At 40.4% G+C, this 72,089-nt stretch overlaps 1 protein-coding gene across 4 annotated transcripts; it reads right to left on the bottom strand.

Annotated features, from left to right (window-relative positions):
* Positions 1-16,323: 16,323 nt before the first annotated feature.
* LOC135468182 (dopamine receptor 1-like) lies at positions 16,324-49,298 on the bottom strand. Of its 4 annotated transcripts, none has more exons than XM_064746274.1 (2): positions 49,271-49,298; positions 16,324-18,435 (listed from the first exon to the last, which is right to left on the bottom strand). In XM_064746274.1, exon 2 carries the CDS (start codon positions 17,582-17,584, stop codon positions 16,424-16,426), a length of 1,161 nt encoding a protein of 386 aa, XP_064602344.1. In that variant the 5' UTR covers positions 17,585-18,435; positions 49,271-49,298; the 3' UTR covers positions 16,324-16,423. The 4 variants fall into 4 exon arrangements, with proteins under 4 accessions (XP_064602344.1, XP_064602342.1, XP_064602346.1 ...); XM_064746272.1 differs by lacking the exon at positions 49,271-49,298 and adding an exon at positions 22,031-22,232; XM_064746276.1 differs by lacking the exon at positions 49,271-49,298 and adding an exon at positions 21,148-21,256.
* Between the last annotated feature and the right edge of the window lie 22,791 nt (positions 49,299-72,089).

Raw genomic sequence — 72,089 nt, 5'->3', positions numbered from 1 at the left:
CCATTAGCCTGTGGCTCCAGTGCGCCATGCTTCCAGGTTCGATGTCAGATAGAATCGGCTATTCTAGAGTACCTGGTAAACGCCTGAGTTTAGGCCAGCATGGCACTCAGAGTTATGAACCCTCTCTGCTGATGCTTTAGACATGCCATGGGTTTATACCAGTATGCATGATGGACGATGTAGCCTTGTCTGCTTCAATATACAGAATGGGAATTCCGAGTCTTGTTATTCTTATCACACAAACAATCTGAGATAAAATGCAGTTTATCAAACGTTTACGGCATTGTTGTCAGACCAAGATTTTAAGCTAATGAAGACGTCGGATATCTGCAAAAATATCTGCAAAGTCTTATTAAAACCAACCAAGCATCGTTTGGTTTCTCAAAACATTTTGCAGAAAGTCACTGCCTAGTAAAGTCACACTGGTCTTATATTCTTGTCATGGAGCAGCATCCACGAATCCCTCGTGGATTTACGTGCAGGTAATTACCATAGCGACCAATGGGAGACACATTGGCGTTACGAGGCCTTCGTGCTAGTTGGCCATGATCTCCCTTACTCAGGGGACACAGACAAAAAAAAGTAGAAATTCAAAGGAAAACCAGAGAAGCGACGACTGTGTGATAGCTGGCAAATGTCACACGTGACCGGTGAAATCCGACTCTTTGTCAATTTACCTCAGTTAGGGTTTTATTCTAACTGATCATTTAAATGCTTAAATAATAGAAACCTGAACTTTCCCCGCCACCATGGTTTAACTGGATCTGTGTAAACACGCAGTACTGTGTTGGAGAATTATTAGACACAGAACTACAAAAAAATTTCAACCTCAAGTGAAGAGGAATTTGAAATTCTAGGTACATTAAATCCTGGCGACTAACGATGCACGTTAGTATTTCCAGCTGATCTAGATGGGAATGCCTGCAATCACGACAATACACTTGTTACATGTATGTAGGTCTTGTCGGCAGAGTCCAGTACCCAGCTCCTTCGCAATTGCTTTAAATGTGAAAATATTTTTAAAGATTTGAGTACAGAGGGTGGGGACGAAGAGGTTGTAGGTGACAACCCCTGCAATGCCTCTTCATTGTTCACACAAAGAGAACGCTCCTAGACAAACGTGATAAAGCTAGTATCACGGACTTTCGGCAGAGGAGCTCAGTATTATGCTACGATAGGTGATGTGTGAGCCGAAGCACGACTCTGACTGCCTTTCAAACGTATTGCTCAATTACGGACTAATTTCGATGATGGGTCCTCGAACTACTGTGAATAAAAAAAAATGACGAGAACCTGCTAAAAATGTTGCTAGTGCTTTTTTGAGGATGTAGATGAAACGGGAAGTTGGCTGCTATTAGCTGTTCCAAGCTCACGAACACAAACACAGAATGGTCGTGAACGTGCAAGACTCTGTCGACTTAATCAGATTTACTAGAACAGTTAATAGCCAGTCCCTGGCAATGATTTTAACGTTTGAAAAGAAATCCATGATCTAATAACTCCATGTGTGTTAGACAGTTTTTGTTTCCCAGTGACTACAAATTAGACCGCTGACTGACTGTGGAAAGGTGCGTGATATGAACAGTGCAGAATGAGTGGAGTACAGCCTGGGGAATGAACTCTCACAATGAACTCAAAATAACTAAGTGCCGCGCTCGTTTACACGCGCATATTAACTGCTTTACATTCTGTGAACAGAAAAGATTTTTGGTTTTCATAGAGGGTTTTGCGGCCTACAGATAGCGTAGGTGGAGTTTGGTTGGCTTTATGAAATATAAACTATAACTGTAAGGCACCTACATGTTTACAGAGCCATACGTGCAGCTGTGCTGCCAGCTCAACAGATTTGTACCTAGCCTGCCTAGATATCTAGGTGTATCAGATTTCTGCAATCTATATTCAAAAGCCCGTTAGGCGTTGCATAAGTGAGATATTGTTAAGTATTGTGGAAACACATAGCATTCAATCAGTCAAACAATCATTTGTGCTCAGGAATCGCACCAATGTGATCTCTAAGATCAGGCTTAATATTTCTTCACTTAATCTTCATCATCGTTTTTATCTTTCCTTGATATATTAATATAGAAACATTTAACTAACATCAGTGCGTTTCAAACACACATTACAAAAGCAACGAACGCATAAGATAAATAACTACACTGTTAGAATTTCTGATAAACCTTCAGCTATATAACTTTTACAGGTATTGTGAAAGTGTTTACTTTTGGCAGGAAAGATTTAACATCTATAGGACAAACTAAGATATTTTTACTTGAAATAGTAATCCGTTACATTGCGTATTAAAGTAACACTCAGTAAACATGTCCTTGTTTAAAGCTCAGGTATAATCCCATTCTTCGCCTAAACAGCTGAACTTCTACCTTTTGTCCATGTAAAACGCTTGTGGTTTTTAAATTGTCTGTGTTAAATCACTACTTTCCTGAAGCCGATAGGCCAATAGGTCTACTGCAACATGTATGAATGTGGACTACAAATTTAGGCCGCAAATTTTTCAGTAAATGTTTCAGTATAGGTTTACTCATGACCGGTAAAAGTTTACCAAGATAAATGTTAACTTTCACGTGACTTACAAAAGTAAACGTATGCTGTTGTGTGAAGTAAAACTTATTGAATCTGATGCAGCCCACCTTTTTTAAGAAATGTTTGCGGGAAAATTTGAACAATGTATACCGGGGTTTTACCGGGGAAAATAATACCTGTAACTCTAATGTCTTGATGAATAGAATAGGCTCTCGGGATAAAATTACATTTAGTTGTTTATTTTAGGAAGCATAGGGCTTAGAAATATGACTGCTTCCGTTGACATCCGTCATGCGTCACTTCCGGAAATTGCATGTGTTATTTATTTTCTTCTTTTTGCGAATAGAATACCAGGTCAAAAAGAAAACAACTTTCATGTCGCACATATCAAACTACAGGCTTATGCCGCGAGATACATGTACCACGTACATAAACCGGACACAAACTCCGCTGCTCCCAAAGCAACTATATCGTTGATGTTGCTGTAACTTTGGTTAGAGCCAGGTAATGTTTTTTTCAGAGTAAACTGAAAAATGTAGGGGTAAACTTATCTACTCTAATAAAATGTGCCTGCGCCGAGTTTCTGTATACTAGCCACGGTTGGCCCGCACGTACTGAAATTACTACTAGTGCATCTTCACCTTTTTCATCAATACGAGTAGGTGGTCCGACTAAATCCCCGCTTCAGACGCTAACTGTTTGTTTTCAACCCTTCAAATCGTATAACGCCCCATCCTTAACCGGTATCACTGGTTGGTCAGTAACGCAGTGCGCATGTGCCCAGAAATAGGAGTACGTGTATTGTTACAAGGTGTAAAACTTGTACATTTTTGTTTCAAATCGTAATCATACCAGTAAGTATAGAAAGCCAACGATGGTGGGAGTTGCATTAGTGATCAACAATCAAAATTTAGGTTTAAAGCAACATAAAGCTTAAGGTTTGTTTCTCAACGCGCACGTTACATGGAAGTAATTACTATGACATCGCCATTATTGTCCTAGGTAGATAAACGATTTGTGAAAATGCACCAAACTTCATGAAGTTAACTGTTCGCTCGCAAAATCTATTCATATCTCCGAGTGACGAAAGAAGAAAATAGTGTTGCCATTTCTATTAATACAAAGGCAGAGAGATACACACAAACATCTTAGAAAATGGAATTAGAGTTTGAAAGCAATAGTTATCAGATCAAAATTTACACACATTTCAATAAGAGCAGTACTGTCAGTGTTAAGACCTTCATACGTCATAGTATGAATGAGGAATAGTGTGGGGGGGGGGGGGGTTAGTTATAGTGCGTAGAGACCTAAAAACAGTCTCTAAAGAACGCCTAGTTACTCCAGCTTTGATTACATTTGTGCAAAAGAGTACCTTTTGCATTTCTCTAGATTTTGCATTGGAATGACAGATGTCTGATGGCATTATCCACTTTCTGCTTGCAATGCGGTGTAAGTGGTATGCGTCCAATGACATGTTCTTCGCCTCGTGTATGCTTATACAGGTAATATGGTAATATCACAGCAAGCCAAAATGTATGCAAGTGTAGGCGCAGTCGCTTTGACAATTGACCTTAAGATATAATGATTTCGGGTATCAGTTTGATAGTGCAGAAGAACTCCATATGAGGAGAAAGGTGGACTAGTTTGGCGAGTTTGGCGGGGGTAATCTGTGAAGGCTATGTTGAGTGGACTAGGTCAACAATATTGAGGATATCTGGCCCATTTACCTAATTGGTTTCTCTGTGCGTTGACCGTTTGAAATATTCCTCACTCTGTATCAGTTATTGATAGACACAGCCACATAAGCTGGCAATCACAAGAAAACATGAATCCGTCAAACCCCTGAACCAGTTAATACCGCTTTAGCGAGAACATTGCCCAAGGACATAAACGTTTGCTGGAGTTAGTACTGGTCTGTTGGATATCCGAGACATTTCTACCATGACTACGTTTTTCTGTTTTTGCGATCGATTGTGGTGGGATTAGCGAAAGCGCTTCCGGATTAGAATGACTGCCAACACCTCGAGGCTTCTCAAAACAACCACAGCCCACTTCACACAGAGAGAGGGAACAGCGGAAGACAGGCGTTACGACCTATGATCATTATCAATAGTAATCCTAGCCCATCTAGTCCAGAACTACAGCAATTAGGTAACTCGGCAATTTATGGGCAACAGCGAGTAACAACTACAGGGGTGTCAACAACATGACAAATCACGCCAATTGTGTTAAGCTTCTTTTATGTAATTGCCTAAGCAATGTTGGCTTCCCTTCGTCGCGGCAAAACTTGCCTGAGCGATGCTGGCTTCACCTTGTCACAACTTGCCTGGGCAATGCTAGCTTCATGGTTTTATAGAGCAAAAAATTCTGGACTCGTGGTGCAATGACACACGAGTCTCTCACTAGGGCGGTTGCTGTGAGTTCAAGTCTATCTCTAGCTGGCTTCCTCCGCGGCTGCACGTCAGCAATCTGTGGATGGTCGTGGGTTTTCCAAGGGTTCTGCACGTTTTCTCCCGCCATAATACTGGCCACCGTCGTATAAATGAAATATTCTTGAGTACGGTGCAAAACAGCTATCAAATAAATAAATAATAAATATCTTTGGATAAGTTATCTCGAATAATATCAATGTCAAATAATAGCCTAAAATCTTAAGACAGTCACGAACTTATAGCAGTTTCATTGTTCTGTCATCGTCAAGTCTATGATGAAGATGTAACGTGCTACAATCATCACTAAATGCACGAACACAACACAGACATTGATATAAATCTGTCATCAAAACCTCACTCATTGGCAGGTAGTGTAACTTCAAAACACTTTTAAGACGGTAATGGTAGTGCTTTGATGAAGGCATACGTATGGAAGAATGGTAAAACTTTTCCGGAGTTAATTGCACCTTGTGCCGGTCAGTCAATGCTATGCTGTAAGCTCAGAACTCCATTTTAATCAATTCATATTTGCCCCGATGATGTCCTTGTTATCAGCTACCTTTTAAATCATGAGGAAATCACCATGAACTCAACTAACTAGATCAATCTGCAATTTTTAACAAAGTCTTAACAATGCTTACTAATATAGGTCACAGAGTGACCTTGAGTGGGCTGGAATAAGACGCTTCCACCCTTCGCAGGCCATATTTTCCGGCTAAATCCCGTTATTTAATTACCCGGCAGAAATAAATTAATAATCTGGGAAGTGAATTAATATGCGACAACCTTAATTGCGAGTCACTTATTTCACCAGTAAATTACAGGTTCTTATGCGGCACTTCACTGTCTGCGCCTCCGCTGTATAGCATAAGGATCAAGTCTGATGGAGTCTTTTTATCGTCATACAGTTTGTGCATGGTGTGTATTCCGCCACAGCCCACCCTGTGCGATGAGGATATATAATGCTAAGTTATAGTTTCACATACATAGAACCTTGAGAAAGCACTCGATGGTGTCACCAAAAAGAAAAGCTGTGTAATTGATAAATACACACAAGGCACATACAATCGTTAAAGTATGGGAAACGTGTTTCTTTGCGACTAAAATTACACTTTCTTGTTGTATCGATTGTTGGCCATAACCAGACGAAGTCTCAATTAGCCTTAATGAAATTATATGTATTGGGTATATAGCACATGACCCGCCCGAATGAAAAGACCCCAAAGTGTACAATTGGGAAAGTATTCGCCTGGCTAAACGACAGACGCCAGGCGACCACTGGCCTCTCCGACATGGAAAACAACTAAGGAATTATTCATCAAGAAAGAGGCACAAGTGAGTCGTATCCTCTACAGTTTGCTGGGCATCACGTATAGCTGGTAAGGTGACCTGGTGCTGGAATCACGGACTGGCCTCCTCCACGCTACGGCAAACGTTTTAGAGTAGATTAGGCTGTCGAAGAAATGACTTACATCGTAAGTCGCTCCCGCTTCTAAAGACCCAGAATCGATTGGCCCCAATGAAAAGGGCTCCTAAGCTAGCTGTTCGGAGATGGGCCAACTAATTTGAGGGTGGTCTAGTTATCAGCTTTTTCCACACGCTCAGAATTACAAAACCTTCTCGCAAAGTTTTGCATCTATATGTAAACCTTTCTTGGGCGACAAGAAATGCTATAAATGTTTTTATGAGGACTGATATCTGACGTCTAGACCAAATCAACTCTCAGAAACATTTCATTTTTTATAGAATAATAAATCGGCCAAAAGTTGCCAATGATCGAGAAATAGGGGCGATTGCAGAAGTGTGACGTGTGGAAAGTCAGGCATCAAACAAGTATCCTGATTTTCAATAGAATGGAAAACCCTTACCACGTGCAGAGAAGAGCGGTGAATGTACATGTGTGAAGCGTGCTACCGACCTATTGGCATTACTCTAGGTTTCATGTTGCGTACAGTTTGGTTGAGAACAATTCATTCTTGTCGCGCATGATCACTGAAGCAGGATGTCTAGCCGGGTCTAATATACAATGTTAAGCCGCATTGGTTAGGTTCATGCGATTTGGACAGCAAAGTATCGTGGCTTGCCACGAATATGGAATGGACATATGGAAAATGCCGTGTGTTCTAGTTGCAGAAGTTTTGAGCTGTCCATACATTCACGCAATAAAATCGAATTAGGTTGGTAGACAATTATACTACAAAAAGCACCATGTAACCATAGTTTTATGGTCAGTTGCAGAAAATGTCGTTGTATTTATTTGTTGGACATATGGCGTATGTAAAACAACCACATAGGAAGATTTTGATGATGCGCCCATAAACCTATCTGCCTGATCAGTTGCGTGCCAGCGAGGAACAATGACCCAGGAGTCTCTCATCGATGCGGTGAGTTCGAGTCCAGCTCATATTGGCTTTCCTCGCACCATAACGGACAAAAAAGGCTCATTTGAAACTTAGAAGAATTTATGTATGCTCCATTCACGATTGATATGATAGGGACCACTCAACCATCTGTCTGTTACCATGGCTACAGGATATTGTGAGTTTATCATATTTGCATAGACACATGATGAGTATAAATATAAATGTGCGTTGGTCTTTGGATTTAGCGCGGCCATATCATACATGTCATGGTTCGAATTTCAACGGACGGATTAGTGTTCATCTGCCGCCATGTGGAAATTAAACATATTGCATTCTTGGCTAGTGAGACATTCCATGGGCAATCAAATAAGTAAACAATTATTTAACTGGCAGACAATCTTCAGCGGAAATGAATGCCCTTAATTTACCGAAAAGCTTATCAGATTTGAATGGGTGTGCCGGGAAGCTTATCAGCGTCAATTTCACGGTCGTTTCTTATCTTTACGTCTTTCCCCAATCATATCAGACCACAATTTATTTTGACGGTTTCTGTCAGTGCGCTTAGCCGCGTATTTGACAACTCACTACTACTTCAGCAGATACAAGTTAACGATATCACGTGACGAGTTTGTGCAGGAGAGAAAAAAATAATGACAGCCTTCAAGTGTTTGGAGACAAGGGAAATAATCCCGTTTTACGCCTGATCGCCTCTAAAGTGTTTGTTATCTACTGCGAGTGTGATCGCCCCCAGCGCTTCCCTATATTTTCATTAATCAAAGCAGTGAGCAATGGTCTAATGAGCTTGGAGATTATACCTGCTCTGAGGCCGGGACCGGATAGTCCTGATCAGGAGGGTACCTTACAGACGTGCCTCTCTCTCACATGGTCTTGATAAATCACCAAAAACCAAAAGAAAAAAAAGATCAGATATGATAGACGTCAATCAATTATTAAACAGGATATAATGGGGAGTAGTATGAAAAAAGGTGCTATTTAATTAGTAAACGCGACACCAATCCTATGGATATGCATTAAGTGCCATCGACTGGCGGAAGATTACAAACGGTTTTTTTGGCAAAATAACATCGTGTCATGCGTTCTTGAACTCCTCTGATACAGTATCTAAAAATATCCACCCAAACCAAACAAGTTTGCTCGCTGACTTTTTGATGAGTTCTCTTACTTATGAATATGACAGTAGAACATTAGAAGAAAAACAAAGCAACGGAATGATATAGGTATGCTAACTTGGCCGCCGTGGACATCTAACAACTTGGTCCACCTGTGAACTAAGACATGCGCTCCAGGATTTACATACGCACTTAAAAAGGTATACTGTCCATTACTGCAGTATACATTAAACCATGAGATTCACTCATATGATTCACATGTGCCCTTACCTGAGTATATGTATATACTGTGTCCACGATTGCAGTACACATTAAACCCTTATTGCCATATATATATATATATATATATATATATATATATATATATATATATATATATATACACACACAAGGACTTTGGCAGAGTATATTTATGGTTTATATATATATATATATATATATATATATATATATATATATATATATATATATATATATATATATATATATATATATATATTCACTTGTGCACTTACTGAGGGTATGCTCTTCAGGATTGGAGAACACATCAAACACAGGTTATTCATATTACGTGTCCTCATTACTGACAGAAAAGAAAATCGAACCCGGTTACGCATTTAATAAGATTCACTTAACAGAGGTGTAGTCCGTTGTAATTGATTTGTTTACGCTGTTCACAGTAACAGGACCAGAGGAAACGAGCATTCCGTGGGTGGTCACAGGTGTCCTTGTAAGACAAACATCACCGCGGGTCACCGCGGGTCACCTGGGAATCAGAAAGAGAGCCCGTTGGGCCCTACGATCTGCTCTGTGACATGTATGCGTTGGGATGTAAGTATTACGGGTGCATGGGACGGAAAGGGATGTTGTGTTTACCTACTGCTGTGAAAGGAAAAACAAAGAAGAACTTTAGTATACAGTACTGTGGCAAGTGTATATATCAACATAATTGAGAGAATCAGCACCTACCCTACATAGTCAAGTAGACCCCACGAAGCAAATTGTATATATCATTACACTGATGTGACATATGTATCTAAAAATCAGATGTTAACCAAATCTGAAGCAGCCCTGATTCCCTAAATATTAAATATGCAGACATAAACATGCCTATTATCTTAAAAACATGCTTTATAATTAGCATTCAAAGTTGTCATTCAGTGAAGGAGAGGAAAGAAAACTGAAAGAAAATAAATGTTCTCAAGGAGATACTGCAAGCTCCACAACCTTATGTTCTCAACCAAATTTAGATGTCAGTACCAGTAGATTTGAAGATGTATCGCCTAGCTACATGTATTTTAGTTACCTGGAAACCTCTACTTCATTATACTGATACAAATATGCAAACTTGACAGGATGTAGTTTCTTAAAAACATGGCAAGATTCAAACTCATGATGATTTCTCAATTTTTTTAAATGCCCTCAAATGGTTTAATATGACTTAAGAGTAAAAAAAGTAATTAATTGATTTTCATTCAGATATGAGGAAAATAGTTTCTGTTAACCACTATATTAACCTGTCAATTCCAACTTCCGACTGCTTGAATACCCCAGCAAGCCTAGAAAAATGTCATTATGACTTGTAATTTGTGCACAGTGGTATGTGTTCAAGGTTACTAACGTCAATGTTCTGTCCTTGTAAATTTAATATCTATTTCAATGTATTTTTTTCTTATCCACATCAGAGAACACCCACAACCATCCGCAGGTTGCTGATAGACCTTCCTAGGTACGGACCGAGAGGAAGGCAGCATGAACTGGACTTGAACTCACAGCGAACTCATTGGTGAGAGGCTCCTGGGTCATTACGCTGCGCCAGCGGGCTAACCAGCTGAGCCATTGCATGTATCTAGGAGAAGAAAATAGCTGCTAACTCGTTAGTAGCTCTTGGTCCTTCCACAGTATATCCCAAGGGAAACAATAAGCTCTTTATACACTGTCTTTCTTATAATGCCATTCTCGACATACACAGAAACCAGCAGCTAAATTGTGAGATGCTGGTTTCTAAAATGACAGCACACTCAGGAGTGGAGATAATGAGGTTGCCCAGTTCATCTTCCTGTTCAGTCCCTTAGCAAATATGAAACTGGCACCTCCGTTAAAGAAAACGGAAGTCAACTACATCAACATAGCCGTCTTTATCGTACAATGTCTCAAAGTGATGAATAATTAATGTGCACTTAGTCAAAATAAAATACCATGGAATAAGCCAACCTTGCCTCACCAAGATTTATAAATTATAAACATATTTCACTCTTGGCTGATCGCCCTACGTCTTTGAAAACAAGCGTCAGACCTCTGGTAACTCTCCAGGTGGTTTGAGTGAAAAAAAGTGAACTGGACTGGACCAAAAGCTATATTCACATTATATATTGGTAAATTTTTATGTTCAAAATTTATTTATTTAGCATAAATTTCCCAAGCCGGTAACAGAGTTAAAGTTCTGTTCTGATTATGTTAAATGATACTGTTGTTTCTTGACCTTCCAACTAAAATCGTGTGTAAATTCAATCTCAGCATAAAGCATTAAACGGATTACAGCGAGAATGTTCGGTTCTGTCATCGACTCTGTGGCTTCCTTGGGAAGTAAGAAGTACGTACGGCACACAGTCCATCACGATACGTGTCACAGACAGGCTCTCGCAATACGTACCGCAGACAATCTCTCAAAGTATGTACCGCAGATAGTCCCTCCCAGTACATCCCGCATTCTCTCACAGTACGTACCACAAAGAGTCTTTCATCGTACGTACCACGTCCAGTTTATCACTATTGTTACCGGAGACAGTCCCTCACAGTACATGCTGCAGACATTCCCTCACAGTGCGTACCGCACACAGGCAATCACAACACATGCCTAACACGTTCTGTCACATTACGTACCACAAAAATGGCCTCACAATACGTACTACGCAGAGCCTCTCACAGTACGTACTACGGACAGTCCTTTGCAGTACGTACCACACATTCCCTCACAATCAGTACCACAGGCATTTCCTCACAGTAAGTTCCGTAGACTGCCTATCTCAGTACGTGCTGAGAACAGTATTACCACATCTGAAGTTGATTCTACACACGAATTTCAGACTTATGTCAAAGTTTTAATAAATACTTCTGAAGTAAAAGACCTCTAATTCGATCACCTTTTATGTGGTTTGTATATTGACAGGGTATCGTACAATCCAATGCAGCACTGCTTTATATTCTATAGATGGATACCGTGTTCTGTCTATGCTACACCGATTGCGTGACTGCACTGTACCCATAAAGAGAATATCTCATTCTATCATCAAATGACCAACCGAAGTTAGCTGGGTCTGACTATTTTTGCAGCATGTCCGCATTCTTTAGGGTCTTATTGGGAATCGGCGATGAAGCGTAAAGTACGTCTGCTTAAAAAAACCCACTTAATTTTGAAGCGATAAAATGTCGAAACGTATCCAACACTGCGTGAATGTATTCGCGTACATCCAACAAAGCGAAATGAATCCAACACTGTCTTGATGCATACACTATGGTGAGAAGAAACCGGGCAGACCCTGGGCGAAACCCACGACCACCTGCCATTTTGCAGCCAAACCTTCCCATGTACGGCCGGAGAGAAATGGATTATCACAAAATTGTTGTCGTCATGCATTATGCAACAGATTAATGGGACAGTATCTACGTGTAGTTATTTCTCAAACGTCTTATCAATACTCTATATTCTATAAAATATCTGTAAGATGTATGAAGGACACTATTATCAACACTCGTACATTTCCCGCTTTAAACGTCAGTTATGTGGCTGCTGCCTCTGTTTGTGCTTTGACTCAACGCCTGGGTCGTCAAAGCAATTGATGCGGAAATTCGGCGCATGGCATTCCGCAGCAAAAACTGATTTTTTGTTCCGCTATCGCCACATACTTGATAAAATCAAGTGACCGGACGAGCTATATCTGACATTTCATAAATAATTAAGTACAGCGAGTATCCCAACTAGCGCCTTTAGCGAAATTATATATGGCAATTATGATATACAACTAAATACAGCGCGAACCAGAATACATTGTCAACCTGCTAACATGTCACTATAATCAACATGCTGCATAATGTATAGTATACGCTCACCTATATGTGTTGGCTTGTACACTGTCCTGTCTCCGGACATCCCTTTCCCTCTACTCTCATTCTCTAAACTTAAGCAGAAGAACCAGACTCAGAATGATTACATGTTCCCGAGTCTGACGGTGACAATAAATCACGTGGTGTATAAAAGCCGAGATGGGAAGAAAATGGATTAGATAGCTGAAGAAAGCTGCAAAGTAAGAATGCTGTATAAGTATCAAGTAGCAGTTAGCGCGTAACAGCAGCCAAGAGATTTGAATTTAGAATTAAACACCTATCAAGTGGATATTTTATACAAATGTTGCTGCTAGATTTTGTAAAGAGAAATCACATTATTAAGCGTTTAACCACCGGTTTCATGCAAAAATAACGTAGTTTGATGACCCGATGCCAAGACCTCTGGAGAGCTATTTGCATCTCTTTCTACAAAATACAGAATAATTTGGCCTAATGTCTTAAAAATATCCAGAGAGTTAACGTGATTAGCAATAAAACTACACTAAACTTCTGTAATTAAGGACGAATTAGATTTAAATTTTTTGCTGGACGGCATTTTATGTGGTGAAACAGAGTACTTATGGTAATCTTAAACCCTTTTAACTTATATAAGATCAAATTTTACCTTTAACTGACCAATAACCATGAAAAAATGAACTACTTTGTTCTTTAATTTTATAATTTCAGAGCAATGTGAAGAAGGGATTGTGCAGTGTAATTGACTGTGCGCTCCATGCAAATAACTTTGACTTGAAAATAATTTAAAAATTAGGGTATACCTTCTTGTGACTTAACATTTCATAGGAGTTTAAAAAACCTGGAGACCGTCGATTAATATATTGTAAGGGAACTGTGTTAAAAATATCTAAATTCAGAGAGAAAAGCTGTTATAGTACATTTGATTGCACTTTTCCAAATGCAACAGTAGCCATATCTTGAATGACGTGAACCATGGCGCTTTAATGTATCAAATAAATATCTGAACCATGACTAAAGCAAAAATTACAGACTAATTTTGTGTCAGCATTTAAAACGGTTTGGTACAGTATCTCTTTGTGAAGCAGTGAGAGGTTTGTGCAAGAATTTGCAAAGCAGTGGACGCAATTACATGTACCCAGTAAACTCCGGAACAAGCCATGTTCTTCAATTAATGGACCAGCACCCATAACCATGACATCCAGTATTGTGCTCATTTGTTACATCACTAGTTCACTACACGTACAACCACGGCAGTAAATATGATATAACCTTGTTACCGTGTGTGGCCACAGAAGTCGGCGTGATATAACATAGTACACGTACAGCCTGTATGCAATAACTTACTACACATATACATCCGGTGTATACCAGCATGACATATCCTAGCACGCTTACGACCACAGCTGCCTGTATGAAACAAACCATACCACACGTATAGTCGCTGCAGCCCGCATGATGGATCCTAATACACGTACACTTAAAGCCACTGTTGCCTGTATGCAATAAACCGTTAGACGTACAACCACAGGACACGTATGATATAGCACACTACATACACAGAGGCAGCAACCCGTATGATAGATCCTCGTACACGTATACTTACAGCCACAGTTACCGTTAGGCGTACAATCATAGGGCCCGTATTATATTGCACACTACACGTACAGCCGGAGCAACCCGTATGATAGATCATAGTACACGTACATGTACAGCCACAGGAGCCCGTTTGATGTAATCTACCAGACATACTGTCACAATAGGCCATATAACTCTACTGTTTATAAAAATAGTACATTTACAGGAATGACTACACAGTGGACGATTCTACTCAACACGGAGAAAACACATACACCTAAAGTCATAGTAAAGCAAATCATTTGCCACGTACGATGAATACTTGCAGTCGCAGCGAGGGAGCAAGTATCGTTTTCTCCAGGCAGGATGAACGTACACGTAAAGCCACAATGATGAACGTACAAAGTCACTCGATGCAACTGCAACATACAAGTATATGGGTATAATTATAGAGCGATCACTGGAATATTGACGAAGCTACTATTTCTTTCCCTGTGGTGAACGTGCAACGCCTAAAGCTACAATATCCACTTTTCCCATGCACATACTCACAGTAACTAAGTTATATTTTATCTTCCCCCCCAGCGAACGTAAGAAGGACTGCAGCAGCCTGCGAATGAGCCTGGGTTTCCCGCCTTCGTATAAGTGGGATAATCTTGAGTACTGCGTAAAACATCCATCAAATAAATAAATCTTTTGCTGCACGCGTGCAACACGTACCTTGTATTGTGCCGCTTTTTAACCCCATTAGTATACATTCGACACGTAGATGGTGAAGGAAGTTGGCGTCTCATTCTCCATATATGTGCAAAATGTAGACAAAGTAACGGAGCTATCGTCTTTTTCGCTATATATATGCAACGCTTGTACAAAGAGTAATGGAGCAACCGTCTCTTTTCTTGTATATGTTCAACATGTATAAACTCAGAAACGAAGCCGTCGACTCTTTGGATATGTATGCACGGATTATAAAAAGAGTAACTCAACTACCGTCCTACGGAGCAACCATCTCTTTTCCCCATACATAATGACGGTCTTTTCTCTACTGCACGTACAGATTCCATAGGGTTTGCATCTCTTATCTGATACCTGCACTTAAAGTACAGTAGCTGTAAGACACAAGACAAAGTCTCTTAATGTGAGTGAATCCGCAGTGCGTCTGCGGTCATAAATGCCTTGTGTCTTAACAAATAATTGGGCAATACATAGAGCAATAATAACGGTCTTATATAGCGTCTCTTTTCTATATACTGGTTTACATGTTACACAACCACACTAATTAGCATGCAGGACGTTCTCGAGTCTACCGGTATGAAAGGGAGACTTAAATGGAGTTACCCATATAAGGAAATAACGTGACTTCTGTTGCGGTTGTAAAGCAGATAAATTTTTAACGACGCGAAATGTTATACATAACTTCGTGAAATCGTTTACTTCCTCTGTTTAGACTCCAACCTGGCCCATGTCAAAGATGGCGTGTTTAGAGGAATTTCTCTTGTATAATCAGAATGAAGGGCCCTAGATAAATTCTCGGCCCAATCTGGTGAATACTGTCCCTCCCCCGATGGCCGGACGGCTTCCGTCGGAGGGGCGATTGAAAGCGGCCTTGATTTATCCTAATTACTCTCAAAGGAATTAAATTCCGAGGATAAGAGCGGGTCCAAAGCCTCAACAAATGAGATAGATTCAACGACTTAGAGATCTCTAAGTAATGGGGTGTAATAATGGAGTGTACACGGCATGTAATTGGGGCCAACCTGTTACCACTGAATAACATATAATTTCCCATTTTGGCGGATTAGGGGAGCAGTTGAGCAGAAAGTCTTGCTGACCCTGAGTTCAATAACACTGGCCAGGGTATCCCAGTGACGGGATTATCTGTCAACGTGGTTAGAGAGGAGGAATAGGTTAATCATGAAGGTAACGGCTGTCGCGCCGGCCTTCACCTGAGGTACCAGTATATACAGCCCCTACCATAGGATGCGGGGCATCAAAGTAATTACTATACGAAATACTTATAATTATTCCCCAATATACATGTTTTAGACGAGCAAACAATTCGCCGAGCATGAAGTGAACAATATTTGTATCAAAAAAACATAGCAATGCATTTTTATTACACTGTTTAAATATATATATATATGTGTATATATAAACTTGCATAACCACCAAACATTGGGAAAATCTATGCATGCCTACCTATCTTACATATCAAACAAACAGATAATCAGAACCGAGTTAATACGCTTCTCTCGTCCCAGTGTCAAAATACATCTTGTACCACTCTATCAGGCCTTTGTCATAATGCCGTAATCTTCTCCGTTACCATATCCTTGTTTTGCTGGCAGTTGTTTGATAATCCGTTTTTTTCAAACGTAGTCACGAGAAGACTTTTATTTGCATTAGAATTTGTCTTCTGTTTGTTTATTTTACGCTGTGAGCAATACTCTACACACGCTCTTGGGAAAAGCAGCTTTCTAAAAGCGTGGCGAAATTCCTGGTTAAATATACTGTATATGATAGGATTAAGAGCAGAATTGACGTACCCCAGCCATGTGAAAGCGATGAACAGTAACGGGGGCACACACGTTGAGCAAAATGCAGCGATGATATTAATACAGAAAAATGGGAACCAACAGAAGAGAAACACACCCATGATGACACCTAATGTGACGGCCGCCTTGTGATCGGACACCTTATAACCGCTCTGCTTGCCACCCACTGTCGTACCATACACCCGCTCGGGCGTGAATGTTTGCTTCCGTATACTGCGCACGTGCTTCTGGGCGTAACGATAGAGACGGAAGTATATAGACAGCATTACGATGCACGGGATAATAAAGCTAATGGTGGAAGAGACAACGGCGTAGACCGGACTGAGGTTTAAAACACAGATCGAGGCATCCCGGTCTATGGGGTCCATGTCAGCATTTGGATTATGCCACTTTAAATGAATCGGCAAGAAAGAGATAAGAGCAGAACAGCACCAGACGGCTAGAATAATAAGCACCGCTTTCCGAGTGGTCATCCACCTGTCGTAGCGTAGCGGGTCGCGAATATGTATATACCGATCTAGGCTAATCACACACAGGTTTAATATGGACGCTGTTGAGCACATAACATCCGAGGATATCCAAATGGAACAAAAGGTCTGACCAAAGTGCCAGCGACCCGATATGTCATTGACCACAGCGAAAGTCATCACCATCAACGCAACCAGTAAATCAGCGACACCAAGGGAAACAATGTAATAGTTACTGGTTCGCTTCAGATGCCGGTCGGTAAACACGGCTGCGCACACTAGTACATTTCCCACTATAGCAGTAAATATTATTATTGCGAGGAAGAGGCCGATTAAGGCACTTTCAGCCAAAGTATAAGACTGTGTTCGCTCTGTCGAATTTTCTTCCAGACCACTGGAAAAGAATAAATCGCTGAAGTTGGTCCAATTTCCCTTCATTCTCCATTCAGTGTAATCACCGCTGTGCCATTTGCCTTAAGGTAAAAACTGAAGATTGTGCCAGCCGGCTGGAAATGCCAAGGGCAAACAGAGATTGTATCACAGCGAGGCTGATCCGCAAACACAAACTTAACGTCACTAACATATTCCATACAAACAACAAAGAATAACAGCAGTTAAAGAAAACCACATCCAGATAAGTGAGAAAGCGTGTTCGGAGAAGTCGCAGGCAAACACATGCATTGTTCACTAACGAAGCTGTATCTTTCCACCCAAAGTTTGTTAAACGCCATCATTCCAAGTCTGTTGAAGCATTAATCACGCCTAATCCATTGGCAAGACAGTGAAATCCATTTTAGTGGCTCGTAAGTATTCCGTTCTCGGCTCTTTGATTAAATCCTGGCGAACGCTATAACTTAGTGCCGGACTCCGCCGCAAGTGACGGTTCCATCAGAAGTTAGGCCCTGTTCTTTGTGGCTTCCCAAAGACTTCAGCGAACCGCTCCGGCGTCTGTTCGATCATGGTTTGATATGAGCGCTATCCAACTGGCAAGCTCGTCTCTGAATCAGATCTTCACACGGTTCGCCCAGGAAATGAATATACAGCGTCGAGTGTATTGAAATGCAAAACGTTGCTCCCGTAGATCTTCGAATACCTAAGGCGGCTGGGAATCTCACTTCAGCATGTGACCGCGATCAGGTTTAACCGTGAGCACATCGTCTTATCTTTCCCCTTTACACACCCGCTGTCTACTGATAACTCGTCCGAACTTCCACTCCAACTCATTTAACCGCTGTTTAACTGAAGTCACTACTCCTACCTGGACACCACATGTCGGTCTGTCTGTGTACCTGCAAACATCATAAGACAGAAGCCCATTAGGCATGCAGATGATCATACAGAGGTAATCAAATTCCCTCCATCCCCATTATTGTGCTTATCCATGCTGTATGATGGCGTACATAACCAGGGTTAAATTAATCCAGGGCTACTCTGATAGGAGACTAGAGGGCGATTAAACTGGGAGAGGAAGGAATTATAACACGACAGTGTCCGTAATAAAGCAGTCTCCTGCTTCCACATCTGTTATTTACCCAGTTAATACAGACATTAAGAAAGATGTGTGCATATGCATTAAGTCTCGCACACTGAAGAAATCAATTGATGGCTGCACACCAGCTGGCAGTTTCTTTCGTAAGTTGGTCCGCTAATGCCTTGATTCAACAAATAATATACGGGCCCTTTAATCAATCAGTCAGTCGCTTACTCAGAAGATGTCTAAATAAATCAGTGCATAGGCAGAGGAATAAATCCGCCAGACATTAACCTGCAAGTGGAGAGAGATAATTATTGTTCTAGTAGAATACATGACCATGTGTATAAACTAACTAGTTGAAGCAAGGAAGACGACATGAAGTATAATCTTATTTGACCTTGTGTTATCTACATGTATGAAGTCGTGGGTGGAATCGTAATCACCGTGGGTGGTTTGTAAAGGTGACCACTTAATAACTTCAACCCTCAACTGATGGAAGTACAGATATAGTTCGAGGCTTGCAACGGAATTAAGAATCATAAAATAAATCCAACATTTTCTACATTACGTTGTAAATAGTTACACCGCCAATTTCACCGTTATCTATTGACGATTATCAAGAAGTGAAGCCCATTAAGACGGCGCTTCTCTCTGATATTCATCAATCAGTAACTGTAAGTTACGTCTCAGTTCAGTCTGTGTGCGAGTGACTGACCCTCATAAAGCCGATACCAAGTCAACAAAGTTCCGTGGATCGATGAGGACAAGCAGGATGCTGTTTGAACACCAGGACAAAACGTTAACTTCTGTCACCGACATATGGTAATATGTTTGTACGTATTCCACGTGTGCTCCAGTACATCGATTAGCCGGCAAACCCTTAGCACCAGGTATGAATTATTTCTGTTTTACAGGACATAACTTCTCCCAGACTCCTACGGCCCTGACAACTGGCCCGAGTCTCTTCCCGCATTCCTCCGTCACAGGGTGGCTGGCTAAGAGAATTAACTCGAGCCCTTCCCTCATCTAACCAATAACAGATCGACTAATCTAGCTCGTTTCTAATGACTGTCGACTAATTTTTGTCAGCAGTATTTCTCTTAGCTTGCTCGATGCGTGCTAAGCCCACGGTTGAGATTACGGGTTGGTAGAATTCTAGAAATAGGGTGTAAGCCGAAGCCAAGGTAAAACATCGACAGGTGTTTCGCTGTTGCTCGTCTGAACGGAACTAACACGAACAGTTACGGGGACCACGTGTGGCAGGCTGTAACTCGGCTCCGCTCTAAGATTTGATGTGAGGGTGGGGACAACTTTGATCAATATCATCTGACAGGTATGGGTGGTAAGACAGAGCACCCCACATATCCCCACCCCTCTCCCTCAACCCCCTGTCAACACAACGTGACTGGTCAGTATCATCTGGGATACACAGAAGGGGCTCTCCCAAGATCCAAATCAGAATAACGGCAGAAGGATGCCGGACTGACGCTACACAGCATACTGCGTCCAATTTTGGTCAGCGTAAGATATCTCTTAATTAGCAGTCGGATACAAGGCAGTTACAACACACACACACGCGGATTCAAATGAGGAAACATTTTCTGCTATATACAAGTGACTGGGGTGCCATTTTAAGTTCTACTAATATTCATACCTACATCAATCGACACCAAAATTGTTTTAAATCTGTCACTGTTAGAAATAAAAAGTCCGTGCTTTTTTGTGTGCTAAATTAGAGCTTTTATTCTAGAAATTTAGATACTGGTCAGAGTGGCTTTTATACAAGGTAATAGCTTACGATACAATATGATGCACTAGCAACAATCCTGCTTATGGGTACCTAGGACCACCATGGATATATGAACGGTAGCTATTTGCGTGTCTTTGGAAATATCGTGATATACATTCTGGATACTGATTCAGCTAACGCACCTTTTTATTCATTATTCACTTGTTCTTTCCGAAATCATTAAAAACAATTTGGACAACTTCTCATACTGAGAACTTCCCCTAACTTCTTACTTCATATATATTTATTAGCCATTATTCCACCATTCCTTGGCTAGCTTTGCGTGACGGTAAGCATTTGTATAGGTTTAGCGCGAAAGTACACTCGTCACACAGAATAACAAGATTTTATAGCTAATAGAATGATACATGTACCTTGTGGGTATATGGGAGTGGAGTTGGGGGATAAAATACGAACAAGCCTATGGCGCTACTACAGAAAAGTGATCTGTGAGAATTCTTCTGGAGTCTTAGAAGCTTGAGTTATGTATGCACAAAGCAAATCACAACTTTGGTAACTATCATTACCAGTACCAAATAAATTTACACATATGTGAAATATAGCGAGCACTGAAAATTCCTCATCACATCAAAACCTGTCAATTCTCCCCAGTCATCTCAGCTGGCACACATACATCTCCCATATATCTTCATCTAGGACAGGTAAGTAATGAAGTCAAAACGTGAGCTTAAACTTAAGCAAACTGGCTAATAGTTCATTTGGGTGAATGCACATTACCTGATTGAAGAAGAGCTGGACAGGTGCGGTTGAGTCAACCTTATTCGCTATGATCACTCTGCACACAGTTAGCTAACTGACGCGCACTCGGTGGCTATTTTTCATCTGCGTTCTTCAAACATGTGACTTTGAGCGTCAGTTGTCACTGTCTGTTGGAGGTGCCCTCCCGTGGCCAGAGAACCAGTACTTGTGGATTAGCGCCGTAGTCTATTAGAGGAGTCAATAGAGGATTTAAAAGGGAGAAGACAAAGCCATCATTCTTTGCTCGTAACCACGTGCAGCAGCTTGTGGTATCAGTGTTTATCTGGTAACTGCTCGCCTACAACGGCCTGGCCAGCCCATAAACGCCAGTTGAGCATTGATCCCTGGATGGTCGCTGCTTAACCGAATACCGTTAGAATGTAAGAAGAATAATCAAATACCTATCAGAGCAATCTGGCTTTCCCTGTCACATGTACTCAAAGTAACGCTAATTGTATTCTGATCAACAGCCTCAGGCCATGCTGTACGTCTTAAATACACCGCGCTTATATACATATGTGTGTGCTGCGTATTAAAGAGTCTACACTTAGTGACACTCTGCTTCAATGTGTCAACAGCGAGAAAAAATGCGTGAACACATGCGGGTAATATAAAGGTGCCCTGTGATCGAGAGAGGGATATTGGACAGGATACTGGTTTCTGCTTAATCGCCCAACCAACAGACACGCCCATATATATATATATATATATATATATATATATATATATATATATATATATATATATATATAAAATCACCATCTAGCTAGTAGTATCTCGTTGCGCTTACGCTATTGCAAATGTACCATTGACGGAAGCTACCACTGACAGAACTCTCAACAACAGGACTTCTGTAACTTACCAGGGTTCGGTTGCTGCTTCCTGTCTGCACAAAATCCACCAAAGTTACATCCAAATTTATGCCCAGTGGTTTGATATCTGCAAGGCTATAGCTAACCACCTCTTGACTTCATCCTTGTTTCCCTAGCGAAAGTACTGTCTTGTTCTCTGGCATGTACATGTCGGTGGAGCGAACCCTACACATATCGGAACGGCAAGGGGTACCAACTGGAAAACCGGCACAGCTGGCTAAACAACCACATGTCAGCTAGCCAATGATTCTCTTGAGTGGGCTAAATTTGGTGCTAGTCCTTATATAACATTATAACAAGTACAAGTGACGGCACGGAAGTAGAACAAGCTAAACAACATAGATACAGAAATCGGCCAGTAGTATGCACACGCAAGCACACGGATGAACACGTATTGCCACTGCGGACACCAAATTATACGGCGAAAACCACCCCCATGTGTCACGTTGGCTGCTATCACACACAATAGATCACACAGACATTTGTGTATTTTGACCGTCAAAGACAAATTCGTGAGTCTTTTGAATTTAGTGTGTATGATAAACTATATTTATTCACTATATAAACACAGCACCTGACTTGAGCAGGCGTGGAGTTCTATTAACATGGGACTCGGTGTAAATATAACCCGATCAGAATGTCTAACAAAACGTCCGGGGATTAAACCGTCACTCAGGCTTTTATCAAGAAAGGTGAAACCATTTTACGGTGAACTATTAAGACATCCTGGAATCTGATATTCAGTAAAAAAATACAAAAGACACAGAAGGAACAACGAATAATGTAAAGGTAAAACGGCACACCTTATATTCACAAGGTTTGTGTAGTGCTATACATTTATGTTACGTGCGTAAGCGTACCTATATTCACCTTGTTGTATGCACCATGGACTTGGCTGTGACTGACAGGACGGTCCGTCAAAGTGTCACGCTTAATTAGGTGTACCTAATGATCTCGTCATTAACAGCTCTCCATGCTTTCAGCCCACGTGAAACGTCTATTTGTTTGCTTTACTTGGGATTTAATGTCGCTTTCAGCATCGTTTAGGTCATATCACGATTCACGGTAAATGCCTCCCTAGGGATGGTTGTAATATGCAGAGTACTGTACCAACAGTATGTATGTATGTACGTATGTCAGATACCAATATACATATCTGCACACAGCTAAACCAAAGGTGACTTTATGAAAACTTTGATACTCCATGTTCCTCCTTCTCTTTGCTCGAACTGGCACTGTCACGTTTTCAGTGCCACAAGTTTTGTAAACATCGAACCCGTACTTTATTTAAATCAAAGTCAGAGAGAAAGCTAATATTTATATTTACTGGCGTAATTAGCCCGCAAGGCCTTCGCTTGCTGTCTTGCTTTAGAAGCAAATGCATACTCTGTTAATTCAGCCGTTAATTGGTACTTCAAATAATCACCAGTTGTAGACGAGTGAATAACTTATGATAACTGAATTAACATGGAAATATTGAGATCGTCAAAAGGAATTGTGGATCAATTAAATCAAGTCTGTTCACTGTATAAAAACACCAGGATATATTGCTCAACTATGCATTATAGCTATTAAAACTATATACATATACAGTTAGTTACTGTGTGTATCACAGACCAAACTGATACCTCTTGAAAGTCTGCCGTCTGACCAGGTCGTAGGGGACTATCATATAGCTGGAACGTATACAATGTGAAGAAGCTTACCTGCATGTCACTCCGGTGCCACGCCCACACAACCAAACACTGGGCCGAACTGACAACCGCCCTAGTAAACACTGACCACAGCCCAGAGGTAGACCTCCTCAGTGGTATACACAGCTCAAGCCTCTTGAGTAGGTATAACCAGAGACCATCTGTCCTGGCGCAAATACTCGCTACGTACAAAGCGAACTGGTTCACTGACGGGTGGCGACTGGAGTCACCCGCAAGTCTAAATACTGCCAACTAGTAAGTGTCTATTTCCGCGCGGGATTGCGAAGTCAGAGACCTGCATAACCTTTATGGGGGTGAAAAGACACAGAAGTCATGGTCAGCTATTGAAAGATATCAAGATGTGCACAATTACACACGTATCCCTTTTATTGGGTAGTCTACGCATTTATACACAATGGCTTGATGGTGGCAGCCCTGCACAGATGGTACCCACCTTTCAGACGGCTGATTATAATTAGCTCATAGGGCTTTATGTGTATTACTGTGATATAGAGCTGAACGACAGGACGTTTGTTTAGCTTCGGTCCTGTACAAACTCGGCGCATGTCACTGTGGACGAGTATAGATTTGACGATACAGGGTCTGTCTGAGCTAACAAAGTTATTTAACACGCCGTGATTTAAGGTTAACATTTATTATTTTCTTATTAACACATAGGATTTCATCAATTATTCTGATCCCGTTGCCTGTTTCATGCCACAGGCTTGCCTAAGTATAAACTGAAACCAATGGCACGGACAAAAACTATCCCTCACTACTCATTTATTTATCGGATTGGTATTTTATATCGGCTTGATACCGTTTTTCAATTTACTGTATGACGGCGGTCACATTTATAAGTGATCTAAGCCAGACAAGGCCCGGAGAAACCACGGCACCTACGGAGGCATGTGTTAACTCTCCTGACCGCTGGATTCGAACATGTGGCCTTCAAGCAGTGCACTGTGGATTTGAACCCACTTCAAGACGCATTATGTATTTTATGATCAGTTCGCATGTAATAACGTTGAGTTGCTATTATATGCACAGAGTCGTGCACATCACGTGGTTGAAAGCTACGCCAAAATTCACTCCCCCAAATTCATCCTGGGTGCACTTACCAAGCATAAACCACTAATTCGCCATCCAATATGTCCACTCGCCATCTCAAATGTTACGGTACAATGGAAGCCTTTTCACATTCTGTTGTTTTTACTTAAATGCAGTATTACAGTGGCGATGTTAATCTCTTGTACATGTGTTGCACAATGTCTATTAACATGAATCACCCGCAAGCGTGTTCACTTCAGGTTACGTTCGTAAATCCTACGTTTGTCAATTACTAAAACCATTCAATTGCTAACCTAAGCATTATGAATAACCACGACTGTAATTTCACTTGTAGAGTGACAATCCCTTACTGTTGACTTCAAAATGATATAGTCCATGTCGACCATGTTATCGGTTAGGTTTTTGTGTTTAAGCTAAGGTTTTAGAGTCAGCCAAACCGATGGCATGGCAGGAGGTGTTGTATCCACTAAAAACGCAAGAATTACGCACCAGAGACTAAACAGTGACGACAAGTGTCTCATTAACCAATTCCTTGTAGAATACTGCCAAGAAATTTCTTGAACCGTCGTCGTCGTTGTCGTTGTCGTCGTCATTGTCAGTGTTCAAAATAGTGTGTCTGTGTACCGTATGACGGAAATCGGACTGTAATGCTGCGGCTATGTCCTGAAATAAAAGACGTGTTCAGAATTCATTGGATGATGTTTGCTTCTGCTTCTACTGTGCTCCATTATGGAATATGATATAAGAAAAGATTTACTGGCTCGACAAGAAATAATCTGTCTTGTGGACACTTTCTCGACAAGTGATGAATTATGCCACCAGCTAGTGGTTTGTACGCATCTTATATAAACCCTTTCAGGTAGCTTTCAACCGAGGAGTAGCATTGAAAAGCACAGCCCCCCCCACCCCACCCCACCCTCTTCCTACCTCATCGGGTGTCAGAACCGGAACATTTTCTGTCAGCCGTTGGCAGTTATTATACAACTGTAATTCGAAACTCGGTATCCCAGGATGCACCAAACACAACAATTAGGACTGAACAAGCCAAATAATATGCGACCTACACAAAAGGCAGTTCATTCCTCGTGCCACACATTCTTTTCACCTTGTCAGATTCTCAGTACAAAAAAGAAAGATGTGCCGTGGACGGATTTTCTCATGTGCACGTGAGAAACGAGCAAGTCTTCAGAAAATACTTATTCCGGTAAAATGCTGAACAGTTCTTGGCAGTGGCCTCAGCTGGTATCCAGATTGTGTCTCGGTCAGCAGTACCTACAATAGGATTAACTTGTTCGTAGAGGGGGAATAAGCAATTGTTCACAAACGTGCATGTGTGCTGAACAGACCAATTTCGCCAAAGTTACTCAATGTTAGGATATGTATTGGTGAAACAGAATAAGCTGACAGAGAGGCGGTACAAAGAGAGGTGGAGTAATGACTCGGAAAAGATAGCAGAGAGGCGTTATATGAACAATAGGCAATCACCAACACTCTTCTCCTCGTCTGTAATTGCCATCAGGGGCTATTCAGATTTAATGTAGCCAATGCTGGCCAGGGTGTTTTTTTCCCCTTATCCAGGAAGATAGTGAAATAATATGGACAAGAATTTAGCTGGTTCCTTGGCTTTTGTTTGTGTTTTAATTGATCTCTTTCTTTACAACATTCCGGTAAATTGCCAGTTCATTAATCTCTAGCAGTGTACGTACACTTGTTTGGAAACAGTGGTTGTTTTATGCTTGGATGGAAACGCCGGTGGTTCGGCGACATTGTGTGCTCTTTTAGTTTTAGTCGTGTAACAGTGTATGCTTGGTTGGAAACTGTAGTGGTGATATAATATTTTAGATCAATGGAAGTCGATGTCGCGTAACCGCTGACGCTGCATTAATGACAGTCGATGTGAGGTAGCTGTCGACGCTGCATTAATGACAGTCTATGTCGGGTAATTGTTGACGCTGCATTGATGACAGTCGATGTCGGGTAACTTCTGACGTTGTATTAATGTCAGTCAATGTCGGGTAACTGTTGACGCTGCATTGATGACAGTCGATGTCGGGTAACTTCTGACGCTGCATTAATGACAGTCAATGTCGGGTAACTGTTGACGCTGCATTGATGACAGTCGATGTCGGGTAACTTCTGACGCTGCATTAATGACAGTCAATGTCGGGTAACTGTTGACGCTGCATTAATGACAGTCGATGCCGGGTAACTGTTGGCGCTGCATTAATGACATTCGATGTCGGGTAGTTGTTGACGCTAGACCATTGCGATCAATGTGGGCTAACTGCTCACGGTGCATTATAGACAGCAAATGTACGGTAACTGTCAACAGTTGAAGGCGTTTTAAAAGCTGATTATTGTTAAAACACTTGATGGATAACTTTTACAGCCTATTTTGCGATTGACAGAAGGCCTAAAGCGTTCAGGTAACTTGTAAGTGTACAACAATTGCTGCTTAAGTTTAATCGCTGTATTTGTGACGGTAGTGATCGGGATACTTTTAGGGCTTTATCAGTGACAATAGGTGTTATTTTGACTTTTAATCTTTGCCTATAGGAATGGTATTAATCACGGAACTTCTTTGATTGGTTGATGGTAGTAATCGAGTGAGATTTTGACACTTACTTATTCGATGTAGACGTTGGGTGAAAGTTTGACACTTCTTTATCGAATACAGCTGTCGGGTGAGATTTTGATTCTTAATGAGTGAAAGTAGTTGTGTGAGATATTAACACCTAGGTACCGAAGGTAGTTGTGTGAGATATTAACACTAACGTACCGAAGGTAGTTGTGTGAGATATTGACACTTAGGTACCGAAGGCGGTTGTGTCAGATTTGGTAAGACCTTGACAGTTCGTGGAAGTAGTTGTGTGAGATTTTCATACTTAGTTGTTGGAAATAATTGTCGAATGAGATGTTGACACATAATTAGTGAAAGTAACTGCCATGGTAGATTTTGACACTTTATTAGTGGAATTTTTTTTAGAAACGTTGCGTGTCAGATAACATTTTGCGAATGGGGAAAAAATGTTCCCATGGCGAAACAAAGCAGGCACTGGCAAATACTTGGATCTTGGGTAATCTGTCAAGAATATTTCAACTTAGGACACTTAGGTACCGAAGGTAGTTGAGTGAGATTTGGTGAGACTTTGACAGTTCGTGGAAGTAGTTGTGTGAGATTTTCATACTCAGTTGTTGGAGATAATTGTCGAGTAAAATGTTGACACATAATTAGTGAAAGTAACTGCCATGTGAGATTTTGACACTTTATTAGTGGAAGGTTTTTTTTTAGAAACGTTGCGTGTCTGATAGCGAAGAGGGAAAAATGTTCCCATGGCGAAACAAAGCAGGCACTGGCAGATACTTGGGATCTTGGGTAATCTGTCAAGAATATTTCAACGGTACGCCGCTGGAAGAGAGAAGGCTAATTGACAGTGATATAATTTTCTGCTGTTTGGCAGACGCTCCTTGATAACTCTAGCGATAAAACAGCATGCATGTTTGAAGACATACTGAGCGTCCGTTAGATTCTAACCCGTTAAGAGCGCTCTTCGGATATATCTACATGTCGATGAAACATACCGATTAGGTGCTTGATTCTGGCATTTGTTTTGTCGTTTACATCTTACGACAGCAGGCAGGGATATAGATATTTTATGTCTGAAAAATATCAGAAACTGGAGAATATGTGGAAAATTAAGACAAAAAAACATTGCGTAAAATTTAAGTCATGTGCAAAGCCTATATTTTGATTGTTGTAGGTTTCAAGGCAAAGGAATAAATGGCTGCACGTTTATGGTCCTCGCTGTAATGTTCTTTGTCTGTCTAATTGTTCATTGTTATGAGTCTTTTAAGTCAAGTTTACATCTATATATTCATGCCGCACCTGTGTAAGTTAGATGGCGCTGAACTCAGACCAGACACGGGGCAGAAGCTTACATCTCGGCGTTCATGTAAGCCATATTGCGCTGAACGTTGACTGACAAAAGGCACAAGCTTATGTTACTATACCTGTGTAAATCAGCTCAACCCGACAGTTGCGCCGTGCCTTAAGCGCTCGTGCATGGGGTTGTAGAGGTTCAATCCAAAATGCCGTAGTCATCAGTGACTTGGAACTCCATACGACCAAGTGAGTTGACCACGTCAGAAAAGCTTTATTGAGAACACACTTTGGCACAGTGCACAAGCTCACATGTTAGCACCACTGTAAGCCTCGTTTTGGTGAATTATGACTGGGCACACGACGCCAAGCTTACGTTGCTGCACCTGTATAAGTTAGATTTGACTGGACAAAAGACACGAGGTTACATCTCTGTATACATGCAAGCCCGATAAAGCTGAACTCAGACTGGACAGGGCACAAGCTTACATCTCTGCAGGACCTCTCCGGTAGCCTAAGGGTTTGAGCGTCCATCTCGAAGCCGGGAAACCTGGAATTAATCTCCGGTAGGGTCATACCAAAGACGTTGTAAATGTTACTTGTTGCTGTGTCACTTTGCGCTTAGCACTAACAGGTTAGAAGAAGGAAATAGGACTGGTTGTCCCGATATAATAATGTTACTCGATAGGGTGTCATGCCTGGTGTTTTCGGCATAGTATATCAGTGGTGGGAGTACTTTGGCGGCACGGACTCACCTTGCCACAAGAAGACACAGTGCATGTACACACCTAATAATTTCTCGTCGTCCTATGACTGAAAAATTGTTAAGTATAAACTAGATGGTCACACTTCTGACCCTTCATGAGACAGATTTGACTGAAATTTGACTTACCACAGGTCACAAGTTTATATTTCTGGATTAAGGTAAGCCAGATGGCGCTGTATATTGAAGGTCACAAGCTTACATTTCTGAACTACTTTAAGCCAGATGGTGCTTATCTTTGACCTACAATCTTACGTCATATTACTGATGTAATCCGAAGACGCTGAAATTTGACTGGGCACAATGAAGAGTTATATAGTACGGTTACATGATATACGGTCACTGGCCACTTGTCTTTTCTCACAACTATGTGAGTTACGTGACAATACTTACTGGTCTATATCAGCATTAATTAATCAAGACAAACGGATGTGGTTTATGGGTATGGCGTCGTCAGCATGTTACTACTTCAGCCTCCATTCCGACTCCTGATTGCTCCACTCTCCCCCGCCAATTACGGTATTATACAGCTGTTATCATGTAAGCCAATCAGACGGGTACAGCGGGATTACTGCGAGTCAAGCAAGGCTAATTGGCCTCATAAATTATAGAATCATGTATAATTTCCTGATTTTACTATTTGGCGCCTATTTGTGCAAACTATATAACTGGCTGACAGCAGTTTATTTACTGTCTCTGATGATGACCGGGCTCTGGGTGCTTTAGTCCATGTATATTGTACGCGAGTTACGTGGACCGCCATATAGTGTTAAACTGACTTGACAGCGAGAATCAAATCATTTCCCCATCTCAGCGGTTACCGGGGCATTTTAACAACTACAGGGCCTAGTTTTTGAAAGGCGTTTGTTTTTATTGCCAGTAATGCGATCCTTTCAAGGCAGCACACACTCCACAATGATCATGCTGTCTTTACTGAACTGGCCTCCAAAAAATGCACTTCAGCAGTGATTTGTCTTTTCCTGTCTCTATACAGAAGGTTTAGTTAATTATAGGCCCGAAGTCCTTAGCGAGGTTTTTTTTCCTCTGGTCCCACTCCATCATAGATGTTAGTTGTACATCGCCACGTGCTACGGCTCAGGATCTTTTGGGACATTAGACAAAGCCGAAAGTTAATCACGGAAATCGCCAGGAGCATTGGAGTCAATTTACTTACCGCTTTGGATAATTACCTCGTTACGTACGTTAGTTCTTATATAATGCCAAAAACACTAAACAATGGTAGAATCCGAACGCCATATTTACCTGGAGATGGAGAATTACGCTTTTTGAAGATTGAACTTTGTTAAGGCTCAGCATTTATCACAATGACATCCGCGAAGTAATATCAAATCAAAACTATAACAAATCTAACTGCTTTTCGATAAAGAATGGTGCATCTGGTGGACATATCAACGCAAATGCCTATGTAATTTGGTATCATCTTCATCTAGCGTGTACTTGACAGTTGTTTCGTTCTCTAACTAGAACGCTGTGCTAACCGTCAAATATCAGGCTCGGAATCTGGACAATTTACCACCGGAACCGATCCACCTTAACTGTATTTCCTGCCAGTTTCTTATGATCAAAGATAACTTACCATTAACTTGCCTGGCGGACTTTTCTTTTATCGGGGAAGCTTTTCTCGTGAAAAGTTAAAATGGACAGGCGTTCTTTCGTCGTTATGATCTAAGTTATTAGAACCATAGACTGTATCTGGCAGCTTTAACTTGCCAGAGGTATGGGAAGCCATGCACTTTAGTCTCCCGGGGAGACGATAAAACATGTCTCTAGATATTTAGGGCTTTCCGAAGACACATTGTAAAGTGCTGAAATTCGACTATATCTGTTCTCACTAAAGAAATATCTTAGGAAGACGGATCCCGAGCCGACTGGCAATTTCCCAAAAACCAGAGAGCGTTACTGTGGGCAAGTCTACCAAATGACTGACCACACAATCCGACTGTTGCAAAGTAAACCCACCCAACATTCTGTAAGGTTTACACCCTCAGATTCGACGCGATCCCAATATTAATTGGGTTTCTTTTAGCACAGGGCTTAGGAAATTTGAGGGAAGATTTTGTGCATACAGAATGTTTGTTCTACATCGTACGCCATTACAGGCCGAATTATATGCCTTTGTTGTCTTTAGCGGGAAAATCTGTACGGTTCGAATTAAGATGGAACGAATTGTTAAGGAAGGATTATTGCAATCCTACAATGAGATCAATCCACAGATAAGATTATTCTGAAAAGGGGAAGGATTCAACAGCAGTGTGTGTGTGTGTGGGGGGGGAAGCAGTCTATCATACGGGAGAATATGACAATGCCTTTATAACACGGAGAAGAGCAAGTAAACTAATAAATATGACCAGGCTGAACGGCCGGAATGTGAAGTATTTTTTGTGGAAATTCTCCATTAAAAGGATGTTTGAACAGGCTTTGAGCAGCTGTGTTTTTTGTCACGTAAGTATATAAGAAAATAGATAGCTGTTAAATTTCTAATGTTACTCTAAAGAATTTTTTTCTTCACTTGAATTTTCGTCAAAAAATGCAGTAAGTGGGCTAACCAGAGACCATTGGATAGTCCTAGACGAATGTTTTCAAGTGTGGTGTACATACTTTTAGCAAAATTGGTGGAAGGCAAGCGTTTTTTAATGAACGTAATGGTCTTTAATATGGCACGGGCATGTCCGCACGAAGAATAAGAGCGAGATGTTAAATTCCTTATCTGTGGCCAGGGTTGAACACTTGTAAACCAGCAGTTAAAACTCGAGTACCGGTACCAAAAAAAAAAAAACCCTCTAATGAATGCATTTCAATGAAAAGTCACGAGAAGTTTTTTCTCTCATCCCCAGGAGAAAATAAAATCGAACAAATAATTTATAACTGAGCTATTTGATGAGGCAGAGCATGACCGCTTTCTGGTGAAGATCGATGATATAAAATAGTTCACAGTAAGAAAATATCCAACACAGGTAAACATATGTATTAAGTAAAATAACTGCTTGAGTAGAATTCTTATACAAAATGACCCATGATATTTAATCCAAATAATAGTCTGAGGTACGGAACCATACACAGAAATCTATTGTCCTTGTGTACTGGACACTGGGTGCGAGTTTAAGACGACAACGTTAAGTGCCATGTCACATCCATTAAACAGAATCTGAAGACTTGTCATTGGTGTAAAGCTGGTTTATCCAGATGCTCAGCGCAAGTCAATACCCAAATCTATATTGCATTATGCAGGTCTAAAAGGATCACCGTACCGTGATATAATAGAATTGATCTTTATCAACTAAAACCTCGGCTCTCTAAGTGAAGACTTTCCTAGACCAAGGCATCAAACCAGGCGAGAACAGGTACAATAATACAGCCGCTATACTTGGCTTCATGTGTTCTCCTCTGATATAAACCCCCTGGGGGTTGGATCGTCTAGGAGGCACTATCAGCGCACTCCCACGGGACGCATTCACGCACCGACACTTCATTGAAAATCTTCCAAACTACCCATGTTTTCTTTCGCTTACTTCAACAAATGTGTCTGGACTTGGGTCGAAGGAGAAGCGATTCCGTGAGAGGTACCATTGAGAGTTTCCAGCCTATACATACCCCCCCCCCCCCGCCCTGTTATCCCGCATCTACTCCTCCCGGCTATATCAGGTCGCCGGGATCGATAGCAAATCTTGTAATGGTAACGTTAAGACGGTTCGTCTACAAATAAACGAAAAGAAATTTGATAACTGCTTGGTTAGCAAAGGTTGCCTGGTTTCGCCCAGCGGCAGACGGTAGCCCGCGGCTTCCCCGACTGGCGGTTATACCAAGGAGTGATAGTCTAAATTCGTCTAAATTCAGCATCCGCAAGGCAGAGACGAGACTGGAACGAATTTGACCAAATATGAAAAAAAGAGAGAGAAAAAAAAACAAAACTTCAAGAAGAAGTAGACAAAAAAAAATCTTCAACCGAAACACCACAATGTCGATTCTCCAAGGTTTCATGTTTTATTTATGAGATATCCGTATCATATGCTATTCATCTTCAACATTCTCTCCCCTCTTTAAATCATTTATATATGGTACAGTCTGCTACATATAGCCATTAATATCGACGCTCAAGCCTTAAGACTCATCTTTTACTGCCTAGTAACAAACTATACACTTAAGTGGGCACCTAAACAGATTTCAATCTTTCTCTGCGCAAAACCACTAAAATGTTTGCGAAAACTGTGTGTTCATGCTTGTAGAGATGGATTAGAAATGACAGTCTTATACATGTAAATAACAAAGTACTTACGCTGCATACCAAGAGATAAACATAAGTCTAGTTCTGAATTTTCAGGCCTTTTTGTTGTCCAGTTAAAGCTGGAAATACGCTATATATACCTGCTGTTACTCAGATCCATGCAAGGGCTTCGAAACATGACTGTTTTAAAAGGTACCTTTTTTAAAGTAGGCAATGATGCCTGCTGATATGCCTCAGATTTGAAGAGTTCTTGAGAAAAGATTGAATACTTATGCCACACAGGAATTTGTAGATTACCGATACATCATACGCTTTTCTTGTGTGTTTTGCCAAAAATTACCATCCACCCGCAGGAGCCTACAGCTGTGACAAAACGTGACCTCCAACAGCAATAGTGTAAGTTATAGCAATTTGAATTTGTGTAATTGTGGAAAAAAAATGTAAAATTTGTGTTTAGGGTTTGGATGTGGGAATCACGGGATGTCATGCATATTACCCCACTAAATTGGCGATGTATTCCGCTGACCTACTGGGTTGTTTCCTGGACCATAAGCATAGGTTTTCAAAACCCTGTACACAGGGTTCAATTTAAGAAGAAGAATTTGTTTCATTTTGTTGGGTATACATCTAGAAAAGCCACTGACATTGATATTTGCTGAGTTTGCACGTTAAAAATTATTCGAAATGGAAAAACCACAGTCTAGACAACGTATCCAAAGCAACGATGTCAAAGTTTATTCATACGTGGAGAGAAATTATTGAGTGGTGTTCTTCCCTCCATTTAAGTGTACATAGACTACAGGTTAGGTCACATCTATTTTGACACACTAACAATGTATAACAATAAAGACTAATATGGCAATTTTTTCTTCTTTGCAAATGTACTCAAATGCAAATTCAAAGTAGAGTCGGGAAGGAGGAGTGTATGAGTTTGTTATAAGAATGATACGTAAGTTGTTAAGGGCTCTTTTCCATGAACTGAATGTTAGAGCTCTGCTTGCATGCCCGATAAACAGCTGGCTGTCTGGCCAAGCAATTTATCAGCATATTTTTAAGCGTTTCTGTTTCAGGGATACTTAAGCACATATCCGGCAGGAAAGGCGGGGAATAAGGATGTGCTGCACTCAAAGCTGATTCCAAAATGGCCATCTTGCATGTTTTCATAACTTGCACATCCAATATTCGCTTATGCTACCAAAGGCTATGTAGGGCAATGTAGGGCAAGGTAGTTAACGAATTCCGCACGCCGAGGGCACTGCCGTCACACGTGTCCGTGTGCAGCAGTAATGCGCGCCCTGCACACAGCAGAAGCGTATGCATCTGTTACAAACATAAATCTGATTTCAGTTTTCGACCCTTATTTATGGTTGCAGCCTAGGGCTTTAAAATTGAACGGGTATATTGTGCAAATGAGGCCTTTGAACGTAGTGACTTTAATCTGACTTCCAGCAAGGAATGTATGTCTGGCTAATTGGCTATGTTAAGAGGCTGGCCGAGTGACACTCGCCCGAAGATGCTCCTTCACGTGGATTCCACCATCGACCCGTTTACACACTTTCGTCGATAAACAGATTATTGTAGAGGCCGATCGTTTAACCACCCTCTCACCTGTTGTAGACACTGCCGTCTTCAAGCAGACAGTGTCTGTTGACGTCTGTCTGGTGTTATTAGTATGATGGTTTGATTGGTAGGATGGTTGGTGTGATGTTTTCCAATGACCAGATAAGTGGTCAGGAGGCTGATTTGATTTGCTAACGATGGGCTATTATAGGGCTGTTGATTTGATTGGCTGAAAGTGTTGTGTGTGTAGGATGGTTTAAAAACTTTGTTATTTGTTCATTGATTCAAGTGATTTGTGGTCTGTCAGCAACCTGCGGATGGTCGTGGGTTTCCCCCGGGCTCTGCCCGGTTTCCACCCACCATAATGCTGGCCGCCGTCGTATAAGTGAAATAATCTTGAGTACGGCGTAAAACACCAATCAAAAAAAAAAAAAAAAATCAAGTTATTTGTTGAACGACGTACCAGGTACGTCTCTGTTTAATATAATGTGTGACATACGGACGATTGAGCAAACGCTTTGCCTGGTACACTTAACGATTATTCCTGCATCGGGTGGCGTGACAGTTAGCAAGATGAATTCATTTAAATGGATTTTGCTTGTTTTAAATAAATTATTACTTCTGTCGATTTTAGGATTACTTTGTTTGTATTAGATACATGCTAAAACACAAACAGGATCCTTGGCATTATATGCTTGAACGATTAGACTGGGATAGCGAGGCCAATCTAACCAAATCTTTGATACATGTATATTGGACTGTCAGATTTGGAGTTGTATTAGGGCTTTACACACAGAGCACCGTAACAAAAGTAGCATCTCGTGCTGGCTTGTTATTTAGTTTTATATTATTAATTTCCATGGATATCTTGTAAACAATTCCAAGTGGAAATTTTTTTCAACGCTGAGTTAATTACGGGTTCCCCAGAGCGTCATGGGTGATATCTATCAGACCAGGAATTACATCTCGTTAACAATGGTCTACTGAATCAGCAAACGTATAGCCCAGACAAAAACCTCCGACAATGTTGGTTTCGGTTCAGACGACGCGCAACAGGAACGCCAGAATTGATCACTTTGGTGTCTAGGGGTAGGGCATATGGAAATATAAGGATCTTCGATAAGTATGAAGTTTCCTGTTTTTGTTACTATTGTCAAAACTCCACACAAGCAAACCGGGAACCTCATCCACTCACTCCAGATTGAGGTCAGCAGCAAGGTTAGTTAGCGTAGCGGGATGTCAACGAATCGCCATCGTCCCTTATTCAAGTTCCTTCCAGATGCAACTCGTTTAACCTTCCCCAGAGAGTAGCGTTGAAAATATTCTCAGTTATTATGGAAACAGATATTTCCCTCGGACCCATTATATAACCCAAGTGATCGGCATTGAGCTCTGCCACCGTTGCCAAAATACTGACTCGCACCCACTGAGAAAGATGTCTCGATCAATAGCTAAAAAGAAACTGTGATCAGTTTGAAGTTTTCTTTATTGCCCTCGTCTATCGGTGGAGTATTTTTCTGAAAAGCTGACAGAGGTTAGGTCTATTGATTACCAGTTGAAGCCGTAGTAATGATCTCCAAATCTGCAGCAAAACATAACATTGCCCAATTGAGGGGTGATTTTACCGGGATGACATGCGTTTATAAGATATCATCTTGGGGCCAGCGTCATGGTTTAATCACGGCAAAATATCTTGCTCAGGGTGATAAAACAGATCAGGCGCATCCTGATTTTCCTTGAGTCAGATTTCCTTGAGATCAAAAATCAATAGTAGTTCTGAATGTGATGAAAGACCCGTTTCCCATAACAAAAATCTTGAAACAATATTTGTCCACTGAGCTTAGAAAAATGCTTAATTTCGTACGTTGGCCTGCCATTAAAATGAAAAGGAAGAAAAAATAGCTCTGGTGGTTTAAAACTGAGAAAAGAGCATGTAAATTTCAGAGATTGAAGGTTTTTACATACCGTCACATTGCGCAGATAAACACCCTCGACGATATATGAATTACCGAAAAACTATGTGTAGGGAATAGCTTGATAATGCCGTCGAGCTAAAATCAGGTAGCTCGAATCTGGTAGCATTATCTGGGCAAAATATCATTGACTAGCAGTGAATTCGTTCTCATGGCGACATTATCTATCGTTGATGCAGTCAACCTAGGCACTCAAATACAGTGTTGACAGTTTCCAATTTACATGTCATAAATATTCAGATTTTATTCTTCGAAAATGATCGCTAGAAACTCTACAGCTGGAAGACGATATAGTGCAGATGTGCACAGGCGCACCCAGCGATATTGGCGACCACATGCACTTACAAGCCCGTAACTAGCGATAAAATGTGTGTAACCAGGGACCACATGCAACGTCACGTGAGCGTAACAACCATGGCGACCAAAGATGAAGGAGAAAAAAATTACCCCGATGGAGCCTAGCACGTAATGTTATGAGTGTTTTTTTAAACAAGACCGAAATCTTTGGGAAAAATATGAAGGGTTTCACTTTGATTTTTACACGATGTATTGATAAGGATTCACAATAAAGTTTGAGATTACCACATATTCCTTCATGCCACGTGCATCCGTAAATCTAGAAGTGGCCTCTCGCCGGTTCTCCAGTGTGAAAATGATAGGACTCAACCCTTTGTGCAAGCTTTACCTAAAATTCGACTAACCCAGAGGTCTTCCGTGTTGGCCCGGTGTGCAGAATATGTATACCTCGTTTTGAACATTTTGCCTCGAAATGTTTGATATGGAGGAAAGCTGACAGCGTCACTGGCAAGGGATGTGGTGAAATATTTAGGCGTTATATTTAAGGCTTTTTTATGAGAACTACATATTTTCTAATATTTAGGGAATATGAATATTTTATGTTTTATTCTAATTGTTGATGTTGTCAATCTGACATCAAAACACAAATGTTTCCCAGTTCTAAGCGTAACACATTCTCGCCGAAATATCACTGAAATACTGTCAGTGATGGGGTAAATTCTTCATTCTTTCATTTTATAGGCCTGCTTTTGGGAAAGCCCTCTGCAGCATCTGAAATTCTGTGTACAGCGGTTCGGGGGTTTCCACATGTACATTAGAGAGAGTCTGCCGTAACAAATGATGTCTAAAACTAAGAAGAGGCATTCTGGGCTTTCCTGTGGATAAAACTGGCAATTTTTAAAGCTTAATGTCACCAGACATGGATGATTTATAAACGTCTTCATTGATTTGTTCATCTCTTGACACTCGGACCGGCTAATGCTCAGTCCGTATGGAGGTTACCTCTAGGATGTTAGATATAGATCAAGGTTTTACGGAGATTCTAGCTTTATGTTACCCTTGATCGATGTTGCGTGTACCCTTATATAAGGTGCCAGTATAGAAACGCATTGGTCAATTTTCACACGCTAAATCTTGTTTAATTCAAAATTAGGTCAATTAGCTTAATAAGCTGCTATTTTCATTCAAATTACTGAAAATTTTTCAGTCACTTTAGGGAGTCAGAAAGTCAGGAATCATAAAATAAGCTCATCCAGCTTATTTATCCCAACATTTACCCCAACATTCGGTGTTATCACCATGTAGCACCTACGCGTTTCGTTTTTGGGACAGCATATATGTACGCATATGAACGGAAAGTTTTGCCCTCTACCCCAAACCCCCACCCCCATCCCCAGGAAGTTTTATTTTTCTGTGATGATGTATAAATATCAAGTTAACGCAGGTCAAAAACATGTATAGTTCCGAAGAACATTTTCCATTTCACTTTTATCAAAGAGCGAAAGTTTTGTAAATAATTTCGGCTTTGAGGCTATTCTGGTGGTTTGTGCGGTAAGCGTGTTAGTCTGTTGACTCTGAAGTTGGCGCCATTATACATACTAATCTGCAAAAAAGAGCTGATCAATTTGCCGTTGCAACCTCTTCTTCTCCTGTGTTACACTAATAATTAACAAACAACAATAGAGCGAGTGCATGACCGATTGACTAGTAGATGGCAAGTACATCACCACGACCCGACTGAGGCAATCGGCCGCTTGTTTGTACGAGATGATTGGGCAACGCAAAAAAATGAACAGTTTAATGGAAATTATGGATTTTTGGCAGAGTCTAACGGCACAATGTCTGCAGGAGTGACACTCTACTGACAGCAGATGTTCTAGTGTCAGCCACGAAAATAGTCATCCTCTTCTCCAAATCTCATATTCCTAGTTATTTCCTGTCTAAACCCGTGGCCTTCCAAAAGCAAAGCTATAATACAACAGAGACGCAGTGCCGTGTAAAACAGCTTCAGTGCTATATAAGTATCACTGATAATAGGTACGGTCACACACGACACTATATGTCTAAATGGTTGCTTCGTGTTTACAATCCATTTACTGTCTACAAGGAAACGATTAAGTTTAATACTCCTTTTTAAAATAATAGGAATTTTTCTCAAAGGCTTTAAATCGGCGATTACTCAATGGGCACGTCCGGTTTTATCATATCCTGACCATTGACGGCAGTAAACCACCTATAGAAATGCTGTTAGATAGATTTGTCTATTTTTAACCACTATTACATATGCACACGTATGCACATCGTGTTAGAAATATTACAATCAATTTTGCCCAATCCAACGTTTATTTCATCTAATTTGTTGGCTTGCTTGTCCGTTGGCACCACTTTCGTCTTTATCTACAGACGAATCACAACAAATCTTATGTAACAGACCTGTAAAGTACTGATATAACCGTGCTGCCTCACTAAATATCATCTTGCGGAATAAAACAGACACGACATTACCTCCAGTTACATGTACTGACTATACTAACCAGTGCATGGACTATTCATTAAGCCTGTGAGATTCTAAAGGCGTATGAACTTGTATTTAGAATTGAACTTAGATATTCCAGTTTCACTATTTTATTGTCTTACAGCGGACACCACACAGGATTGAACCCTGCTTCTAAGGCTTACTAGATAGGCTTCCCAAACACTGGCTCTCCGTACGGTAATGCGTTTTCCACACGGTATGTGCATGTGAATGTTCTTACGTATTACAAATTAATGTTATGTTTAAATTACAATGTGTTTAGATCACTTTAGCAGTACATATTCCTTCTGTGTTGCGATCATATAGTAAAGAGGGTTAGGCCGAAAATTATAGCTAGTTCTGACACTGAATGTGTGAACATGGCGAAAACTCTCTCTCCTCCCCCCTCCCTTCCCAAAGAGGGTTACAAGGTGACTGTAAACCACAAGAGGACACAATTAGTAGTGACAAAGAAGAGTGAGGATTAAATTTCAGAGCGGCTAGGTTTGTTGTAGCAGGTAAATGAGCAGTATGTGAGAGGAGGGATTGATTGGCCATGTCTAAGCCGAATCGCTAATCTCTTTCTCCGAATGGCTCCAGCTGGGCTAGCCTTTCTCACCAATAAATCATTAGCAAATACTTTATTGCAACAACCCTATTCTCACAAATGCTTTTCCCCTGACTGCGAAAGAAAGATCCACAATTTGTCAGTAGGGGGTGACACATTGTGAGGCTGATAAGTCATGGTTATGAGGAGAGATGCGGCTGGTTTGCGGCGAGTGGCTTGCCAATCTCTCTGGCCAGACCATCATCAAAGGTACGGTAATACGTAACGAATTCCAGGACTACTGATTTGGGCTTCTGCAGACATGGAGTCGAATGTCCACCCGGAGATTTCATTAGATATTTCATGGTCTTTTCACGCGTGTCATCAAAAGTTCTTTGTGTGGAATGGCTCGTAGCTAGAACGTGTGGTAAAGTTCTAGGGAGCTAGAACGTATGGTAAAGTTACTGTCTATGTGGCTGTTCCAAATTAGCTTTGGTTGAACATTAATTTACCTTCGAGGGATACATTAGAATAACAAGTATGGGGTGACGACCAAATACAAAAGTTTGTGATATACTAAAAGCTTTTTAGAAATCCTGTATACAGTACAAACTTTATGGCTGGCGTAAAGTAGTACTCAAGGGATGCTATACACTTCTCGAATATATCGACATGTACCATTCTAAATCTGAACAAATGCCTGAACGTTGTTTATTTCTTTTATTTCTTTAACCTGCACCATCCAATCCACTTGCTTTCATGAATGATAGAGCCTAAGAGGGAATATAGTATTTCATTTTTTTCTGCGCCTAAAACTGTGACGGAAGGCGTTGAACTGCGTTCGATCTTAGTTGGGCTCAGTTCAATTATGAAATAATTATAACAAGATTGCCGAGGCAGACATTGTTCTCTCGGCCATGCAGTAATTTTTTATGCCGTTTGAATTTACTTCACCACAACTGCTTTCATTCTGTAATAATTGATGTTCGTCTTCCACAATGTGTGACAACCAAACTGATGATGAATAAGTCAGCTAATGTATGGAGCGGAGGTTGGTTAGTCGTTGGCTATAAAGTTATGTTGGTGGTGACGTTAAATTATTAAAACCTAAAAGAGCCATAGGGAAGAGAGATTGCTCCTTAGAGCACCAGTATATTAATTGCCGCTGCCATTGCTGCTGCCATTGGTAGATTTCTGGTCCATCGTGGAACCAAAGAATCTTTAACATACTATTATATATACATTAATACTCATAAATACTGACAACATTCATTCTAAGTGAATAATATGAGACTTACACAATGCACAATACACTGTTAGGGCAATAGTACCATTGGAGATAAGATAATGGTACTTATGATATCAAACACAGATTTCAGTTTGATATGTTTTTATCAGATGTCATTACATATTTCAACTGCGATTTGAAAACTGCAAACCGGGCCATCTGAATGGCTTCTATCTAGTTAGTATGAACTTCACATTTCGTCGACGACTGCCTTAGATAAACAGATCAGGCAAAAACCGCCAGCACACCCTACACATTTGTACAGAATGTAACCAACAAATCCCCACACAGTGTTGTATTCGGATCTGTGGTCTTCTATACAATGAAGAACTGTTACGTTATTGTGTGCAACATTTTCCGTACACTTTATTCAGGTATGAATTTTCCAGAGTCAGGAACTCTGATTCCAAACTCAAGTTAGGCTGTAATTCCACGATGTTCCTAAGAATTATTAATGGCTAGGACTAGCTGTTTGAGGAAACAATTTGGATTCACTAATATAAAATTCAAACATTATTCAGACTTGACTCTTTCGTTCGCCTGCATGAAAGGCAACTGTTTTCGGGAGCGTATCTTATGGTATACATTTCTACACTGAGGCCATACACAACTAGCTCTATTCAGCTTGGACTACTGATGCCATCTGTGTAGACCATGAGCATAGGAGGATATAGTATTGCAAAAAATAAAACATGAGGTGGCGATGCAAATTGTCGGAAAAGTTGCAAAAAGTTAAGACGATTCCAGTTTAAAACCTACTGCATGTTTACAAAACATTTCGATTCAAGTTCTGAGATTTCCCCGGAACAGGACACTGTATGCTCTTATGTCAAAGCTGAAATTGATCTGGATTCAAAACACATACATGTAAGCCATCTGATAGGCAACAGAATACAGCTCTTAGGTGTAACGGAAATACGTATATGACAGTACATGTCATGATTGTACGCTTACAGAGAATTCATGCTATATCTGTATGCATGAATATATACTTACACTATGCACAGCGCAGATATGTATCACCTGGTTTCCTGCCAATTCCTGGTACATGTAGCTACACGCCAATGTTGTCATCTGATTTACCCTCGGTATGGGACATGTGATCTCAATTCGCCGTAACACCTATTGGGATTGCACGCCATCTGGTAAAACATACTTGTATATATTTCTCTTTGTTACACAATCATTTAATGCAATTTATCTGTATAACGGCTTGTCGTGACAGACGCTTGTACTATTTTGCCTTTGTCTTGTCTTCTATTCAGAGATGGACTTTGAAGTCGAGAACATATAGTACAGGTTTTTGTTCTATAATCCACCTTGGGGCTTACTGAAGAAAATTATTACTAATGTAGATAATCGATAAGGAGTGTAGGGCTATACTATAAGACGCTGAGGCTGAGCTTAACCCTGAGGGCCCTTCGTGTAGGGGTGGACAATTCCTGATCCCGGGTGTGGTGACAATTAACGCAAATCACAAATGGTGGTTACACCTGTTCGGAAAATACCGTGGGTCAATAGAATATAGGCGAAAAGGGCGTAGTTTTCGGCAACTTGTTGATAACACGTTAAAATCCGGTTATTTAACTTTTTAAATATTATACCTCAGTGTAAAAACATATCTTCGTTTTTCCTTACGAAGACAACCTTGTAAATTTGTCCTTTGCTAGGTATGTTGAGCACAACCCATTAATGAATGAACGAATGAATGAATGAATGATTATGGCTTAACGCCACATCGGCAATTGTTCAGCCATGTCATGGAGAACCACAACCTATGATTATAATACAAGACGTTAGCACTGCCTGACTGAACTATTGAGGTCCATGCAACAAACATGCACGCCTCTTACGATATTCCCACTATATTTATTAATATACTATACTACTATACTCATACTACTACTACTACCACTACTATAATATATTTATATTTATTTAGTAATTTGTTTGATCGATGTTCTTCGTTAAACAGGGCAATATCCACGAGGTCTGCAGACATTACCGATGACGCTGTTGTATTGTGTCGAAAACACCAACAATAAATTCATTGTAATTGTAGATTTAGACAGCCTGTAGCCATTGAAATAATGTGCCTGCAGGAATATCATTTTCTTTCTTACGGTGCATTTGTTTCAGACTGAACCCTCTGTAGGTGTATGGGAGAGGCTCACTGGTGCCTTTGTTACACGCAAATACATACTATTGTGTAATATAAAGTACAACATAGCCTCGGGTACTCAATGCTTTCTGCGCACTTATATGCAGACTCTAAAGAAACATGTTCTACTTATCAAAAGATTAGCTCATTTCCGGACCATTAATGTAATGAGTTATACAAGACACTTTCTTTCTGAGCATATATATATAAGTCATCTTTGTGAGTAATAGATTTGTGGTCTTATGATTTATGTCATCTGGTCTATGACCTTTATTAGACATACCCGTAATTGTTTGTGTTAACTAAACTTGTTGATATTAATTTTTTTTGTAATCAAACTGATTTGGTGTTTTGATCTAGATGTGCATACATGTCCGGCATGACTGTAGACTTTTTCTGGATCGTGAAAACATTTCAGGTCGGTTCTGGACCGCGTTTGCACGAGGAAAGCTATACCTTCAAAGTTCTTTTCAGATATAGGTTAAAAACAAATTACTACATCAGAGCACATTTGCATGACGTCTTGAAATTATTTTGTCGATATATGCATGTATGGAATGAAGATCTGTTTCTTACCAGACATTTTTAAGGATGATATTTACAATATCTCTAAACGAGCATGCATGAATAACTGAGTAGAAAGGCAATCTGGGTCTTACAGACTCTAACCAAGACTCTACTACGTCTCTACTTGTATTAAGGGTTGTTTCGTGTGCCTCCAAATAAAAATGAGGGCTCATTTTGTATTCCTCTGTATATTTATATAGGCCTAACACAGGCCTTCAGGTCGAATGGTGGTCACGTTGCCTCAAAAAGCCCAAATCAGGTTGTTTAATTCGGGATATCAGTACAGTTCTTATGTTATAATGACGTAAGATGCACAGTTTGTGCACATGAAAGTAACAAACACAATTGGAAACAGTTTAGTTAGAAATAAAACATCCCCGAATTAGTAACCTTACAGGCCCCACTGTCCTTCAACTCCGTTTCCATCAGTCGGCTAGTCTCTTGTTTATGCCTTGGTATCTTGATGTACAGTGTTTAGCGGACTACTGGTGCCATTCACTCAAAGGTGACATCTGCTTTCTAGGGACACAGACAACAGGCGACAAGTTTCCGGTGATCGATCCAAAACACTGCACCTCAAGTGACACCTTAACTCCACCATGATTTCTAAAGATTCCATTCAAGGAAAGGTTGTCAAGAACGTTCCCACATGATCAACATACCGGGCGGCTTGTGTTCGATCTGACAACCTTTTGTTATTTGTGTGTCAGAGGAAATTTACTGTCTTGCCGTTCGCAGGACACAATGGCGGTGAGAAGGAAGTAAGTGAGGTTTGTGTCAACGAGTGGGGAATCTTCACTCAGAAGCCTACTGTTTCTATGTGATGACAATGCCGCCAGCCTTTATGGCCATTTACCGCCAGGTCTCGTGCACCGATGACCAGCACAAGGGCAGTTAGAGGTCACCTTCCAGATTTGAACCAGTGGTATTGTCATCTTGCATGTTTACGTCAAACAGGACTTGGTCCTCATGTTATTGACATTGGAGAAAACACGATGTAATCGTTAACCCAAAGGAAACTAGAGGGCAACAGAAAACGAAAGAAGAAAAACAACAAGAAAATGACACTAATCGACCCATGGACCGAAGACGACCTCTAAGTTAACGTACTAAAATAGAAGACAAACGATAAACCGAATGACACTTTGACATTTACGCCCATGCTGCACGATACAAACAGCGAAATGCTAGAAGTTAATATTTAAATGAAAAAGATCCTTCCGGAAAGGTGTCGGTAATTGTTTATGCGGTACTTCCAAGCAATGCGTCTTGGGCACGGGTCAGTCACAGCGGTACACCGGCATACCAGTATAACCAGGTTTTATGATTTCACCGCAAATGAATGTTATAGACATTTGTATTATAAAATGGCGAAAAGACATGGTTCTATTATTGCACGAACATTGAGATGCTTGTAATTGATAAATACCCTCAAGAATTCATTCGCTTAATTATTTATATGCGAGGTTTTGTTTTAGATTTCATTAAGAAAAAATCCATAGTCGTGAAGAAGATCTGTTATCAGCACCATGTCATTTCCAACCTATCCTCTGACGGCTTGTTCTGGTAGGCAAATGAGACACTCACATGTGATATCAAAGCTCAGAAATTTTGCTTTACCTTAGGTAATTCGCACAATTACGCTACGTTGAAATGTAAATACTTAGATAATTACAGGAACTACTAATTACCTGAGTTGAAACCAAGTTAATTGGTTGTCAGACAGGTGAGAGGCGGTTGACAGGCGAAGCTCGCCCCTTGCAGAGAATACTTGTTAGCCGTTCATTTCGGGTAGGTGATAAAATCGAAGGCGTAATACAAACAATGACTCCATCCAATTAAAACCAGTCGTCCCACTATAAAGACAAGCATTTCCAGCATTGACAGATGTTAGAAAAGAAAACATTTTTGGCTAAAAATACCAAGCTATACTGTGGCAGGCTTTGGCTTTTCAGAATATTGGCTTTTTTAAGAAAGGTTCCTTAACAGAAACAGAAACTACTCCCTCCAGGCATTGGATAGAAAAACAGCAACGACTAAAACATCCAGATTGCTGCAAAACGTAGTGTAAAATTGCTGTAATTTTCTCACGGATTCGGACAGTTGATTCATCATCATTACTATTGTGCAAGAGAATGCTGCTGCTATTTCGCCAGAGCAAAATTAACAATGGTCAGATTCTGTCCACTGATGGTCTCAAACGAATCACTGAAAGTGTTCTGCCTAAATTTTCTTTGGGCTGCATTGATTACATGAATTCGAATGCGCCTGAACAAGGTTTTGTTTGATTAATAGATATACTGAGCATCGGTACACAACCTGAGGGATATTCAGTCACGCTGCAACTGATGAGAACGGGTGTTGGCTTTTTGTCATTGTCTTACTTTCGTCACTTAATAACGATTATTTTTATGCAGTGTTGGGTGTAATTATCTAGGCCTTTGTATGGACCGAGTTGAATCGATACGTTCTTATGTCGAATAAGGAAAGAAATGTGTTTCTGATAAATACTATCCTACCTGCACGGGACTTTTTAGAAAACGGGATAAGAGCTATAATTATAGACTATTCCTTAACTTCAATTTTTTTTGAACCTAATATGTCTAAATTTGTTGCTAATAATCTTATCAGTTAAAACTGTAGGGCTCCAAAATTTAAATAACTGGTTGCACGGCGACATTTGACCACATTGATTTCCCTCATTGAATCGTTTTACCTATGGACATCTTTTTGCAACAATGACTTCAGGAAAAGACCTCAGAACCAACTACTATTGGGTAGATATGTGTTACAATTTTAGTCCAGCTGCCGCATACAAAGAAAAATTAAAGTAGACAAAGTCTGCACGAAAGTGACTGAAACTCCCATAAAATTATTTATTTATTTGATTGGTGTTTTACACTGTACTCCAGAATATTTCACTTATAAGACGGCGGCTAGCAGCATGGTTAGAGGACACCAGGTTGCACCCCCCCTCCTCCCCCCTTCAAGAATTAAGAAGGATCTTAGTGCGCCTTGGCGATTCTCCTTCATCCAAGTGTTTGATCCGCTGAATAGCTAAGATAACAAATGACATGCTCTTACTATGTTTTCTTTCCGGCGTCACTGCGTAACCAGAATCAGATGTAATCAGTTTTGGCTAATGAAACTGCATGCCGAAACAATCAAAGCAATGGCTCCTCTGCTAACCGGATAAGCTGCTTCTAGGGAAGCAAAGCACATGCCGCGCTTGAAGAAACCGAGTTACCAGAAATGCATTGAACTGTGGTTTTTGTAAAATTCCTGTACACAAATGCTTGGACACGAAACCTGTGCTTGTGTTGGCGGCCAGACTTGCACAAGGGCTCATTTTAATTACGTACACACAGCGGACTGTAAACCATTGATGAGAAAGCCCTACATTACAGCCAAGGGACGAGTGACGACGAAAAAGTACACTGACTTACGAGAAAGCCAAAACATGGCCAAAGCAGAGATCGAACAAGCCATAGCGATTTGCATGCGGTCGCCTCAACACTGTGGGTTTGATATCGAGGCCATTTTTCGTAAGGCATATTGAATGTAGTTCACACCATCTAAGTATACTCACACGTTGGTGATAACTTTTCTTCATTGTTCTGCATAAGATATTTTCTAAAGTTTGAAAAACGTTTAAATTGCCTGTTCTTGCGTGTTCTTGCAGCACGGATTCCCTTGCCATATGTCACTTTGTGCGGAAGTATTGTTTGTTTGACGCCATGGCATTAGATCCTACTAGAATTTTCGTATCGGCAAGGTCGCTTTTTTGCAGAAATGTTGTTAGCATTTCTCCATGCTGTTGGGCTCTATTTGAATACACGACACTCTCTTGTCAGTCGTCGTTTATTCAGCGCTATGTGTCAAGCTGTTTGTCGCTACACCAGGAACTTCTTACATCTGTTGTCAGTCTACATGCAATATTGGCACAGTATAACAACACATTTACTTTGTGGTTTGCCGTTTTACCTGAATTCATTGTTTAGCACTACGCCATGTCGTTCATAGAGCTATACCAAATCTATACTTCAGTACATTCCCCAGTGTGTAGCCGTTCTGTTTAAGTGTAGGTATTTAGGACCTAAACTGGCGTTTGTCGCCGTAAACTGATCAGTTCTACAGGCATTTATATGCTTTCATCGAATTCTAGCTTTTACTTTGTAACAAGGTGATCAGTCAAAAGTAGCCGATCCTTGATTAGTGGATGAAATTTTACCAAAGGTAATTTGATTTATACAATCGTGCTTTGAAGATTTAGCAATATACAGAATCAAACCCAGTTGCAAGATAAGAAAATTGTTCTGATTTTGATCGTGCGCTATGGCCTCATTGGGTGATTTTTTGCGACGGCGTTGTTCATGCAACAAACCATATATCAGTTGGCACTGGTGATGAGCATACAGTAGTTGAATAGGTTAGAATCACGGCGATGGGGGACCGATGTATCGGTTAACTAAGGTGTTAACTTGACCATGACCATTCGCTGTAAACATGTGTCTAACTAGACATTACTGAATTGCCCCTGGACTTCATCAAATCTTCAAGAGAAGGTCTTCCATTTCTGAATCACTATATTAAAATATAATGTAACAAATTGTGTTAAAAATCGAACAAGATTTTTTTCATTTACTGGCGATATGTTTGTACCAAACTTACCTGGAATGTATCTTCACCATGGGGTCAGTCAGTTGTTTTCATCGTGAAGGACGCCGGTGCTGGAACCTCACCTTTGGATTCTACTTCCTCTGGGACTTGCTATCAAGAAATCTAAAGTACTTTTAACAGACGACCAGTTACTGGCGGCGGATGTTTAGCGACTGGTACAGCATCCGTCAGCTATTGTACATTGCATGAAACGTTATTCGAAACTATGCCTGGACAGTTTGCCACAGGTCAATACAGCAAACGTAGTTACTCGATGGAAAGCGCCCGGAAAGACTGCTCACAGCATGATACCTAGTAACTTAACGCCTCTCCCAGGCAGTACCATTGACTCGACAGAAGAGTGCTTGGATTGCCGCGGGTACATGCCATCGACCAGATCCTACTCGGCTTCACTAATCGTGTCACTGTCATACACTGTATTTACCCAGTCGTCCAAAATCCACTGACTCTACTAGGATGATCTTGACGTTTGTACAGAAGACCTAAAGGCGATGTAGCGGAAGGAAATTCTCAACTGTTTTTACTTTTTAAATCAAAAGCCACCAATAATATAGATAAGTGCTGTGTTCATTCTTTTATTCAGCTGCTGCAAGAAAATCATCTGACCTCGTGTTGGCTTTTTCTATGGCAGTCTTGCGTAACAAGACATTTGAGGTTTGAACAGCAGTGAAAACATCGGCATGCCAACAGAGTGATGGGTCTTTCTTTAGAACTGAGTGTGATCTTATCACCAGCTTCAAACCTGGTTCAACTCAGTTTGCTTTATGGAGATGTCTTGCACATTTAGTATACAGAGCTGTCGACTGTTTACGTCAGCGGTGTTTACATTTCGAAACTTCTTAGGGAAATGGAATATCTGCTGGTCTGATACACACAGTCAGAGAGGTAAACGTCTTGGGCAAACATTTACGTTCAGGTGGACTGTTTAGCTGCATTACATGTCACGGTAGGAAAAGAGGTATGCACAGTATATTTATTTGTACGAAAATATATCAGCGGATGCACACAGACCTGTATGCCTTTGGGGTTAAATTTAAATTCTACAAGTGAGTAATGAAAAAGAAATAAACAGTAAATACGAAAGGTGAACGATGTGAGTGTCAGTCACTATCAGGGTAACTGTCGACTAATTTTGCTGATTTTAACAGTACAGTTAATGCCACTAATGGCAAATACAGGTCTACTCCTCATGTACGACACATGGGGATTAATTATAATGAGGGGCGAACGACAAAAGTGGTCAGCTGTTGTAAACTGATGCATATAATGATGTATATATATATATATATATATATATATATATATATATATATATATATATATATATATATATATATATATGCATCATTATTTTTTCGAAACAGCATATATATATATATATATATATATATATATATATATATATATATATATATATATATACATATATATATATATATTTATATATATGCATCATTATTTTTGCGAAAAGAGACAGCAAATAACAGAGAAACCACTTGTCGACATGGGTCCTTGGTGGGGATAGAACGACACACTTCTATATGTACGACTTCTTGGAAAAAAAACTTTTGCCTTTCTGATAAATGAATGTGGAGCTGTTATATTTTTGACATTGCTTCTGCGATTATGGCGGAAAATTTTTAATGTCCAGTCTTCCTGAAGTTTAAATTTGGGAACGTCAGCCGTGTTCTGCACAAGCGATCGTAAACTTCTACTTTAAGGCGCCATCTTGGCGCGAAATGCCTTGAAGGACGAACACAATTTGTTGTCCCCAGGATTTATAACCAGTTGACCCGGCAAACCTAGAGGGCATTTTCATAAAGACGCAATCTGCGAATTATTCGGTAGAATAGTTGCATTTCCTGCTCCCGGTTCCGTCTCTGAACCACTCCGGATGGTAAAGACCAACACTGTGGGCTTCGATCGTCATATGCGCTACAGACAAACTGTTCATAGTAAAAAAAAAGGACACCTATCGTTATACGGGAAATCGTGTTTCCTAGTGAGCACCTTGGCACGTGTCCTTCGGCTGGTGAGGTGTCTATGTATGTAATAGACTCATATCATCCGGATTCGGAACACTGATGGGAATGTCTTAGAAACCTGTGCCGCTATTCTCTTGCTGACACCAGTGTTGTCTCAGCGGGGCAGTCGGGCTTCCTTTTTATCGAAATTACCCACATTCTTCAATAAGGACTGACCTTATTAAATCAAGAGCTAGTTGTGAATTTGTATGGGGACGGCGTCATTCATGCTGTAGGCCCAAGATGAACAAGACTCTCATAAGACACCAGTTTGTGGAAAAGGTCGTATCCTGGAATAAGCTGATCTGGGCTGATAAGGCTTCGTGGGGGGTAAGCCCTCCAAAAATAAAGTTTTCAAATCGCTTACTATTTCAAGATTGATATCAGAAGTAGTTAAAATATTACACCAACTCTGAAGGGAAGCCTTGTTCATAGGTGTCCAATTTGATACATGTACACAATGTTTTAAGACTGTGCTTAGCTGACCTCATGCGCCGGTTCATAAAGTCATGTTTAATACAATTTTTTTGTAACATCAAAATTATCCATGCTGGTTTCCCATACTTACACCGATTATTTAAAGGTTCCCCTTGACCGAAAATTTATTGCAATACGCCATAATGACACTTATTTATTTATTTGTTTGGTGTTTTACGCCGTTCTCAAGAATATTTCACTTATTCGACAGTTGTCAGCATTATGATGGGAGGAATCCTGACAGAGGGGGAAAACCCACGGCAATCCGCAGTTTGACGACAGACCTTTCCACGTACGGTCTGAGAGGAAACCAGCAGGAGCTGGACTTGAACTCACAGCCACACCACTAGTACGTGGCTCATGGGTCATTGTGCCGCTCTGGCGTGATAACCACTTCCGCCACTTTGCCAGCAACGTGCGGATGGTCGTGGGTTTCCCCCAGGCTCTGCCCGGTTTCCTCCCAACATAATGCTGGCCGCCGTCGTATAAGTGAACTATTCTTGAGTACGGCCTCTTGTCAATTTACCTGAGTTAGGGGTTTTATTCTTACTGTCCATGCTCTAAATGCTCAACTAGTACCAATTCACACACCGCTTGCAACATGGATAAGCAGAATTACAGTGATGTTGATTGGAACGTAGTAGGTAAATCGCCTGTCATTCATGTTTATCTATTTGATAAATGTGTAGCGCCATTCGTAACACGTTTTTAACGCGACATAGGAAAACATCGTCAGTCTCTTAGTTCTATCAACGGGCCGTTGGAACAGTGAAAAATGAAAAAACCTTTTCCCCGAGTATGAGACTTCCCCTCAGCAGTATTTCACCGGTTGCGTGTTGCCATTTGTCAACTATGACACTGTCTTTCCTGCTCTATTTGTTTTGCTCGATATGATATAGCCTTTTATATAGCAAAGACAATCACCTTAACCATTCAGTCAAGACCCCATTCTACTTTCGGGCTTTTCGTAATGTTCGTGGTTGAGGTTGAGGTAAAATGCCGTATACAATGACAGAAGAGAAGGGCCTTGCATATTAGAGTTATTTTTATGCTTTTTATGATCGCACACAAGTAGCGAATCATTTCCCAGGCCTAAGCAAGTGAGGCGTTCAGAGACGCGAGCCTACATATCTGGTCGGACAGCAGTGGCCGGGTTGCTGTCAGACTCTCGACAGACGGCTGGTATCGCCAAGATGGTAAAACGAGAAATCACTCAGCAGACTATAATAGGCAATTGTCTTCAACAGGCCAAGATAATACTATGAATTCTTAGCGTCTGACCCAGAGGCCAGTGGAGACAATTGTCTTATCTTGAGCTTACAAACCCGCAGCTTTCGCCCCCGATCCTATCCCTAACTAAGGAAATCAATGCTGAAAATGATTTAACCGTTCTGTATAATTTCCCTGTCCATCAAAGCCAGTTTCACAAGTCTTTGCGAGACTTGTCCTGATGGCCCATCGTACGTATTTGCTACCAATTTACCAAATCACTCAAAGGACTAGAATAAATGAGACGGCCTAATGACAACAACGTGCCCACCTGGGGAAGATGCGATAATATTCACTGCTGCCTAATACTTCGCAGGAGATGACAATTGAATTGTGCGCGTGAAGTTGGCCATTGATGTGATGTTCCTCACATATCGCATATCACGGTACATCGTTTGTAACATCTACTCTCGAGGCAACATTTAGAGAGGACTCGATTGTGTGTGAGTGTCGAAGCCATAAACATTATGACTAAGTGTTATACGTGAAAGAGGAATATTTCCAGTGATAATGGAATGTGGTTGTGGTAGATTCATATGTAACTATGGCTGCAGTGGCCAGATGAATGCTCCGGACAATTCCGAACAGATCTGGAGGCCCCGGAATGACTTCGTTTAAGTCCGAACATTTCCGAACAATAGTGGTCAATGATTATAGACAGTAGAAAACCCTGCAGCAGTTTTTCCCCATATTACTCACCATTCATGTCTATTACATCTTTTCTTGATGTTTTAACTATTATACTGAATCAATTGCTAATGCGAAAAAGCCTCCATTTAGCTTAATGGAAAACACCCTTATGGCTTTTGGCATCAGCAAATCTTCAATAACAAGGGCAGCCCGAACATAAAGAAATTTGAAGTTTTATGAGAGATCTGGCAAATGGGTTTGTCAGAAGCGGCTGATACAGGGCATAGCTATGTCGAGTGGTGAGTCGGACGATCGTAAACCTTGTTTAGGACGACCTTAAGTTCAGGATGGAAGGGACGGTAAATTATCCCATCCAGATGCCCTAGAAGATAGCCAGGGAAACGAGCTGTTACATGCATTACAAGTGTTTTGTGGGAATTTACGTGCCAATCATGACTAAATAAGATGCCCTGATATTTAAATGATAATCTTAGGGACTGAATGATATCTCCATACTATATAAGCGATATACATGAACCTTTACTGTTTTATTTAGATAACACGATCCAGGAGTAATAAAGTAAACGGTTCGAATCCATTCCTCGATGTATTTGTTGCGGATTAAAGGCAGAGATTTTTAGTTTCTTTCAGCCACTCTGAATTCCTTTGCTTTATAAATGAAACAGTTTTATACGAATTTAAATAAATTGATAAATGAAAATGACACTTCATGTCGCGATACATTTGATACACTTTCTATTTGTGACGTGCTGGACGTTTTAAGAAACGTTCTGAATTCTTGCCGGTGAGCTAACGCACACTTTTATGAATTGCATAAAATTCCAATTTAAACGCAGTATGAAGAAACTGAAATTCAAATTATGATATATGATATGTGCTGGTTTGTGTACCTGATATCGGCATATTATCTAACTGGTCTGTGTACCTGTCATCATATGATAGACCAGCTGGTTTGTGTACCTGGCATCGGGTTTTTATCTAGCTGGTTTGTGTGCCTGTCATCCTACCATTATCCAACTGGTTTGTGTACCTGTCATCAGGCGATTATCCAGCTGGTTTGTGTTCTGGTCGTCAGCTGATTATAACACGAAGACGCTTGAATAAGTTCAAAACATTGTGAGCTCAATATATTTTAACAAAATAAACAAATAATGCAATTACAAATAATTACAAATATATACCTGTCGTCAGGTGATCATCCAGCTGGTTTGTATACCTAATTATCCAGCTGGTTTGTGTACATGACAACAGGTGATTTTCCAGCTGGTTTCTGTACCTGTCATCGGATTATTATGTAGCTGGTTTGTGTACCTGTCAACGGGTGATTATCCAGTTGATTTATGTATCTGTCTTGCGGTGATTATTCAGTTGATTTATGTACCTGTCATCCTATGATTATCCAGCTGGTTTGTGTACATGACATCTGGTGATTATCCAGTTGGTTTGTGTGTCTGTCATCCTATGATTATCCAGCTGGTTTGTGTACCTGTCATTCTATGATTATCCAGCTGGTTTGTGTTCCTGCCATCAGGTGAGTATCTAGCTAGCTTGTGTATTCCTGTCATCCTATGATTATCCAGTTAGTTTGTGTAACTGTCGTCAGGTGAGTATCCAGTTGGTTAGTGCACCTGTTCTAAAGCCTTTTTGTCTTCAGCTATTTTGTTGTAGTTTTGTATTCCTGTCATCGTGTAATTATTCAGCACTTTTATGTGGCCTATCTGCCATCACCTGATTTTTCCACTGCATTGTTTCCCTTCCATCAAATGATTATCCAGCAGTTTTCTTTAGCCTCTCCGTCATCGCTCAGTTTTCCTGCTGTTTTGTAAACTTTTTGTCAAAACAGCATTATCCAGTTGATTTGTGTTTAGTGCACCTGTCAACAGCTGATTATTCAGCTGGTTAGTGTACCTGTCATCACATGATTATCCAGCTGGTTTGTGTCCTGTCATCAGGTGATTATCCAGCTGGCTTGTGTACCTGCCATCACATGATTATCCATCCAGTTGTTTAGTGTACCTATCACCATATGGTTAACCTGTTGCCTTGTGTATCTGTCATTACATGGGCGTTTTTACCTAGTTAGGGGAACACGATGTTATCTTTTCGTTACATCATTATTTTTTTAAGTGCAATTTCCTACCTATCTTTAAGTTAATCGAGTTCACATTCATCGGCTTGCACCACTTTTATTTTTCACCTGATAATTTCTTCTAAAAGTTATTTCCTTGGCTCCTGACGAACAGCGAAGTAAACTGGCCCAAGAAGTTTGCTATATCATTACATGATTAATAGGGTGTTCTAATGGCATGTTCATACAGTCGTGCCAACAAATGGCGCAAGGTGATACGTGATTCAATATTTCAATTTTATTTAAACCGTTTTTAAAACGGTTTATGTAATACCAAAATGTTGAGTAATATATTGGTCATATGTTGGATTTGCCACAATGCAACACAATTATGAAGCTTGTCAGCAGAAATGGAAATGTTAACCTTTGAGTTTATCTGGGTGTGCTATGTAGACTACTTGTTAAAATAATTAAAATGTGATTGATTTATTTGTTTATTTATTTTACTTATTTGCTTATTTATTTGATTGATGTTTTACGCAGTACGCTGAATATTTCACTTAGGCCAAGGAAGCCAAGATATGGTGGAATCCTGCGCCCGGGGAAAGCTTACGACCACCGGCAGGTTGATGTCAGACTTTTCCAAGTGCGACTGGAGACAAAGTTACAGCATGAGCTGGACTTTTTCTGCGCTGATACACTAACCATCAAGCCATGGAGCTCCTAAAAAGGTGTTCTTTGTAGACGTCATCACATGGTTATCATGGTATGCAGTAGATACTTCTCATCAAATAGTTATCTCGTTTTTTTTTTTTGTGTCGGTAACTACACGGTTATCCGAAAGGATCTATAAAGGCACACTTTCACTGCAGTCCCGTGGACCCGACGTCGCGTGATGGATTATTCTTTTCCTTGTGTCTGTCATCACGTGATTTACCTGGTGTTAAATGTTATGCCTCGGTGTGCTGTGTACCAGGTGATATACATATGAACTTTATATATTTATCATGTTGCTCTTGTCAAGGTTACGATTTCGTCATTGCAGTCTTTCACCTACCCATGATGCATATATCCTGCCTATCTACGTCCCTGTAAGCCAGAGTCCCCCAGAGTACCTGCGGGCCTCGGGCGGTTGCCGACCATTCGAGGAGAGTGGAGGCGTCGTCTGGTCCCAGGTCAGCGATCCCCGGCCGGAGATGAGGGAAGAAGCCGACAGGATGTGAGCCGTACGGGCCGTGTGACCGCTACCAAGTCCTCTTCCCTAAAGCAATTAAGATGAACAAGTCTTTCCAGCCCGATGTCAATTGATTTCATGCAAATATGACAGCCTACGCCTTAGTGAAATATACCGCCTGATTCGCTCTCATTCACCCGGGCCTTATTGAATGAATTTGGTCATTAGGTTTTTAGTTGTCCCAGCTCTCTGATCGTTTCTCTGGAAGGGGTTAATCCCCGCTAAGCGACCAGCACATTGAATTTCTCTGTTTGGGAATGCTTAGGGATTGACAGACTGATCTCACTCTAGAACTATCGCAGTCAGTGTCAGACATGTCAACGTTTGTGTGTCGTATAATCAGCGGACTTGACAAAAGGAATCTGGAATCAGTCAAAGACTGTACGCAGTCATTGGTAGGTACTTCACTGTCCACGTGGATGCTCGTAGAAAGTTAAACTCCCTGCCCTGATGATACTGATGAGGTATCGTACATATGAAAAGCGGTAAAGGCCGCTCATTTATGGGCGAAAATAACGTGTGTCAGTGCATTGCTGCCTGTCTGCATTTTAAGAGATTTACTTTCTGTTAATTAGTTAGAAAACAAGTATAATATTCAGAGTGACTGGTTTACAAGCAAGGTAAATTATGTCCTTATCTAGCGAAAATGTGTTAGAAAATATATTTGCTGATGGCAATAACGTGTATATAAGTTCTTAAACACTGGGATAAACAGCCATATCGTATTGGCCAACTATGTAACTCGATGAACATTACGTGACAAAAGCAAGGGACGCAACTCAGCCGCTGACAAATAACAAACAATCAGATAACAAAAGCTCAAAATACCTAAGTCCTAAAACCGCGGAAACTGTTAATAATCAAATAACAAAAGCTCAAAATAAAAATAATATGTGTGGAATCCCGTTCAGTAGGCTTTGACAATTTCCATTTAGTAGTCGTAATTAACTTTCAGCCATCATTCTCTCTTGATGATGTATTTTCCTTGACTTGAGACACGTACAAAATTAATTAGCATAATAATACTCTGTATGGAGAGAGCTTGAAATATCTGTTAATTTTCGATCACTGAGATCGTTCTTTCTGACGCAGCTTTGCGTTAGGGTGTCTGTCAAGTGCCCTAGGATTTTCTACAGGATCTGTAAGTTTTATTTGCTTGTTTTGTAAGTTTGAATTGAGGCCATGAAGGCGGACATTTCCCCAAATACTGCTTTACACGGTAAACATTGACATGCATAGGTACATTTTTGCATCTGCTATGTGAACAAAGAAACTTTATACATTCAGTGGAATGTTTACTTCACAAAACATGTTAATTACTAAAGAAACCCGAGTGGCCCACGGCATCTGACATCGGCATTGTATATCGTTTCTTCTGCTTTATGTTATTTGTTTAGATTCGACAAAAGACTTGTCGGAAAAAATATGCAACACGTGTTTATTTGTTTTTTTTCTGCCAAGGATCCTGTCAGAACAGCTTGTATGGAAATCAACTTTACGCAAACGACGGACATCAGTCTTAGATCAGTGAAATAAGTTGAAAAATACCGATATGCCTGATCAATGATTTATGAAATCCGCAGTCAGTGTTTAAACACCGGCCGACCTGGTCATTTCCAAGACTGTGCATTCCCGTGGTCTGTGCCAAGCTGAAATTCCTTTTTCTGACTTATAAATAAGCAGAAGCCTCCCAAGGCGAAAGGTTAGACTTTGGCTTGCCAGTCACAACCGCACAATTTTGGATAGTGCCACGTTCATGACTATCGTGTTAAGCCAGCCCGTCCACAGGCGCTGATCAGTATGCTCCTGACCCGGCAGCCATGACAGCCATCATTTATACCTACCAAGGGCCATCCTTGTAATGCCACCACATTGAAATTAAACACCACTTTGCTGCTCAATCGATGCGAACAACAAGATTTTACCGCAGTGCCATCGATTATATGGAAATTCCGGAGCTTCTGATTGCGCTAGATGACTGCCAGATCGTTTCATTTCCCTTCCATCGTTTCGCTTAAAAAGACGGTTTAAGTAAAACTGGTATTATTCTAAACCGCCATCGATTCTCTCCTGTGTGTTGACGTCCCTATGAAATGGCCAATATCCGTCTTAAAGAAATTAGCTCCTTATCCTGACGCGTTTGTTGTTGCAGATTTAAAATCTGGGAGCAACTTATTATTTTATCGTCGAACAAGTAATGGTGGTGTCCATCTGAAATTTCACCTCTTTTGATTAGGCAGTCATACTGAGTGAACAACCAAAGCTCAGTGTCTAACTATACTGGATGCTTTAAACTTTTCCACGCGTCTTTGCTCTATCACCTTGTCATACAAGGCTGTGGTCTATTTCTTTTTACTCGCACGCTGATAGGTTTGACAGCTTAACTTGGCTGTAGCCGTTTTTGGCTGTAGCTTAACTGAATATCAACTCCTCTCAAAGTAAATGCCTTTTTAAACATATTAGCCAGTGAGCTGGATTTTTATCAGTCATTTAGATAAAATTACAGAACATTAAGATGGTGCAGTTAAAAAAGTTGGAGCAAAATTTTAAACTGTCTACTTAAAATGTCTACCAATACATATAAAACAGTACATGAATTTACATAACAACAAAGGAAAATATGGATTACCGGTACACAAATGCTTTGCCATAAATAAACACAGTCAGTCCGTTATATGAATGTTCGTTAGGCGTAATCTAAATTGCCACCTAAAACCACGCCCTAGTGAATGCTCGTTAGCAAAATAAATTTTACATTCTGAACTTCAGAATGTGTTGACTGCGCTAGGCTGACGGACTGTCACCCGGTGTCTTTAAATAATATTAAAGTCGAATTTACATAATCAACAGTTGTGGGTGCATAAACTTTTGTACAAAACTATTGCAACTCACCACACGTACGATGGGAGAGGAAGCCAGCATGAGGTGAACTTGAACTCTCAGCGATCGTACGCTAATCAACTGAGCCACGGAGGCTCCCTATCAAAATAAATAAATAGATGAATAAATAAATTCTGCATAAGCCATGCATACCGTCTGCGAGCCAAATATAGGCCTTTGTACATGTATATGTAGTTAGGATATTAAATTGTGCATTGAAGTTGGTTACCGTAATAAAACGCTTTATTAAACTGAGTGCAACTGCGTTCGAACCTGTAATGGGTGTGGCGAAAACTGCGGATGGTCCGGGTTTTCCGCCGTGTTGTGCTTGGTTTCCTTCCACAATAATGCTGACCGCCAACATGAAATAATGCTGACCGCCGAGTGGAATATTCTTCAATACAGGGCAAAACTCCAATCAAATAAATAAATAAATAAATAAATCGACCCCTGCCATCATAACAGGTCCAGGTAGGACTAAAAAATGGTTTTGATTTATTAAAAAGAAATCTGAAAGTGCATCCATTCGTGAGAAAATGTTTTATCTCAAAGCACTCAAAATTTATACCCGGGGCAACATGGCTTTAGTGTGGTATTCTTCGCGAACTCATCAGACGGTATGCTCTGTACTCGAAACTGTCTGATGAAGTCGGCTACATGAATATACATTGATGACGTTCTATTTGCTTAAGTTCGATGACTGTGACTTTTTCCATAAGCAAATTCACTAAATACACTAGATAATTATACGCGTTGTAGCCTTTCTCTTTATTTGTAGGAAATATTACTGAAATTAGAACTTAGAAAAATATGAAATTAGGCTCATATTTCCGACCACTTCTCGGATTGGAAGTTACAAAACCCTAGGAGATATGACAAAACTACAGCACTAACAAGTTAATACGCTACTGTGTATTAAAGCCAGAGGGAAATTAGAGATCATACCATTTCGTATATCCAATCACTTATTTCATCTCTTTTCGAGAGCAAACATGCAGTTATATCTCATAAAAATAAAAACTAGTTCTTTGAAGAATAAGGGACTGAATCAGTGTGTAACATCAATTCGAACAGTGACTGCTGGCTATTCCGATCGACTTTGTCCGCTCTCCCCAACTGAGTCTTATGCCAATCTAGGGGAAATGATTAAACCAAGTAGTATTGATGTTTTACTGTTGAGAGGGACATCAAACACCCAGGCTTTGTTTATACACTTTAAGCCATGAATGGCTTCAATTGCCAATCGTTTGTCATATAACCAACTTCGTGAGATAGAATGGCTTCGTTTAAAAGAGGCCAAATCGAGAATCTGAGGGAAAGGCCTTATTATTAAATTGGCTGTTCCGTTTGTAGTTTTTGTACAGTACTCTTTCAGGGCGAACTGTTGTCAATGACAGACCAAGGGACTCCTCATTAACTTATGTTATTAATTTAAGAAAGTGCTGGAGAGGAATTAAAAGACATCAGGACATTCCTCCTTTGTGATCATGTTACGTCAGCGACAAAAGCTATAGCCGTTATGGCTACACTGCTGCATCAAGCAAGGGACGTATGACTGCCAACGGACAATCCACCAATAAGTCAGTCTGTTAGCTGAAAAACGCGAACAAATATTTGTAAAGCTAATGCATGACCCAAACATAAACCTCATGGAAGATTTCATCGATTTTTGTTAACTTGATAATATTTTTGGGGGCATATGCATTCATCGCTTGTACGACTTTAATTATTATTGTTCCATGGACGAAAACATCGCCTTATTCCCGCAGAGATGAGATAAGGTTAGTTGCTGTCACAGATGTAAAGGAAAGTTCATTACGCACTCGAAAGCAGGCAGTTAATGATAGATGGGAAAACTTGGAACATTGTTAGTACCGTTATTTAATTTCGATTTCATTTGTTCTCCGATTCTGACATCTCTCACTGTACCGGCAAAGAAAAAAATTAACGTGAATTATATGTCAGATGAAAACCCACTCATTATCCTCCAAAATAGTTCGATTTATTTGTTTAGACTTTATTCTACCCAGAAATATGCAGTTGAAACCCTTTTTAAGCATATTTGGGCCATCAACGTTCCAATCAGGTTTTTGTCCCTAACCCACATACACCGCTTGAATTCATTTTTCTATATGCATTTACCTGTAGATCTATGAATACATTCGATGAATGGACCGTGAAACAAACGTCACGCCACTGATAACCTTTGGTTCACAACAGACCACCGCAGAAACTGATGTTTTAAAACCGTTTTACTCGGTTGGAAAAAATCTAAAAAAAAAATCAAACTGTTTTCCTGGACAGTGTTAAACGGCCTTTCACCCAACACATACTTTATTATAACGTTTTCTTTGCCTTTAGTAAAACATAATAACTTTGTTTGGCTCACACAAAGGAGTTTGGCTGTTCTATATAATGGAAATTTAAAATTACTGTAGAAAGCTTGCATCCAACACATTAAAATACAGATCATATAATGCCCGAATTTATCGACATCGGCTGAGTCATTCACAAGCTTTCAACAATTGTCGTGGAATTGATCTCCCTACAATTAAACCCTGCAGCAGAACTTTAATTTTCGTAGTTTTAGGGGGTCCCATATGCCCGACGTCTTTAACAATACTGTTTTGTTTCATTTTTATGATTTCATATTTCAGTTCCCATTCCAAGAGATAGTAAACTTTTACCAAGTTAAATATGTGAGTTTTACAGCACTTGGTTTAGTTTCGGCTGATGGTTGTCCAAGGTAACATAATACTATTTCTTCAGACCCATGAGAGCGGCGGACGTCATTAGGTGAGTCATAAATTTGACAGTTCAAAGTGCTCTGGAATTATTAGACGGCATCATTGCAAGAAACGAAATCCAGGCAGAGGAGTAGAATTGCAGTATCACTCAACAACGGAAGAAGATGCAAATGGCTTGCGGAATGCAAAACTTCATGTACACTTTATAAAGTGTAACTTAACTTGTAAGTTAGGAAATAGAGTAATGCCACGTTGGTTTGGCTGAGTTGCGGCCATGTGGATACAAAGTTCGTCTTTAATAAAGGCGAGGTCATTGAGGTCATTGACAGGGCCTCCTACAAATCTGTATTTAGTTGATTGGCTTGACGCGTACTCAGTGTTCATTTATATGTTGGAGGTCGAGTTATTGCGGTAGAAGAAACCGATAAGGTGCTCAGGGTAAGTCATGTATCGTCCTTTAAAACATACTTTGAGGGTCTTCTGACCTGAAGCCGCAGCGAACCAAAGACTTTAGTGCTTAGCACTGATGGGCTACAGCTAGGAAAAAGGGCTGTTTGGCCCGGTGTCAGTATAATGCCACTGTCTGATGTCCTCGGGATGATGCCTCAGTGGTCGCAGCAATTTGGCCGTATGGACTCGCCCTGCTACAAGGAGACACGGTATATGTACGCACAGCTAATAACTCCTCGTCCTCATATGTCTGAAAATTGTAAAGTACAACGTAAAACCCCAAGTATACACACATAGTTGCTGCGGACGAGAGGTATACCGGTACCACAGTCATTACAATGTCACTGGCTGAGATGTCACGTCAGATATCTTGGGCATAATACTTCTGCTGCGGTATCACTTTGCCCACATGGATTCGCCATGCAACAAGAAGACACAGTACATGTATCCAATGAGTCCTCGTCGTTAATTGACATATTGCTAAGTACGACGTAAAGCCCGAAGCATACACACACACACACACACACACACACACACACACATATACTATGGAAGCAGTGGAAGCTGCATTCGAGCACGCGACCTCACAGGTCAAGGTTCGGGCAAGCTCTTAACTGTCTGAGCCAGCAAGGGTTCTTCCTGCACAGTGTAGTCAAAGTAATGTTAAAAGTACTGTTAACTTTGGACAAACCAAAGATGCTAAACTAACCACATGCTATATCCAGAATCGAAGACGATAAACCTTAAACACACGGCCAGAGTATTTAAATGAGAGATGAACAAATTCATTAATTGTGTCATTGAAATGGAAACCAAATATTTCCAATGGTTGATGCCGGCGTATAAGGTAGATCTAACTGGATTATCAGGATCCAGCATTCTACTACACTCCAGCTTCATTCCTCTTGGGAATGATGCTTCAGCGGATAGCCATCTCTCCCACACCGCCGCTAGGCAACTTTTTAGAAGAGGCCTGGTGAAATTAGACGCTATTTTACCGTCCGATTTATCCAAACAACAAACTTTTGCCTCTGGGTCATCGATTTTATGCTAATATATGTCAGTTAGATGAGATGAAATGTCCAGAAAGCCCAGATATGTGTACTTGCCCTCTCGGCACGGACTGCCTTCTTTCTTCTCCGAACTGAGCAGGCTCATTGATTTTACATTTGATTGCGTTGCACGTGTGCCGCAATGGCCCATGAGCGACTTGCAACCCTGATCTACATCTAGACTTGGAAATGAATTTTTTACACTATAAAAATAGGGTGTATTTTGTTTTTTATAACAGCATGCATAATGGCCAGAGAATTTATAACGGATAATCCGAGCGTTCGCTATGAACATGTGCTGTAATACACACAGAGTCGAATGACTTGCTTCCACATAGTGTACGTTATGATAGAGGCATATGACTCTTCCATTTCTTCTCAGCAGAATATATATCTGTCCTCGGTCTTGGTGGCGTATAGTTACAACTCAGTTAGTTTATTCATTTATATTACCATCGTTATTGTTATCAACATATAGTACAGCTAGAACTTTAGCGGAAGATGTTGACTCAAGGGCTCATAATACAGATTCCGTAGAAACACTGAGTTTCTTAGTTTCTTGAGCATATGTGCCACGTCCCTCAATGTCTCGTTTTGGTGACCCAGTGGGTACGGTGTTCAATATGGGCTACTGTAGGCACGTTACGCGCAGGTGCGGAATCAGTATTTCTGATCGGGGAAACCTGCCAAGAGTTCTGATAGATCTGTGGGAAAAATAGACACAAAGGAGTTAACGAGAAATGGTGACATATTCTCGAAATAAACTGAGCCACACAAAATTTACCTTGTTATCTTTCTTATTCCATCAAGGCGCTACACCCGTATACAAAACATCATCTATATGTAATGTACATCTGTTTGAAACTCTCACAAAACATTTCTAGGAAAACAGACATGTCTCGATTAGATGTTTTAATGTGTCTGAACAAAGCAATGGGATGTTTAAATGGAATCCTTTTCGCAACCTTTTCTTTGGATAGCTTAACGTGGCATTTCAATCCTTGAATGTTCCAGGAAAGGCTAATGTGTCCATCCGATTGAAGGCCGTTTGGTTGCCGGAATCGAATTATACCCGCATCATTTCCACTTTGGAACTCTTTCAGCGATAATACCGATGAATTCTCGTATTGTATTCATCACAACAAACGCTGTCTAGGCCGAAAATTGGTTCATTTCCGGCGGTCGAACATATAAGGTCTTTTGCCGTCTCTGATGGTCAGTCTCAATAATCTTGAGAACAATCTTCAATAGGTTGAAGCTGTTATTATATTTCTAGGCAGATGTTGGTTTGTCCCTGTAAAGCTACGACTTTGTATTTGATATATGCAGTTTTATCAATTTCCCGTGATAATGTCTACCAAAGAGTTCGTCCATCGACTTACAGTAATGATATTCAGCTTTTCAGGGTTGAACATTTTTCGTGAATGAGTCCGCATTTGCAGGGTCTCTTTAACCATATTAAATACATGTATCAAATGGATTTAACGATAAAAAACAAAATTCTAGTTTTGTATTTTGAATTAAATGAACCCCCCCCCCCCCCACACACACACACACACCCACACACACACACACAAAAGGACCACTAAATGAGATCTACATCACATAAATTACAATTCCAAATATTTACTTTGGCGCCACATTTCTTCTAAGTGCCTGTTCTTGGAAGACAAAGCAAGGTTACCGTCAGGAATATGTGACAGTCATCATAAGTAGCTCATGACCCTCAATAAAGGGTATCCAATTTATTTGCAGGGCACAGTTGAGAGGACTGTCGCTTGTTATCAGGGGAGTATAATGGAGCATTCAGGGATCACCGTTCCTTCACATCGATTCCTGTTTAACAGAACACAGATCAGAGGTGAAATCAGTGCGCCAAACACAGAAGGACCGCCAATCGATAGTCTCCCATTCAACGTTCACGACAGTAGTTGTCAGAAAAGTCCTTTGCCTCGCCTGACATGGCAACTCTTTCTTGGCAATATCACTCCGTTTATCCAGCCAGAAGATCCTCCACAGGGGGTTTCGTTAAAACACTTTTAGCACCTCAATCGCATTGCCTGCATACGGATTCGCTGACAGACAAACCATTTCGTTATTTGGCCACGTTAACGTTCTATTTGGTCTTCAACTGTAAAGGTCAAGTACGTCTGGGACCTGGGACGAATTGGTTCGCTTGTAATCTTCGTAAAACACGGGTTAAATTAAAGTGTTCTTTTTGAATCTGTTGCAATTACGTTTCGCTGGATATTTGAAGAGCGTCCTGGCTGTTCGGAGTTTAATGGAAGTTGTAATGGCCTCTACGTCTGTTTCCAGGGTTTAACCTTAGTTTAGGCGCCAACAAGAATTTGGTTGTTGTTTCCTGAAGCACACGGGAGCAGGTAAGGCAGAGTTGGTCTATGGAGTAATGGATGCGAAGACTATTTCAGCGGGGAAACAAGAATAGAAGCAGACAGAGCAAAATGATATAATTCATACCAACGTGTTATCAATGACTTCAGCTAAGTATTAAGAGGTCCTTAGACGAGAATGTCAAAGAATTAAATAAATTCCCTCAGCTACATCTAAGATGTATACTCTATGTACACACTGCGAAATAAAATAAGATTTTCACGTGCTTTAAAAAGCATTAAAATACAAATGGCATGCCGTTAATTATTATGCTTTCTTTGTGGGGCTATATTTGAGCCAAATTTACAGCTAATTATTGAAACCATTCATTGAGACATTTGTTACGTGATAAAACACGAATTTTCATGGATCATTTCAATTTGACAATTTATAAGACAGCATCTGTATTTATAATTTCAACCCCATAAACTAAGTGTCTGATTCACAACCTTTTCCCTATGTCCTTTCCATGCTGTCCATGACCGTGCTCTATTTTAGTTCGTTCACTCCTTTACAGTCACCGTTAGGTGGGTGCACGCACATCAGTCAACATGCCTGTTCACGGTAATTTGGAAGCACCGGAAGCTCCATTTATTCTCTGTGATATCAATCTGTCGCTGGATCACTCATCACAAAAATTAATTACTTTGGTCCACATTTGGTCTGCCTCATTGTCCAACGGCCGAGAAAATTACCTCTTTGATATCAGTTGGACCGTCTCAACGGTCATTGCTGGTCACTCGGGGAAGGCCTACAGTTGCCTTTATACCAGACACCGGATCGAGTTTAGGCATGTCTATAACTTGTCAACACGTGATGAATTAATTGTGAGTCAAAGGTTAATGAGGAAGAAGTCTTGAACTCCTCCTCTGACACGTGACTGTGCAACATGAGTCTTTAGGGAACCAGATCGGCATGTGGTATTGTACATCAATTCTAGGCGTTTTGAATTTGATCAGTGACAACGTGTCGATTGGTTGTTTTGATGGCTGATGGCTTGAATTGATGTGCCTATGTTGTAAACAGTAAGCACCCTGGCCAGTGCACCGCAAGGGAACAACGTTGCACTAAGCACATCAGGCTGAAATAGTGTATAGAGTATTTATAAGTCGGTGGTTTTCATGATTGTGTTTACCCTGTGCTCAGAGAAGTGTTGTTTATATAAGGCTGATCAAATTTATGAATTAAAAAAAAGGGTTTTTAGCAAACTGCCACACTGGCAAGACATACCATAGATCTCTTGAGGTAAATTCGCTGTCGTAACTCAAACTGGACTATAGATGGGTTAATTATAACATGATGTGATAAACCTGAGAAAACTTTAGTTTAAGCATGTGGATCTTAAATACTGACATTTTGTATTTTTAGATTTACAAAATGTAGTAAAGTGGAAATATAATAAAGTTACTCTAAATATAATAAAGTTATTTTTCTTCTAGGAATACACTTACACAAACTGTAAATATAATAAAATCAAAGCATCTGAATTTACCAAATATCTGGATGTTTTTATAATTTATATTTTGCATAGCTTTCTTTTCTTAGCTAAATAGTAATCCATAATTCAAACACACTGAGATTTATTACTTTGGTTTGAACGTTTATCTGTAATTAAAAATCTCTGGGGTTCAGTTTTGACACGAAGGGTGTTATGAACAATTTTATGTACTTGTCTTCACGTCAAATTATGGTCTCAATCTGGTTGTGTATAAACGAGGCAAGATAATTTCAAGCAGTTCATACCTTGAAAACGGTTTGTTTCACAACATTCATTTTTATGAATCATCCTGGCCTTACTCCTGCTGATTTCAAAGAAAATGGCAGTGAAAATTAATAAACTGGAGTTAAAGAGAGCGCAAGGAAACGGCCAAAAATACATAACTGCCAAAAAATAATTGTAACGATTTTTTTGGATCATTAGAATTCAAAATCTGGCGATCTTGGACTTCAGCCAGCTGGGCTGGGAACCCCATTTTGACAGGCTGTTTTGACAAAATACCATTTCTTCTAATCAGAATGATTATTCTTTTTTCTATGCTCGTAGTTCACTCGGGGTGTGATTTGAAACGGCCTTGCACAGATGAAATCTTTTTGACGGTGTTGATTGGGGGCACGTTCCTACATCAGCATTATGGTTTTAGTGAAGTATTGATAAAGTTTTTCAGGTCGGGAGAGAGCTTAAATTATTGCGTGACGTCAAGGACATGACAGTGTGGTTCACAAACATGCATCTCGCTTCAGCGTGGTGCAATTCATTTCAGAGCCAAGAAGAATAACACACAGAAACATCAAGCTTCGTCCCGGTAAGCTTGTAACGGCCCGATTCATTACCCTCAAAACAACAATCCGTTAATATTAACAGAAAGTCTGTCGTCTAAGTGATGCTAGAATAAATTCTTCTGCTGTAGCAGATTGTGCTGTTAAATATAACACACATGTTCTATTAATTCAACACAAAGATTCTATAACCGGCCCCGCTAGCACAGTTGGTAGATAGGCTGATCATTTTTTCTTTAAATGTGAATGAATACATAACGTTTAGTCACCATTGTTTCGGGTTACCACTTTTTTACTCTAGCAAACGTATTTCATATGAGTGCAGGAGGACTCCGTGGCCCGTAGTGGTTACCACAATGACACAAAAGCTTCTCACCATTCCTCCTCTCCGGTCGTACGTGGGAAGATATGTCAGCAGGCAACGGATGGTCGTGGCTTTTCCCGGGCTCTATCCAGTTTCCTCCCACCGTAATGTTGGCCGCCGTTGTATAGGTGAAATATTCTTGAGTACGAGTAAAACTAAATTCAAATAAATAAATTCCTCACGTCTACATGCCCACTTACAATATAATCTAATGTATACCCTGTCAGTTTTCAATTCGACTCCAAAATCTTGGACCCATTTGGTTGAATTTCGCATGTGCAACCTATAGTGTGGCTCGACTATAGCCGAGAATAGTTCTACAGTAAGCTTCCTGTTGACTTTCTTGTAGTCTAGATGGTTTGAGGTTAAAGGTTAGGTAAACGTTATTATATTTATTTATACTTTGAATTCGTCATCTTTGACTTCGTATAGAGTTCTGATTGGCTATGGTTATGGTTAGACACATGCAAAATCACCAGACAAGATCCGCAGACGCACCAAGATCTCACTGGTGAAGCTATACAGTAGGATCAAATGAAGCAGTGTGAGCGACTCGAGGCAAGCGAGAGCACCACTGTCACAATTGACTGCCATGGGCACAACCCATAAAACCCCCAAATCAAAACACACTGACACCAAACTATAAAGGTTATTTACTTTCCGACCTCAAATATTGCATGGCAGGCTTAAATCATACCAGACAGAATTGTTTAAGAAAATACGGTATTTGAAAATGAACTTTCCATTTCAGTGTTAAATCATCAGACTTTTTAATTAACTATCTTGTTTGTAATCAGCCATCCTCTGGACTAAGCGTACCCAGTAAACCTAATTTGTGATTTTTTTTGGAAAAAGAACAAAGATGTCTGCACATCATAATCTCTAAAAACGACCGCTTCGGTGGATAACGGTTAGACATTCCGCCCGAATGTCGCCAGACCCACGGATCTGTTTGTCTATTAACGCCTACCAACTAAAGGGAGATAACCAATACAAAATGTAAGTCTTCTGCGGATAGGTTTGAATTGCTGCCCCTAGATGTGTCCAAAAAGGCGGCTCCAGGCTCAGGTTTGGTTCAGTAAAGTTTGTGTGTATATGCAGTGAATGTATTGTCACGGGAGTACGAGACATGCTCTACGAGGATATTTGATTTCAGTTTGGTCCCAGACTTATGCAATATTTCGTCTAATCTGGTTAAATATTCTTTTCAGGAAATCACGTATATTTTACGCAATTGTTGGATTAATCCATATCGCTTTCATAGACGAGTACAGCCGTTTGTTAGACAACCCACTGTGTTGAAGGTAACAACAAAAAGATGTGTTGTTCTTAAAATAACACCGCGAACTAAACATCCTTCACTTATTTTACAGTACTTTCTGGGGCAGAAATAAAGATATACGAATAAGTGAACTTTACAGGGGCGTATATCTATATTGTTTTTGCCTTGATGACGTCAGTGAGAATGTTTTTCACTTGTACGTTTCGCGTTGATAAAATTCTTGTATTCTTATATAAAGTACAATATAATAAAAATATTTATGAAGAGTTATTTGAACAGTAAATACACTGTTTTGAGCAAATCAGAAAAGGTTGCGAACACTGGATCATATCAAAATCACTATCATCTAGCCTAGGGTTTAGCATGCAGGTATGGCGCAATGGCCCAGGAGCCTCTCACCAATGCGGTCGCTGTGAGCTCAAGCCCAGCTCATGCTGGCTTCCTTTCCGGCCGTACGTGGGAAGGCCAGGCAACAGCTTGTGGTTGGTTGTGGGTTTCCCCCAGGCTGTGACCGGTTTCCTCCCGCCATAATGTTGGCCGCCGTCGTATAAGTGTAACATTCCTGAGTACGGCGTGGAGCACCAATCAAATAAATAAATAAATACTTATTACTTACATTGCCCACAATACAGTAAGAATACAAGAATGCATGAAAAAAAGTGATTGCACGTTAGACAGTATATCGTACAATATCAGGAGTTTGACAGAAACACTCAGTATGTATCAGCGGTATAACAAACAGGCCAGCAATTCTTGACAAACCCATAAAGGTGGTACAATTTTCGTGATAAATGAAATGTGGCTGATTCTTTCGATACAACACTGGCGAGCAGTTTACTTGATCAATGGTAACACTATTCAACACGCAGACATGATCTTAATAATAGTCCAAAATGAGCACCTACTACGACATGAAGTTCAATGACCATTTTTTAATCGGACCAAATTGTGTTTTTGTCATTAGTGTGACAGTGCGTTCCAGATTCGTTACTTCAGCAGTATAATGCATATTTTGAGTACATGTATGATATGAATGCTGTACGGTGTTCTCGCGAATAGTTTAATTACATGTCCTTGGCGGAGAATTATGGTTATTCCACAGACAACCCACACCCACCCCCACCCCTCCCCCACCGTCAATTTGTCCCTGGTTCATCTGCTTTTAGACCAAAAGAAATGGTTTTACAGGCTTAATCCCTATTTGCGTATTTTCGTTATTGTGTGAAAAATATGGACCCCATTTTCTCCATAATTAATACAAGCAATGGGCTTCAAGCTCGGATTGTTCAGTGTTGCGTGAATACATGTATTACACATCTGGGATTGGCATGTAATAACCTATCGTCGCTAACAAACAAACCCAATTAGTTTTTTTTAGATTAGAGGTATTTTTATTATGTTGCACCCACAGGCGAAAACCCACGCATTGCTGTTTACGCGTTTGAAATAAATAAAAAAATGATGTTCTCTTAATAGAAAGATTAGTTTTTTGTTATTCAGTGCAAACTTTACAAGCTCGAACAAGAAATGTCTTGTCTAGTTTTTATAAAGGGCGACAACTCTTACCACCTTATCGAGTGCGTATACGCAACAAACATTTAGCATTGCAACCGAGATGTTAAGTGACTATGGCTAAACGCCAAA

Source organism: Liolophura sinensis, chromosome 6 (assembly GCF_032854445.1).
Source record: "Liolophura sinensis isolate JHLJ2023 chromosome 6, CUHK_Ljap_v2, whole genome shotgun sequence".
NCBI classification, from domain to species: domain Eukaryota; kingdom Metazoa; phylum Mollusca; class Polyplacophora; order Chitonida; family Chitonidae; genus Liolophura; species Liolophura sinensis.
The sequence above is the reverse complement of the archived record's forward strand: the minus strand, read 5'-3'. Positions and strand labels throughout refer to the sequence as shown.

Excerpts from the sequence above, each read along its gene's own strand:
- LOC135468182 (XM_064746274.1), bottom strand. The coding sequence starts at position 17,584 with ATGAAGGGAAATTGGACCAACTTCAGCGATTTATTCTTTTCCAGTGGT.